Here is a 72,089-nt window from a genome sequence, read left to right on the forward strand (position 1 = left end):
GTTTTAACGGGAGTCATAGAACTGGGATAGTAACAGGAAAACATCCAGCAATCCTCGGAGGAGGTAGGATATGCGCCAAAACGCTGACCACCTCAGGCCTAGCCACTACTACATACATGCTCTTGCATTCCAAGGATCAGAAAGCTTTGGAGATGGATGGCCTCATGATCATGAATAATTTACTCGTTGTGTAGGAGGCCGACCACTGCTGCTGTGCACCTTTTGAACTTTGTGTTGTAGCCTTTTTGACCCAGGACCCGCAATCGTCTATGTCTGGAGGATGTGTTGCATCCCAGTGTCCAACTGTGTCCCGGCTTCCACAATAATAACCCAGTGTGAAGGCGTGAGATGGACCATCCCTGGCCACATTCACTTGTCCACGTGTGTGTGGTTAGGCTGTGCTTCAAATAGGGGCGGCTGGGGACCGAGCATGGACACCCGGCTGCCGGGCGGCTGGGAACTGAGTATGGATACCAGGCCGCCGACGCAGCCATGACGTGGTGGCCAGATTCCGCCTCCACATGCCTAAAATGCCCAATTTCAAGGTCAAGCAAGCTAGCAGTATGTTATTGCAGCCTGGGGGTGGGTGGGTGGCAGGCTGCACACTTACGCTTGCATTCCAAGAAAACAAAGCAGATGCTAACTTCTATCATCGTCATGCTCCTCACCTTGGCACTCTCAACTCCCCTGATGGAGAAGCCTGGGCCCACCAGAGGAGTTGGGTTCTCTGGTGGGCTCGTCCAATGCTGCCCTAAAGCAGGCCAGGCTAAGAAAAGTTTGTGGGACTAAGTTGACAAGAGAAATAGGGGCGGCTGGGGACCGTTTATGGACACCCGGCCGCGGGGCGGCTGGGGACTGAGTATGGTCACCCGGCCGCCCCCTGGCGGCTGGGGACCGAGCGTGGACACTCGGCCGCCGGGCGGCTGGGGACTGAGTATGGATACCAGGCCGCCGACGCAGCCATGACGTGGTGGCCAGATTCCGCCTCCACATGCCTAAAAGGCCCAATTTCAAGTGCAAGCAAGCTAGCAGTATGGTATTGCAGCCTGGGGGTGGGTTGGTGGCAGGCAGCACACTTACGCTTGCATTCCAAGAAAACAAAGCAGATGCTAACTTCTATCATCATCATGCTCCTCACCTTGGCACTCTCAACTCTCCTGATGAAGAAGCCAGCGCCCACCGGAGGAGTCTGGTCCTCTGGTGGGCTCGTCCTGCCTGCTCCGCCTTGCTCACCGCTCCGGCGGTTCCTGCCTGCTCTGCCTTGCTCACCGCTCCGGCGGTTCCTGCCTGCTCTGCCTTGCTCACTGCTCCGGCGGTTTCTGCCTGCTCTGCCTTGCTCACCGCTCTGGCGGTTCCAGCCTGCTCTGCCTTGCTCACCGCTCCGGCACTTCCTGCCTGCTCTGCTTGCTCACTGCTCCGGCGGTACCTCTCTGCTCTGCCTTGCCCACCTCTCCGGCGGTTCCTCTCTGCTCTGCTTGTCTACCGCATCTGCGGTTCTGTTCCTGAATCCCAGTCTGTACTGGACCCTATCCAGCCTGTGCTCCAACCTGCTAGTACCTCCCCATCTGCACGCCAGCCGTACTTGTCAGTACCCTCCTGTCTGCATGCCAGCCGTGCCTGCCAGTATCCTCCTGTCTGCACGCCAGCCATGCCTGCCAGTGTCCACCTGTCTGTGTGCCAGCCTAACCTGCCTGTTCCTGTATTCCCCGGTGTGGGTCAACAGCCGTGTCTGGGGTCTGGTCTGGAGTAGCACCTGGTCCCTCTGCTTGGTTCCTTACTGGTGCATGGCGTCGTTAGCCGTCGTGCGACCTTGGTCAGATTGGGTTGATACTTAGTTACGCCCCCCCAGGCACTCTCCGGTTTATGGCACAGTGGAATCACTAAATCACGCACACGCCAGTCAGCCCGGGCGTGTGCATAACAGTTTGCTCAGGCCATGGTTCCCGTTGAGCCCCACGGCCCTTCGCTTTCAGAGACATTTTCTGGCAAAAACGTGCACCAAGAAAAATTTTTTCGCAAGCTGATGTCCAGGCGATGTACGCACCAGTCCAAATGGATCTTTCTGCACCCGTTCCTGCGGATCCGCCATGGTACTATGGGGATCCTAAACAAAGCCGTGCGTTTGTGGAGCAATGCATGCAGCATTTCAAGTTCTACCCTCTCTATTTTCCTACCGATTGAGCTAAAGTGGCATTTATGATATCCTACCTAGCGGGTGATGCCTTGAAATGGATCACCCCCCTATGGGAAGCATGGGATCCTATCGTCCTTGACCTGCAGGCCTTCCTGGTGGCCTTTCTAATGGTCTTCGATGACCCCAGTCCTGAAGCCTCTGCTAAAGCTTCCCTTCCCAATATCCCGGAGAAGCCCCGATGGGTAATGTGTGTGGGTAACTCACTAGTTCTCCAGCCTAAAGAGACTGCTGCCCACCCAGAATCCTCACAGGATCACTACGCTCCATAGAATAATTCTCTTCCCAACCTCAAGAGGCAGTCCAGACGTGCTAAGCGTAGAGGCAAGCCATCACGCCAGGTTCTGTCCTCCCAAAGACCTCCTGTTCCCCAGCCTGTAGTAGCAGATACCTGCACGGAATCCATGAAGGTTGACCATGTTCGGCAGGCAAAGCAGAGGCCGGAACTCAGTCACAAAATCGGATTGCAGTCCCGCTGCGGTTGTTTGGGACCCCCTGACAGTCTTTGTCCAGTGAAGGTTGGAGAATCCCAAGACATTAGGCCTGTAGGAGAGGCTGCCCTGGGCGTTAGTGTTTCCTCTCCACAGATGACCATGACTGTCTCCGTGGCAAGTAAAAGCCTCGGATTAATCGGAAGTTTCGGGCCTTGAAGAGTCAGTGTCTGATTCCCGTCCAAAAACTCCAGAAGCCAATTTGGGCATTGTCAGCAGAAGGACGAGCCCTACTCAGAAACAGTCAAAAGATGTCTGTACAAATTAAGCTCCAGATTGGAGCATTGCAATAGAAGAAGCTTTCCTTTCAGGTGCTGACTGGTTTACCCACAAGTCGTCCAGAGCCGAGAAAGCTAGTGCCCGCTCAGGTCTGGAGACCTTGCATGGTGTATCTTGGGGGACTGTTAAGGTACAAGGGGTGTTCAGTCCCCATATCTTCAGGACAGTCAGCAATGTCTTCTTCTTCTTCACCAGATCTGCTAGTCGCTGACTCGCTGTGCACTGAAGTCTCCGAAGGAAGAGAAGTGGAGGCAATGTCCCCACACAGTCTCGACGATTGTACCAATGATCTGGCTTCAGGTACCGTCCCGCCTCACAGACATGTCATCTCTGAAACCAGTTTGAGGATGCTCCCAAAGCATGGACCCTCCATCTCTAATAAATCTGGCCTTGCGTCCATCGAGGCGGTGGATGCCCCAAAGTCTCTGCACCCCTCCAACCAGGCGGAGGACCTCTAGTTGCCTCCTGAATCCTCCGGGGTGCTACCTGATAACAAATGGAGAGAGACTTTCCAACACCCTGTTCCTAATACCTCGCCCGCTTCATCCAGTGAGGTTGACCAAGTGTACTCCGAAGCTATGGTTGCCCCCGAGTCTCTGCTCTCCTCCCACCAGGCGGAGGACCTCCAGTTGTCTCCTGAACCCTCCGGGGTGCTACCTGATAACAATTGGAGTGAGACTTTCCTACACCCTGTACCTGATACCTCGCTCACTTCGTCCAGTGAGCTTGACCAAGTGTACCCCGAAGCAGTGGTTACCCCCGAGTCTCTGCACCCCTCCAACCAGGCGGAGGACCTCCAGTTGTCTCCTGAACCCTCCGGGGTGCTACGTGATAACAAATGGACAGAGACTTTCTTACACCCTGTACCTGGTATTTCACCCACTTCATCCGTTGCTGAGGATGGCTTGATGGGAGGAAGCATCCTAGTTACCAAGATGATGAGACCAGTTTCGTTTCCTCTAGCGGACAGAAGAGGTAATCCTCTTGAAGAGAACGATTGGCCTCCCAATTCTCTGCGGAACACTCTTGCAGCAGGCTTGAAGAAGAGGGGGCGTAAGGGGGGGGGTACTGTAACATACCTGGTGGCGGGCTTGCATGGTGAACCATCTCTCACTATGCAAGATCGCAAACTTGATCTTCAGTCCAGTCTGCTAGCCTGGCTTCTATTCATGCTGTCTGTTTGTCTCTGTTCTGACTGCTTAGGGCGGCGGCCCGGTTACTTCCTGCTTTTTGTAGCTGCTGTGGGCACACCCCTAATGCGTCCTCAGCCTATTGCTGTCTGTCACTGTATATTTAAACCAGCTCCACCTTGAAGCTGGTGCCTGAGCAACTCTTATCCTCAGAGGGCTTCTTGCCTCTGATGTGCCTGGTCCTGTTCTGTTTTTCCTGCCTGTCCACCGTCCTGGAAGCTGTATTCCCAGGCCTGTCTGAACACGCTCCTAGCCTGTTCGTCCCGCCTTCTGGGGGCCACATACCCAGACCTGTTATGTGTGTCTTCTAGCCTGTTTGTCCGCCATTCTGGGGTCCGCATACCCAGACTCGCTCCTGTATCTCACTGCAGTGTCAGTTCCTGTCTGAACACTCAGTTCCTGTCTGAACACTCTCCTAGCCTGTTACCTGTTTTTCTCTATGTCCGTACCTTCCCTTTTTCTGCAGAGTCTGAACCTGCACCTAACTCCTACTCGTTGTCGCTGTACTTGCGTTTGTGAGTTTAGAGTCCATTCGCTACTTCATTGCAAGTATCTTGTGTGTATCTGGTTCTACATTTCCCTTCCAGTCTGTTCCGTGTGAACAGAGCCCTGTCCCCTCTGCTCTGCCTTTGCTCACCGCTCCGGCGGTTTATCTCTGCTCTGCCTTACTCACTGCTCCGGCGGTTCATGCCCACTCTGCCTTGTTCACCGCTCCGGCGGTTTCTCTCTGCTCTGCCTTGCTCACCGCTCCAGCGGTTTCTCTCTGCTCTGCCTTGCTCACTCTTCCGGCGGCTCCTGCCTGCTCTGACTTGCCCACCGCTCCGGCGTTTCCTGCCTGCTCTGCCTTGCTCACCGCTCTGGCGGTTCCTGCCTGCTCTGCCTTGCTCACCGCTCCGGCGGCTCCTGCCTGCTCTGCCTTGCTCACCGCTCCAGCGGTTCCTGCCTGCTCTGCCTTGCTCACTGCTCCAGCACTTCCTGCCTGTTCTGCTTGCTCACCACTCAGGCGGTACCTCTCTGCTCCACCTTGCCCACTGCTCCGGCGGTTCCTCTCTGCTCTGCTTGTCTACCATATCTGCAGTTCTGTTCCTGAATCCCAGTCTGTACTGGACCCTATTCAGCCTGTGCTCCAACCTGCTAGTACCTCCCCGTCTGCGCCCCAGCCGTACTTGTCAGTACCCTCTTGTCTGCATACCAGCCGTGCCTGCCAGTATCCTCCTGTCTGCACTCCAGCCGTGCCAGCCAGTGCCCACCTGTCTGCATGCCAGCCGTGCCTGCCAATACCCACCTGTCTGTGTGCCAGCCTAACCTGCCTGTTCCTGTATTCCCCGGTGTGGGTCAACAGCCATGTCCGGGGTCTGGCCTGGAGTAGCACCTGGTCCCTCTGCTCGGTTCCTCCCTGGTGCACGGCGTCGTATGCCGTCGTGCGACCTTGGTCGGATTGGGTTGATACTTAGTTACGCCCCTCCAGGCACTCTCTGGTTCATGGCACAGTGGAATCACTAAATCACGCACACGTCTGTGAGCCCGGGCGTGTGCATAACAGGGGGGAAGTTTACAGGAGAAATAGGGGCGTCTGGGGACCGTTTATGGACACCCGGCCGCCCCCAGGCGGCTGAGGACTGTGTGTGGACACCTGGCCGTGGGGCGGCTGGGGACCGATTATGGACACCCGGCCGCCCCCTGGCGGCTGGGGATTGAGCGTGGACACCCGGCCGCCGGGTGGCTGGGGACTGAGTATGGATACCAGGCCGCCGACGCAGCCATGACGTGGTGGCCAGATTCCGCCTTCACATGCCTAAAAGGTCCAATTTCAAGTGCAAGCAAGCTAGCAGTATGGTATTGCAGCCTGGGGGTGGGTGGGTGGCAGGCTGCACACTTGCGCTTGCATTCCAAGAAAACAAAGCAGATGCTAACTTCTATCATAATCATGCTCCTCACCTTGGCACTCTCAACTCCCCTGATGGAGAAGCCAGGGCCCACCGGAGGAGTCTGGTTCTCTGGTGGGCTCGTCCAATGTTGCCCTAAAGCAGGCCGGGCTAAGAAAAGTGTGTGGGACTAAGTTGACAGGAGAAATATGGGCGGCTGGGGACTGTTTATGGACACCCGGCCGCGGGGCTGCTGGGGACCGAGTATGGACACCCGGCCGCCCCCTGGTGGCTGGGGACCGAGCGAGGACACCCGGCCGCCTGGCGGCTGGGGACTGAGTATGGATACCAGGTCGCCGACGCAGCCATGAGGTGGTGGCCAGATTCCGCCTCCACATGCCTAAAAGGCCCAATTTCAAGTGGAAGCAAGCTAGCAGTATGGTATTGCAGTCTGGGGATGGGGGGTGGCAGCCTGCATATTTGCGCTTGCATTGCAAGGAATGGGGGAGATACAATTGAACACTGCCCTGGGAAAAGGACTTGCACGGGGATAGTTGCAAGTCTGCATCTTCTGATGCGGCAAGGATCACTTCTGATGGGCACACTTTTAGGCAGTGACCTGCGTGTCAGAGATGCATCCAGGGGTCTTCCCCATGCTGTTCCCATGTCTTTTCAGCACTCTATGCATGTGTCACACAGCACATGGCCAGATAAGATTGTAAAATGTTAAAATGACATTTCCCGGTGAATGCATTTGTCACTGTTGAAAGCAATACAAAAGTGCAAAAACGCATAAAAATGCTACTTGTGAACATCGCCCAAGGTGTGGAGGATTTTTTTTGTTTTTGGTTATTTATTTTACCTTATACACAAGTCTTTACCCTAGAAAGGAAGTTCCTTAACATATTTCACAGGAAAACCGTTTCAGTTTCGTTTTTGAACGTTTTATTGTGTGCCCGTAAAAGTGGCATAATACCTCTGACCATGTTGTTGACAGCATTGACCTGGGGGGTCAGAAATGCTTCCTGGGGCGATGCCCATGCTGTCCCCATGTCTTTTGAGCACTGTCACTATCGTTTTGGGCACTTTTTAGGCTTTCTACAGACTGCCGGGGGTGCAGCCGCAAAAATGCTCGGGTCTCCCATAGACTAACATTTAGTTTCCTAAATTTGGTCAGTCGTTAGACTCACTCCATACCCTATAACTGTATAGCAGACTCTCTAATTTCTAATGGGAATTTGTCGTTACTGTGGCCCTGCTCTATGTGTCTTTAATTTCTTAGTGGGGTTTTTCCTAAATTTGGTCAGTTGTTGAACTCACTGCATACCCTATAACTGTATAGCAGACTCTCTCCTTTCTAATGGGAATTTATCGTTACTGTAGCCCTGCTCTATGTGTCTTTAATTTCTTAGTGGGTTTTTTAGTAAATTTGATCAGCTGTTGGACTCACTGCATACCCTATAACTGCATAGCAGACTCTCTCCTTTCTAATGGGAACATGTCGTACTCGTTACTGTGGCCCTGCTCTATGTGTCTTTCAGAGTCCCTCCATTATCAATGAAACAGGATGTGTATGATGATGTGTCACACACCAAATTTCCAGATAAGGTTGTAAAATGTTAAAATGACATTTCCCGGTGAATGCAGTTGCAGTAGGATCTTTCTTTAGTATAAAAACAGAGACGCCAATGTAACCTCAATGTAATAACATTGTTCAGCTCCTGCACCTCCTCCTCCATCTCCGAAATGATCACATCAGTCACAAACTGAAAGTACTGCAGCACTGCCTTGGCCAAGCAGCAACAGGCTATGCTGAAGATAACATGCTTAATGCTCAGGTGTCAAACCGCCCAGCGCTGCAGAGTTGCTGAAAGCTGTAACACAGCAGCTTGATCTGTGGCTCTCACCGCTGAACATACAGACAGGCATGGTCGTGTGTGACAATGGACGGAACCTGGTGACGGAGAAATGACAGCAAGAGTAGATACGGTTTCCCTCTATGCCAGTCCTTTCATCGAGCTAAAGAATATGGCTGTGGTGAAATACAACTCCCACTGAGAAGCTGTTTCAGATTGAAAAATATTGGGCCCACCAGAGGATTTGATACTGAGGGCTCACCTTTCTCCCCCGCTCAAGAGCCCCAGCAGCTTCAAAGTTAGCGCTATCATGAACTCTCCTGATGTAGAAGCCAGGGCACACCAGAGGATTCTCTGGCAGGACCGTCCAACCCTGCCGAGAAGCAGTCCTGGCTAAGAAAAGTGTGTGGGAAGGTTCCCGGACACTCTATGGCTGCTTTTTTACTGATGTGGAAACCGACGCAAACACGGGGAGAACATACAAAGTCCTTGCAGATGTTGTCCTTGCTGGGATTTGAACCCAGGATCCCAGCGCTGCAAGGCTTCAGTGCTAACCACTGATCCAATGTGCTGCCGTTCACCCTCTAATATCTAACAGGCTGGAGAAACTAGCACCTACTGCAACTCTATCTTCAGTTCCTTTGTGAGAAACTAATGTATTTGGGCAGCCACTCAGTCTACTAAATAAAATTCCTGAGAAAGAAATTGGGGAAGGCTTCGCTGCTTGTACTGGGGGCAGTGCTAATACCATGGCGTCGTACCATAGTTTACTGGAAATATTCCAGGCTGTTAGGAGGCAAGCAGATTCCCACAGAAAAGTACCAGCAGTAATGTTCAGGAACCCGCGCTTGTAGAAGGCGGAGACAACACCGGGAGAAATAGTGGCGGCTGGGAACCGAGTATGGACACGAAGCATGAGGTTGTGAAAAAGCTTCCGCCTCCACGAGCCTAAAAGGCCACATTTCAAGTGAAAGCAGCTTTAGAGGTCTTCCTGGGAGAAATGACAGCTGGGTAGATATGGTTTCCCAAGTCCTTTCACCAAGCTAACGAATATGGCTGTGGTGAAAAACAACTCAGCAAAAAAAGCTGTGGACTGGCTCCGTACCGTGCATGGCCACATTCACCTGTCAACGTGTTTGTGGTTAGGTGGTCATTCCCAGTATGTGCACTGGGGAGGTCACGGGTAATGTTGTGGGACCTGTGCTTGTGGAAGGCGGAGACGATACCGGGACAAACAGTGGCGGCTGGGGACTGAGTATGGACACCCGACTGCCGCCGGCATGAGGTTATGAAAGCTTCCGCCTCCACGAGCCTAAAAGGCCACATTTCAAGTGAAAGCAGCTGTCAAAAATTTGGTAGTAAAGTATTGCAGCCTGTGGGTTGGTGGGTGCCTGGCTGCATATTTGCGATTGCATTCCAAGGAATGGGGTAGGGACAACTGAACCCTGCAGTGGGACAAGGACGTGGACGGTGATTGTTGCAATTCTGCAATGACAGGTGCATGGTGGGAGGCATCTTCGCATGTGCCAAGGATCACTTATAATGGGCACACTTTTAGGCAGTGACCGGGGAGTCAGAGATAATAATAATAATAATTAATAATAATATTTTTTTATTTTTATAGCGCCAACATATTCCGCAGCACTTTACAAATTTTAGGGGGGACTTATACAGACAATACAGAATAAGCATATTTCATATCGAAAGGAGTGAGGGCCCTGCTCACAAGCTTACAGTCTATGAGAAAATGGGGGAGACACGAAAGGTAGAATGAACATATATTGTATAATGCAGCCTTGATATACTAAATAGGATAAATAATACATGGACTGGTCGCCTGCCAGTATGTGTGCAGTCCTGACCGAGGCTATTATGTGCATGGTTGGTATGAACCTGAAATTGAAGAAGATTTTAATATGGTGGAAAACTGGGATGGACAGATAGTGTGTGGAGGCGATACGCCAGTCTAAAGAAATGGGTTTTTAGGGTCCGCTTGAAACTGTGGGTATTGGGAATTAATCGAACTGTCCTGGGTAGTGCATTCCAAAGAATTGGCGCAGCACGCGAGAAATCTTGGAGACGGGAGTGAGAAGTTCGGATTATGGAGGATTTTAGTTTTAAGTCACTGGCAGAACGGAGGGCACGTGTAGGGTAGTAGACTGAGACAAGGGAGGATATGTAGGGGGGTGCTGAAGCATGGAGCGCTTTGTGGGTAAGCGTGATAAGTTTAAATTGAACTCTATATTGGATGGTTAACCAATGCAATGACTGGCACAGGGAAGAGGCATCGGTGTAGCGGTTGGCGAGGAATATGATCCTGGCTGCTGCGTTAAGGACGGATTGGAGAGGGGTGAGTTTAGTAAGAGGGAGCCTGATGAGTAGAGAGTTGCAGTAGTCCAGACGGGAATGAATAAGAGCTACAGTAAGAGTTTTTGCCGAGTCAAAGGTGAGAAAAATCCTGATTCTTGAGATGTTTTGAGGTGTAGATGACATGAACGAGCGAGTGATTTGATGTGAGGAGTAGTGTTGAGCCACCCCCGTAGTGTTCGGGTTCGGTTCGTCGAACACCGGGATGTTCGAGGAACTGTTCGTCGAACTGTTCGTCGAACACCTTAGAACACCGTCGAACACCGTTAAAACCAATGGCAGGCAAACAAAAACACATAGGAACACATAGAAAACACCTTCAAAGGTGTCCAAAAGCTCACAAACTGCTCAGAAGACGCTTTCTTTAAAAAAGCCGGCCGGCAATTCAGCAGCGGCATACACCGGTACCCGACAATTTAGACATGAAGGAATAGAGCATCACACATATATTAGATAGATAGAAACATGTCAGTCACATATATATGAAGTACAGTGACAGTGTTGCATACTGTACTTGTCATTTAGTGTAAAGGATTTATTAAAAAATATAATAGTGTTTCGTGCACCATCTCTTTAAAAAAGCCGGCCGGCAATTCAGCAGCGGTACCCGACAATTTATAACAGACAGAATAGAGCTTCACACATAGATTAGATAGATAGAAACATGTCAGTCACATATATATGAAGTACTGTGACAGTGTTGCTTACTGTACTTGTCATTTACTGCAAAGGATTTATTAAAAAAAATAATAGTGTTTTCATGCACCGTCTCTTTAAAAAAGCCGGCTGGCTATTCAGCATCTGTACCCGACAATTTAGAATAGAAGGAATAGAGAATCACACATAGATTAGATAGATAGAAACATGTCAGCCACATATATATGAAGTACAGTGACAGTGTTGTTTACTGTACTTGTCATTTAGTGTAAAGGATTTATCAAAAAAAATAATAGTGTTTTCATGCACCGTCTCTTTAAAAAAGCCGGCCGGCAATTCAGCATCTGTACCCGACAATTTATAACACACAGAATAGAGCTTCACACATAGATTAGATAGATAGAAACATGTCAGTCACATATATAATAAGTACAGTGATAGTGTTGGTTAGTGTACTTGTCATTTAGTATTAAAATAAAGGATTTATTATTAAAAAAAATTGGCGTGGGGTTCCCCATAATTTTAGTCTCTAGCGGAGGTTAAGCAGACAGCTGGGGCAGATGTTTGAAGCCTGGGAAGGGGGTAATACCCACGGAGCTTCCCAGGCTACTAATATCAGCCCCCAGCTGAATACCTAGCCTTTACTAGCTATTAAAATGGGGGACCCCCCCCAAAAAAATGACGTGGGGTCCCCCCTAATTTAATAGCTAGCAAAGGCTAGGCAGACAGCTGGGGGCTGATATTAATAGCCCAGGAAGGGAGCCATGAATATTGGCCCCCTCCCAGGCTAGAAACACCAGCCGTCAGCCGCCCCAGAAATGGCGCATCCATAGGATGCGCCAATTCTGGCACTTAGCCTCGCTCTTCCACGCTGCCCTGGTGCGGTGGCAGGGGGTAATAGGGTTGGGGTTGATGTCAGCTTATAATGCCAGCTGACATCAAGCCCAGGTTAGTAATGGAGAGGCGTCTATAAGACACCCCCATTACTAACCCCATAGTCAAAGTTAAAAAAAACCCACAAACACCCAGAATAAAGTCCTTTAATTGAAATAAAGACACAATTCTTTATTGTTCTAAATTAAACCATACTTACCATCACGCCCATTCCAGCTGAAGCCAACGATCTCCTGCAATAAAAGAAAAATAATAAAGCAACCTCATCCTTACCTTTCCATGGTTCCCAGGACAGCTTCAGCTCTGCTACATCGAGATGACAGGCTGGACCTGCAGAACCCTGCCATCCAGCCTGTCATCCCGCAGACACTGAGAAGCGCAGGCTTGCTTGCGCTCCTCAGTGTCTGACTGTGACGGCATCCAGATGAGCCGACAATGAACTCGGCTCACCTCATGTACGTCACTGACAGCGTGGGAAAATTCTCCTGCACTCAGCGCTTCAGCGTGAGAATTTTCCCACGCTGTCAGTGACGTGCATGAGGTGCGCCGAGTTCATTGGACATGACCTCGGCTCATCTGGATGCCGTCACAGCCAGACACTGAGTAGCGCAAGCATGCCTGCGCTTTTCAGTGTCTGCGGGATGACAGGCTGGATGGCAGCGTTCTGCTGCGGTCCAGCCTGTCATCTCGATGTAGCAGAGCTGAAGCTGTCGTGGGAGCCATGGAAAGGTAAGGATGATGTTGCTTTATTATTTTACTTTTATTGCAGGAGATCATTGGCTTCAGCTGGAATGGGCGTGATGGTAAGTATGGTTTAATTTAGAACAATAAAGAATTGTGTGTTTATTTCAATTAAAGGACTTTTTTCTGGGTGTTGTGTTTTTTTTAAATACTTTACTAGAAATTCATGGTGGTCATGTCTAATATTGGCGTGACCCCATGAATTTCGGGCTTAGGGCCAGCTGATAATGCCAAGCTGGCCTTAACCCCTTTATTACCCAGTGAGCCACCGCACCAGGGCCCTGGATGAGTTGGGTACAGCGCCAGAAGATGGCGCTTCTATGAACGCGCCATTTTCCGGGGCGGCTGCGGACTGCAATTTGCAGCGGGTGGGGCCCAGAAAGCGCTGCAGATTCCAGCCCCCAGCTGCCTAGTTGTACCTGGCTGGACACAAAAATAGGGCGAAGCCCCACGCATTTTTTTTTTAAATTCATGAAATTCATGGAATAATTAAGAAAAAAAGGGCTTCCCTATATTGTTGTGTCCGGCTAGGTACAAATAGGCAGCTGGTGGTTGGGAGCAGCCCGTTTCCGCCTGCTGTACCTGACTGGACACAAATATAGGGCGAAGCCCCACATCAATTTTTTTTTCATTATTTCATGAATTTCCTGAAATAATTAAAAAAAAATTGACGTGGGGCTTCGCACTATATTTGTGTCCAGCCAGGTACAGCAGGCAGGGACGGGCTGCCCCCAACCACCAGCTGCCTATTTGTACCTGGTTGGACACAACAATATAGGGAAGCCCTTTTTTTCTTAATTATTCCATGAATTTCATGAAATAATTAAAAAAAAAAATGCGTGGGGCTTCGCCCTATTTTTGTGCCCAGCCAGGTACAACTAGGCAGCTGGGAGCTGGAATCCGCAGCGCAGGGAGGCCCAAGCTTTCTGGGCCCCACCCGCTGCAAATTGCAGTCCGTAGCCGCCCCAGAAAATGGCGCGTTCATAGAAGCGCCATCTTCTGGCGCTGTACCCAACTCATCCAGGGCCCTGGTGCGGTGGCTCACTGGGTAATAAAGGGGTTAAGGCCAGCTTGGCATTATCAGCTGGCCCTAAGCCCGAAATTCATGGGGTCACACCAATATTAGACATGACCACCATGAATTTCTAGTAAAGTATTTAAAAAAACACAACACCCAGAATAAAGTCCTTTAATTGAAATAAACACACAATTCTTTATTGTTCTAAATTAAACCATACTTACCGTCACGCCCATTCCAGCTGAAGCCAACGATCTCCTGCAATAAAAGTAAAATAATAAAGCAACCTCATTCTTACCTTTCCATGGTTCCCACGACAGCTTCAGCTCTGCTACATCGAGATGACAGGCTGGACCACCTCAGAACGCTGCCATCCAGCTTGCCATGCCACAGACACTGAGAAACGCAGGCATGCTTGCGTTCCTCAGTGTCTCGCTGTGACGGCATAAAGATGAGACAAGTTCATGTCCAATGAACTCGGCGCACCTCATGCACGTCACTGACAGCGTGGGAGAATTCTCCTGCACTCAGCACTTCAGCGTGAAAATTCTCCCACGCTGTCAGTGACGTACATGAGGTCAGCTGAGTTCATTGGACATGAATGAGCTCACCTCATGCACGTCACTGACAGCGTGGGAAAATTCTCACGCTGAAGCGCTGAGTGCAGGAGAATTTTCCCACGCTGTCAGTGACGTGCATGAGGTGAGCTCATTCATGTCCAATGATCTCAGCTCACCTCATGCACGTCACTGACAGCGTGGGAAAATTCTCCTGCACTCAGCGCTACAGCGTGAGAATTCTCCCAAGCTGTCAGTGACGTGCATGAGGTGAGCTCATTCATGTCCAATGAACTCAGCTGACCTCATGCACGTCACTGACAGCGTGGGAGAATTCTCCTGCACTCAGCGCTACAGCGTGAGAATTCTCCCAAGCTGTCAGTGACGTGCATGAGGTGAGCTCATTCATGTCCAATGAACTCAGCTGACCTCATGTACGTCACTGACAGCATGGGAGAATTCTCACGCTGAAGTGCTGAGTGCAGGAGAATTCTCCCACGCTGTCAGTGACGTGCATGAGGTGCGCCGAGTTCATTGGACATGACCTCGGCTCATCTGGATGCCGTCACAGCCAGACACTGAGGAGCGCAAGCATGCCTGCGCTTCTCAGTGTCTGCGGGATGACAGGCTGGATGGCAGCGTTCTGCTGCTGTCCAGCCTGTTATCTCGATGTAGCAGAGCTGAAGCTGTCGTGGGAACCATGGAAAGGTAAGGATGAGGTTGCTTTATTATTTTTCTTTTATTGCAGGAGATCGTTGGCTTCAGCTGGAATGGGTGTGATGGTAAGTATGGTTTAATTTAGAACAATAAAGGAATGTGTCTTTATTTCAATTAAAGGACTTTATTCTGGGTGTTTGTGTTTTCTTTTAACTTTGACTATGGGGTTAGTAATGGGGGTGTCTTATAGACGCCTCTCCATTACTAACCTGGGCTTGATGTCAGCTGGCATTATAAGCTGACATCAACCCCAGCCCTATTACCCCACTGCCACCGCTACAGGGCAGTGGGAAGAGCGAGGCTAAGTGCCAGAATTGGCGCATCCTAAGGATGCGCCATTTCTGGGGCGGCTGACGGCTGGTGTTTCTAGCCTGGGAGGGGGCCAATATTCATGGCACCCTTCCTGGGCTATTAATATCAGCCCCCAGCTGTCTGCCTAGCCTTTGCTAGCTATTAAAATAGGGGGGACCCCACGTCATTTTTTTGGGGGGTCCCCCATTTTAATAGCTAGTAAAGGCTAGGTATTCCGCTGGGGGCTGATATTAGTAGCCTGGGAAGCTCCGTGGGTATTACCCCGTTCCCAGGCTTCAAACATCTGCCCCAGCCGTCTGGTTAACCTCCGCTAGAGCCTAAAATTATGGGGAACCCCACGCCAATTTTTTTTTAAATAAATCCTTTATTTTAACACTAAATGACAAGAACAGTAACCAACACTGTCACTGTACTTCATATATATGTGACTGACATGTTTCTATCTATATAATCTATGTGTGATTCTCTATTCCTTCTATTCTAAATTGTCGGGTACAGATGCTGAATTGCCAGCCGGCTTTTTTAAAGAGACGGTGCATGAAAACACTATTATTTTTTTTAATAAATCCTTTACACTAAATGACAAGTACAGTAAGCAACACTGTCACTGTACTTCATATATATGTGACTGACCTGTTTCTATCTATCTAATCTATGTGTGATTCTCTATTCCTTCTATTCTAAATTGTCGGGTACAGATGCTGAATTGCCGGCCGGCTTTTTTAAAGAGACAGTGCATGAAAACACTATTATTTTTTTTAATAAATCCTTTATACTAAATGACAAGTACAGTAAGCAACACTGTCACTGTACTTCATATATATGTGACTGACATGTTTCTATCTACCTAATCTATGTGTGATTCTCTATTCCTTCTATTCTAAATTGTTGGGTACAGATGCTGAATTGCCGGCCGGCTTTTTTAAAGAGACAGTGCATGAAAACACTATTATTTTTTTTAATAAATCCTTTACACTAAATGACAAGTACAGTAATCAACACTGTCACTGTACTTCATATATATGTGACTGACATGTTTCTATCTATCTAATCTATGTGTGAAGCTCTATTCTGTCTGTTATAAATTGTCGGGTACCGCTGCTGAATTGCCGGCCGGCTTTTTTAAAGAGACGGTGCATGAAAACACTATTATTTTTTTTGATAAATCCTTTACACTAAATAACAAGTACAGTAAGCAACACTGTCACTGTGCTTCTTATATGTGTGACTGACATGTTTCTATCTATCTAATCTATGTGTGAAGCTCTATTCTTTCGTTTCTAAATTGTCGGGTACCGGTGTATGCCGCTGATGAATTGCCGGCTTTTCATGTTTCACTGTTGGCACTGTTCCCATCGATTTGGGCAATCACTGTAATGCCACAACCACCATGGCTGTGGCATTACAGTGAGTGGCAGACAATCCCTGCATGATTGGTGCTCTAAATAGCGCCAGACATGCAGGACACGCTTTTGGTGCACGAACAGTTATCGAACATAACCTCGAACAGCCGAATTTTTTGCAAATCGTTCGGGTTCGTCGAACAACTCGAACACCGCCCAAAACAGCTCGATTTTGAGATTGGCGAACAGTTCTAGTCAAACACCGCTCATCTCTAGTGAGGAGTGAAGGAAAGATCTGAGTCAAAAATGACCCCAAGACAGCGGGCTTGTTGCTGGGGAATAATGGTTGAGCCACAAACGGAAATGGCAATATCGGGCACAGGTAGGTTAGTGGAGGGAGGAAATACGAGTAGTTCAGTTTTTGACAGATTCAGTTTTAGACAGAGGGAGGACATAATGTTAGACACAGCAGAAAGACAATCACTGGTCTTTTGTAATAATGCAGGGGTGATGTCCGGTGCAGAGGTGTATAATTGGGTGTCATCAGCATAGAGATGGTACTGAAAACCGAATCTGCTTATTGTTTGTCCAATGGGAGTGGTGTATAAGGAGAAAAGAAGGGGGCCTAGGACTGATCCTTGAGGAACCCCGACAGTAAGGGGAAGGAGAGAGGAGGAGGAGCCGGTGAAAGACACAGAGAAGGAGCGGTCAGAGAGATAGGAGGAGAACCAGGAGAGAACAGTGTCCTTGAGGCCAATAGAGTGGAGCATAGTGAGGAGAAGCTGGTGATCCACAGTGTCAAATGCTGCAGAGAGATCCAGGAGAATCAGCAGGGAGTAGTGACCATTAGATTTAGCTGTTAATAGATCATTATAGACTTTAGTGAGGGCAGTTTCAGTAGAATGTAAAGAGCGGAAACCAGATTGTAAAGGGTCAAGAAGAGAGTTGTTTGAGAGATAGCGGATTAGACGGGAATGGACCAGGCATTCCAGGAGTTTAGAGATAAAGGGAAGATTGGAAACAGGTCTGTAGTTGGCCGTGCAGTTCTGGTCAAGGGATGGTTTTTTAAGTAATGGATGTATGCTGGCATGTTTAAAAGAAGAAGGAAAGATATCAGATGAGAGGGAAAGGTTGAAAATTTTAGTTAGGTGAATGGTGACAGCTGGAGCAAGGGACTGAAGGAGATGTGAGGGAATAGGGTCACTGGTGCAGGTGGTAGGGCGAGAAGATGCAAGGAGCCTGATCACTTCATCTTCCGTGACTGGTTCGAAGTCAGAAAGTGAGCAAGATACAATGTGGCGCAGGAGAGCATGCATAACGTTTGGTGATTGGGAGAAAATTTCCTGTCCGATATGGTCAATTTTTTCTTTGAAATAATTGGCCAGATCGTCAGCGCTGAGGTTGGTGATCGGGGCCTGTGCTGTTTGATTGAGGAGAGAATGAAACGTGTCGAGTCGTTTAGGATTATTGGAAAGTGAGATTATGAGGTTGTTAAAGTAGGTTTGTTTGGAGAGGTGAAGCGCAGAGTTATATGTTTTCAGCAAAAATTTATAATGGAGGAAATCTTTGGGCAGATTAGATTTTCTCCACAGCCTTTCAGCGCACCTGGAACACCGCTGGAGAAGACGTGTTTGAGGTGTGTGCCAGGGTTGTCGCCGTCTATGCCGAATTGTTCTCTGCGTAGGAGGTGCGGCTTCATCCAAGGCACATTGCAATGTTTCGTTATAAAGCTTCAGTGCAGAGTCAGGACATGAGAGGGAGGAGATTGGGGCCAATGATGATTGCAACTTTTTTCATAAATTTCTGGGTGTTAATGGCACGTATATTTCTATAAGTGTGGAAAGTGGGGGGGTCTTGAGTAGTCACAGTTCTTGACAGAGAATGAAAGAAGATTATGGTCAGACAGTGGAAGGGGAGAGCTAGTAAAGTCATGTACTGAGCAAAGCCGGGAGAAGATCAGGTCCAATGTGTTCCCGTCCTCATGTGTAGGAGAATTAGCAAGTTGTGAAGGGCCGAAGAAGGAGGTTAGTGATAAAAGGGAGGCGGCAGATGGGGAAAGAGGATCGCCAATTGGGATGTTAAAATCTCCCATGATTATCGTGGGGATGTCGCAGGAAAGAAAATTTGGAAGCCAGGCAGCAAAGTGATCCAGAAACTGACAGGAGGGACCTGGAGGGCGATAGACAACAGCCACTCGCAGGGAGAAGGGCCGGTAGAGTCTGACTGTGTGGGCCTCAAAAGAAGGGAAGACAAGGGAGGGTACTGGGGGGATAACCTGAAAAGTACATTTTGTTGAAAGAAGCAGACCAACACCTCCACCTGATCTGTTGTCAGGTCTCGGAGTATGAGAGAAGTGTAGGCCACCATAGGAGAGAGCTGCAGCGGCGGTGGTGTCCGACTGCTGGATCCAGGTTTCAGTGAGAGCCAGAAGGTTGAGGGAATTAGAGAGGAAAAAGTCATGGATGTAAGAGAGTTTATTACATGCTGAGTGCACATTCCAAAGGGCACAGTTGAATGAGACAGGGAATATTAATGAGAATAGCAGGGTTACTGAATGTAACAGGGAAAGAGTTGGTATTATTACTGGAGGGTCCTGGATAAGGAGAAATATCACCTGCGACTAAGAGAAGGAAGATACAGAGAGTGAGCAGATGGTTGAGTGATTTGTGAGAGCATTTCCTGTGTTGTATGGTGGGAGTGAATGGATCTGTGTGGTATAACATTGTGAAGTGAGCATGACAGCTGTACATAGGAGAAGAGAGGAGAGAGGGGTTAATATGGATGAAGTGTGCAGAATTTGTGGGAGAACGGTGAATGTGGATGATTGTAGCAGCCAGAATGTAAATGGCACAAATACAAATGGTGAATACTGTTTGCAAAACAGATGACCTGGAAGCAAGTTTGTTTAATTGTCTTGCATGTCTTACCTGTCTCCTGCCCTGTCCAACTGCCATATCTAACTGCCGAGACACTTTGATAAATTATGGCACTTCGATAAAGTATGCCATACTTCCAAATGCTTCCAGGGGTCTTCCCCATGCTGTTCCCATGTCTTTTCAGCACTGTATGCATTGCATGTGTCTGATGATGTGTCACACACCACATGGCCAGATAAGGTTGTAAAATGTTAAAATGACATTTCCTGGTGAATGCATTTGTCTTGGTTGAAAACAATGCAAAAGTGCAAAAACGCATCAAAAACGCAACGTGTGAACATAGCCCAAGGTGTGGTGGAGTATTTTTGTTTTTGTATATTTATTTTGCCTTATATACAAGTCATTACCCTGGAAAGGATGTTCCTTAACATATTTCCCAGGAAAATCCATTTTGGTTTCGTTTTTGTATGTTTTATTGTGAGTCCGTAAAAGTGGCGTAATACTCTGACAACGTTGTTGACAGCAGTGACCTGAGAGTCAGAGATGCTTCCAGGGGTCTTCCCCATGCTGTTCCCATGTCATTTGAGCACTGTTCCCATCGATTTGGGCAATTTTTAGGCCCTCTGCAGACCGCCGGGAAGAGCCGCCTGAAAAATGCTTGAATTTCCCATAGACTTATATTGGGCTTGTTGCTCGGGTCGAGCACCCGAGTATTCCAATGTGCTTGACCCGAGCAATGAGTACCCGAACATTTTAGTGCTCGCCCATCACTAGTCATCTCCACTCATCATCTTGGTAGAGTCCTCAGAGTTTTGGAGGATGGCCCAGATGTCAGACATCCATGCCAACTCATCGGCTCTTATATGCGGAGGCTGACCTGAATTTCAACGGGCGTGTTGAAGCTGGTGCTCAACAACTTCTCTCTGCTGCTCACAAATACTTCCCAACATCTGCAATGTTGTTTTCCAATGTGTGGTGACATCGCACACCAGTCGGTGACCCGGAAGCTGCAAATGCTGCTGAAGCACTGCCAGGGTGGCGAAAGCTGTAGCTGACTTTCTGAAATGGGCACACACACGGCGTACTTTCACAAGCAGCTCTGGCAGATCTGGGTAGGTTTTGAGAAACCGCTGAGCCACTAAGTTGAGCACATGGGCCAGCCATTGTACGTGTGCGAGGTTGCCAAGCCTCAGAGCCACCACTAGGTTCCGATCATTGTCACTGTGAAACTCACAGCCCTACACCGAGAGATGGGGGTACTCGGAGCCGTGTCAGATGTTGGGGGTTGCAGTCGTGGCCTGGACCCATTCCGTGCTCAGGGCCATCACATAAAAGATGTAATGGGCTTTTAGGGTTTGGTGTTAATCGAGTGGATGTAATGACTACGCCACCTGTGGTGCCTGGTGATTCTCCACCAGCGCTGCGTTCAGTCCTCTGAGGCGGGATGTAGTGGCAGCAGAAGATGGTACTACTCCCCACAGGCGGAGCAGGGCCTCAGGGCAGAGAGAACAGGAGGATGGGAGTTGTAGTGGGAGATGTGGTGCGGTGTGGTGCAGTGCCGCGCTTCAATAAAGGACCAGAGGCCATAGGGGTAGTCTTCCAAGCTTTACTCACGGTAGAATGCACAGCTGCAAGGCTTCTCCCTGCTCCTCATGGCGCGCTGCGGCCACCAGGAAGGGGTTCAGCACACTCTGGGTAGTTCGGGTGCATGAATCAGGACCCCCTGCACCAGAGTGTTCCTAAACTTTCCCACTAGGTCCTCTCCTGTCCGTATGTGGTGCGTGTACTAAGGCCGGGTACTCCCCCTGGACTATGCACAGAACAAGGGTACGGGTGGCGATTCAGCTCCGTCCGTTACCTGGTGGGATCCACTGAGCCTCCGGGCTTCTCCGACTAAGACTTGGAGTAACAAAGTCAGATATTGGGGGCCGGTACCCCTTTTGCAGCAGGAATCCCTCTGACTAGGCCAGAATTGTGAGGACAGGTGGCGTATACCACTCCGTCTGCATCCCCCTGGGATCCTTTTGCCTGTGGAGCTTGTCTCCTCTGCTCCCTTCCAGTCCTTCTTAGGTAGAGACCTTGACCGGGTAGAGACAATCATTAACTCTAGCCCACTCCTCGCCTCAAGGCCAGAGGACGAGGTCCGTGTATCCTCAATCAGCTGCAGGTTCATACAGAAAGCCACGTTCAGTGATGAAGATCACAATCAAAGACCATAAGCCCAAGATGGCCGTTTATTAAATATGAATTTTGTGGTGTAACCTCTAAGTGCGTCCTCCACCCTCACCCACTACTAGGTTCCCCCTATCTTTGATTCCCCCCTTCTCCTCTTATCCCGGCTGGGGCAGCACCCTGGTGCATATAAGCCCCCCTCAGGTGGGAGTGGTGTAGTGTTGAGTGAAGAGGTGGGGTCCCGAAAGGTGCCCCTTCCTTACCTCGGAGAGGAGATACCACACCTCGGTCTGAGGTGCAGTACCCCTGTGGCGACTGAACCCTCAGGGGCGCCACATCACATACGACCATGCCTTGCTGTATGTTCAGCAGTGAAAGCCACAGATCTGCCTGCTCTGTTATTGCTTTCAACAATTCTGTAGCAGTGGGCGGTTTGTCACCTAAGCATATTATCTTCAGCACAGCCTGTTGACTTTTGGCCGAAGACAACTGATGTTGTCATTTCGGAGATGGAGGCCAAAGAGGAAGAGAAGGTGCAGGAGCTGTAGAATGTGGGGCCAACCCTGATTGACCCAGGACCCGCAATCACTGCGTCGGGAGAATGTGTTCAGTCCCAGGGTCAGACTGGGTTCCGGCTTCCACAATATTAACCCAGTGTGCCGTCAGTAAGATGTACAGTCCCTGGTCACAAGCACTTGTCCACGTGTCTGTGGTTAGGTGGTGCTTCCCAGTAACTGCGTTGGTGAGGGTACGGGTAATGTTCTGGGACCCTTGCTTCTATAAGACGGGAGTGGCACACCAGGAGAAATAGTGGCCACTGGGGCCCGAGTGCCATGGGACAGCCGCCGTCAGGAGGTTGCAGAAAGCTTCCGCCTCCACAAGCCTATAAGGCAAAATTTCTAGTGCAAGCAGTCAATAAATGTGGCAGTGTAGCATTGTGGCCTAAGGGTGGCAGCGTATTTGCCCTTGCATTCCAAGGACTGGGGTATGGACAACTGAACGCTGCGCTGGGACAAGGACATGGACAAGGTTGCTGACTGTGATGGTTGGAAGTGTGTAACGACAGGTGCAGGGTGGGAGGCATCTTTGCCCGCATCATGGACGAAGGCTTGGCATGCACGTACAACAGGGGAAGAGGCAGTGGTGTCACCTGCAAACACTGTTTCTGGACCCTGCCATTCGGCCCAACTAGTCGGGATGCTTTGCTGTCATGTGCCTGAGCATGGTGGTGGTCAGGCTGGTAGTTTTTCTGCTCCTGCTGATGCTGGAATGGCAGATGTTGCTAATGGCCTTTTTGTAGTTAACTGGACAGTCTTTAAAAAAGAGCCAGACTCAGGAAGACCTAGCAGTTGGACTGGCAACTTTCCTGATATTGGTGTTTTGGGGAACAGTTGCCCGCCTTGTGTCTGTGGCCACCCCACTGCTCCTTCCGGCTTGTTGTGGTGCTACACCTCCCTCTCACTCTGCGCTATGCATGTCACCTTACCAGGTTGGGTCAGTGACTTCATCGTCCACCAACTCATCTTACACTTCCGCACCCTGGTCCTCCTCCTGACTTTCTGTCCATTGTGTCTCATCATCATCCCACCGTCACCTTCGTGTGACCATGGCTGCTGAAATATTTGGCATCTTTATATGCAATCTCCTGTTGCAATCGGACTGTGCGAGAGGCCAGATTCTATAAATGGAAAGATGAACAAAACAGCTTTTCGGAGTGTCCAAGTGTAAGATCAGTTGTCTCCGAGCACTCGACATGGTGGGAGGAAGGAGGATCAGGGTGAGGAATATGCCGACTCCAAGAAAAAAAATCTCTCGTATCTGCTCATGTCTCAAACAAGAATCTTCAAAAGCAATTGTGCATGACCTAATCATCTCCCACCTCAGCTACTGCAATCTCCTGCTCTGTTCCCTCTATTCTAACACTATCACACCCCTCCAATCTATCCTAAATAGTGATGAGCGAACGTGCTTGCCACTGCTCAGTGCTCGACAAGCTCGGTGAGTATTGCCGGGTTGCTCGGGCGGGAACTCATGTTGCTGCCCTGCATGTTTGGCGCTCTTTAGAGAGCCAATGAACATGCAGGGATTGCTTGACACGCACTGTAATGCTATAGCCATGTTGGTTGTGGGCATTACAGTGATTGGCTGGCCGAACAGTGTCATCAGGTCTACAGTATATAAGACCTGGCGTCGCTATGCTCATCACAGTCTACCCCGGAACCAGGCAGAGTAGGAAGAGCTGCTGCTGAGTCAGGGAGAGATTTGCTTGTTTATAGTTAGTAAAAGTATTCCATAGCATGTTTATATATTCATCTGGACTAATAGTCCTTCTGAGGACTAATCCATCTGCATATATTCAGTGGTGATAGCAGGAGTTAGGCAGGCAGGCAGTGTATGTGGCAGACTGCAGTGCATATAGTGCAAGAGGGTCCATAGCATGTTCCTGCTGCTGCTGTTCTTACAGATATTTGTAAACATAGCCCCAGGTACCAGGGGCAAGGGCAATTTTTTTTTATCTTAATCCTGGCTATTTGCTTAAAAACCAAGGCAGGCAGGGTATGTGACAGAATTCAGTGGTTGATACAGCACAAGAGGGTTCATTGCATGTTCAACTTCGGAGTGATCCTGCTGTGACAAATATTTTTAGACATAGCCCCAGGTATCAGGAGCCAGGGCATTTTTTTTTATCTTAATCCTGGTTATTTGTTTATAAAGTAATCCAGAGTACACCATTTTTCTGCTCCATTTGCTTGTTAGCACTGCAGAATACAGCCAGATCTGTTCCATATTTCAGTGATAAAAATCCAGAAATTTGAACTGAACCTGGAAGATATTGGCCTCCTTTTCCATTCTGTTGCAATTTGTAGGTCAAGCTATTCACACTAGGCCTCTGAAGAATAGTACTAGTAAACTACAGGCCTGCTATTTTAAAACGTGGTTATCTGTCAGACGTATCACATATACCTGCAGTTCAAATCCAGCCATTTGTAGTGAACGTTGAAAATATTGTCCTCCATTTATAGATTGTAGCAGTGTGTCAGTGTACACCACTTTACAGCCCCATTTGCTTGTTCGCAGAATACAGACAGATTTTTTTAGTTTTATTCATATTACTGTATTGTGGAAGCAGAGAAACTTTTTTCAGTGAGCAGACGCACGTGATTCATATGACTGCCGTAATAATACAGAAATTTTGTGGAGCGTGGCAAATATTCCACTCCCTTTAAAGTCAGCCACCAGTGTTTTGTTGAACCAATTGACACTTGGTCACTGACAAATACAATACTATTAGGCGACTGCCTGAAACCGTGGCCATCAGACGTTATCCCATATGACTGCTCTTATAATCCAGCAATTATTGTGAGTGTGTCAAATATTACACTCCATTTAAAGTATTGCAGTTGTGTGTTCAAACCTTTTCTCAGTTGTCCGCTGACAAATAGCATATCTGTGAACAATATTGTTAGAGTATTACACCACTTTTGCGGACTGAAAAAAAAACATACAAAAAACAAGCTAAAATGGAAAAAATGTTAAGAAACATTTTTTCCAGGGAAATGACTTGTATATAAGGCCAAAGAAATAAAAAAAATAAAGTTATAGACTGTGGAAGACATTTATGCTACCAGAATGAACACTCATCTGTAGCTGGTGATGATAACACCTAGCAGCACCTGTCCCTATTGTAAATGCATCTAACAGCAATATCGATAGGGAATGTAATAGATTTTAATTTTTTTGGGCAGCACCAGCAGCAGACAGCACAAGGTAATAATACCTAGCTGGATCATTGCAATACGCTATCCATACTCACCCGTAAAAGAATTTCAGATAAGACAGTTATTATTCTAGAATATAGAATCTATTTGAATTGTCCTTCCTGTTAAGGATCCGGGTGGTCGAACCTCAGTGCTGCGGTGCAAGGAGGGACCAGAGGGGTGTAACTAGGTATCAACTCGGACTGACCAAGGTCGCACGGCGGCCCAATTGACTCCGTGAACCAGGGAAGGACCGAGCAGAGGGACCAGGTGCTGCTCTGGGCCAGTCGTTGTATGAGAGCAGGTGACTCCCACAGGTCAGAAGGCAGGAACTGACCGGTTCAGCGGGTGAGCAAGGCAGGCAGGCTGACGGGTGATCCGGGTAGACGGACTGGCAGACACCATGGGAAACTGGCAGGAGCCTCCAGGTAGGCTGGCTGGTAGGCACGGCAGGTAGCTGGTACGTTCTCCGGGTAGGCAGGCAAGCCTGGCCCATAGACAGACTGGCGGGTTTGGACCGTAGGCACACCGTCGGGCTGGAGAGTGTACTTGACTGGCGGAGACAGGTAGTCAGGCTGGCGGACAGGACTGGTAGTCAGGCTGGCGGACTGGACTGGTAGTCAGGCTGGTGGACTGGACTGGTAGTCAGACTGGCGGACTGAACTGGTAGTCAGGCTGGCGGACTGGACTGGTAGTCAGGCTGGCGGACTGAACTGGTAGTCAGACAAACAGCGGGACCTGAGGGCTGAAGCAGAGTTTAGAACACAAAGCTACAACCTTGCACGGGCACCTCCATTTTGGAGGAGGTGCCTTTTATATGAGAAGTCCTCCGGCCATTGGCTGGGGACTCCTTAGTATGGCGCGCGCGGCCCCTTTAAGAGGGAGGGAGCGCGCCCTAAGCACAGTACCTGGGAAGCTGCGTGTGCCAGCAGCAGCAGCAGGAGAGCCAGAAGACGCCGGGCGCGCGGCGGTTAGGGGGACGGCGTCTCTGCCTGTCAGAGGGCAGAGACGTCGATGCTACACTTCCCATTATTAAGAAGTGAGTCTCCTATACTGTTATTGCATATGCAATAATTAAAAGGGCTGCCAAAAATTAGGATGCACTCCAATACACATTTGAAGAGAAGTAAAAAAAGAAAAAAACACTGTAGGAGCTTTCTTTAGTATAAAACCAGACTCGCCAATGTAACCTCAATGTAAACACATTTATCAGCTGCACCTCCTCCTCCAGTTCGGCCTCCATCTCAAAAATGACCACATTAGTAACAAGCTGGAAGCACTGCAGCACTGCCTTGTCCAAGCGGCAACAGGCTGTGCTGAAGATAATATGCTTAATGCTTAGGTGACAAACCACCCACCACTGCAGAGTACGGTTTCTCTCTATGCCAGTCCTTTTACCGAGCTAAAGAATATATCTGTGGTAAAATACAACTCTCACAGAGAAGTGTTAAACTGAAAAATATTGGGCCCACCTTTCTCCTCCGCTCAAGAGCCCCATAGCAGCTGCAAAGTTTGCGCTATCATGAACTCTCCTGATGGAGAAGCCAGGGCCCACCCGAAGATTCTCTGGTGGGCCCATCCTACCCTGCCGAGAAGCAGTCCTGGCTAAGAAAAGTGTGTGGAAAGGTTCCTGGACACTCTGTCGGCTTTATTACTGAGGGGGAAACCCACGCAATCACGGGGAGAACTTATAAAATCCTTGCAGATGTTGTCCTTGCTGGGATTTGAACCCAGGACCAAAGCGCTGCAAGGGTTCCAGTGAGCCACTGTGCTGCCCTCTCTGTTCTTCCTCTGATATCTAACATTCTGGAGAAACTTGCACCTACTACCACTCAAAATCTTCAGCTCCTTTTTGAGAAACTAATGTATTTGGGCAGAAGAAAAGGAAATTGTGGATGGATTGCTACTGGTACTGGGGGCACTGCTAATACCATGGCGTCTTGCCATAGTTCACTGGAAATATTTCAGGCTGGTTGGAGCCAAGCTGATTACCATAGAAAAGTACCAGCAGCAAGCTAAGGAGATGGTGGCCTTTATTATCATCACAACCTCACCTCGGCACTATGAACTGAAGGAGAAGCCAGGGCCGACTGGAGGAGTCTCGGGTTCTCTGGTAGGCCCGTAAAACCCTGCAGAGAAGCAGCCCTAGCTAAGAAAAGTCTGTGGGAAGGTTCCTGGACACTCTATGGCTACTTTTTTACTGTGGACTGGCTCCAGCAATCTATAAGATTGCAATCTATAATCCCTTCACTGGCTCCCCATTGGCCAGAGACTTCAGTTCAAAACCATAACCATGACATGCAAAGCCATCCACAACCTGTCTGCTCCATTTATCTGTGACCTAGTCTCTCGGTATATACATGCACGCAACCTCCAATCCTCACAAGATCTTCTTCTCTACTCCTGTCTTCTCTCCTTTTCCCACAATCGCATACAAGATTTTTCCCGTGCATCCCTTCTACTCTTGAACTCTGTACCCCAACTCTCCTACTGTTGAAACTTTTAAAAGGAAGCTGAAGACCCACCTCTTCCAACAAGCCTACAACCTGCAGTAACCCTCGCTCCACCATACCGCTGCATGACCAGCTGTACCTTCACCTACTGTATTCTCACTAGAGATGAGTGAATGTTTCAATATTTGATTTGTATTCCGATAGCCGAATTTGCGATATTCGCCGATATATTCGTCAAATGATCGCCGAACGTTACCAAACTCCAAAGGATTCAATGGGGAGGACAAAAAAATGGCATACGCAACACCTTAAAACTGGCCCAAAAGCTGTCAAAACACATCAAATTAGGGGTAGACACCTGCAAAGTGTCATCAATTGACCCTGAGTACAAGTACTATAATTATTATTAATATTACAGCGACATTTATTCCGTGGCGTGTTACATGTCAAAAGGGGTCACCGACTTGTACAACAGGAGAGAGGACACTGTCCCCCAGGGCGCACAAACATTCTACAAGGGATGGGTGAGGATACAGTAGGTCAGGGTACAGCTAGTCGTGCAGCGGTATGCTGGAGTGAGGCTTACCGCAGATTGTATGCTTCTCACAAGAAGTGGGTCTTCAGCTTCCTTTTCAAGGTTTCCATGGTAGGCGACAGTCTGATGTGTACAGTGTTATTGACGCGCCCCTGGGCCTGTGTCGCGCTGCGTTGCGCACGCGGGAGCTTACCCGGAGCCGGATCTCTTGAGGGTTGCAGTCTCGTGGCGGCGACCCGGTCCGTGCCCAGGGAGTCAAACTGAGCGGCGATGTACTAGCAGTAGATGGTTGATGACTACGCCACCCGTTGAATGCAGCTATGGAGCTGCCGCTGCAGGGCAGACCGCTGAGGCCGGTGGAAGGATGGTGCAGCGTGGATGGTATAACCCCCAACGGGAGGGGTATGGCCTCAGGGCAGCCGACGGGGATGATGGGGGTAGCAGGAACCACTCAGAGACGGTGCGGTGTAGTTCAGGGTCTTTACTGGTGACAAAGATAGACCCTCCCGGAGTACTTGCTAGTGATAGGGGCCTGGTCAGTCCTTGAGCAGATGGGATCTCCCCTGGCCAGGCGGAGTTGTAGGCCTTCCCAACTAACTGTACTCTTCTGGCTACCTTGCTAGAGGCGGGAATAAGTAGCCCACGTCCCTGAGTGTACCGTGTGGTGCTCACCCGTATGGCCGGTGACTCGGGGCCTTCTAATGGCTTCCGCTCCACGATGGCGGTGCTGGTCCCACGCGTGTGACCGTGCCTTCGGGCTTCTGGGCCAGAGGACCTGAAATCCTCTGCCGGACGGTTTCTGCTGCTGGGTAGGAGTTAGTCCCCACAGCCTCGGACTCCGGGTCCGGTAAGAAATCTTCTCAGTCAGGGCGAGCTCTGCAGCTGCCAGCCCCTGACTTGTTGTAACACTGCTCCCCACAGAGCTCCTGATGTTTCTTGCTATGCTGCTTCTCTTCTCTACTTTTGTTCTGTCTTCTTTCTCACTCACTCTGCCTCAGCCCCGGGTTTATATAGGGGAAGTCCTTCCCCTCCCAAGACTGGGCAGGAGGTGTGGCATGCACAGGATCCCTGACCAAAGGACCTCCCACCTGCTCTCAGACGTAATATCTCTATCACTGTGGCAACCAGACCCCTGGGGTGTCACATTCCCCCCTAGTGAAATTTAGTACTCCGGGACTAAACATATTTTTTAGAAAAACATAACAAGGTATAGCAATAACAATACAATAAGAAAAACACATAAGATGGTTACGGCGTGTCCGCAACCGGGTGCAGTTTTGAAAAGCAAGGTGTCCATTTCACCAAAACAGGGAGACGTAACCAGGTAGGGGCCTGTCCTGCCCCGAGTCCTTAACAGTCTTTAGTCCATCCTGGGTTACGCTCCAACTATGTACAAGGATTCCCGGTAAATCCACCAAGGACTCCTAAAAAGAACTAGAAACACAAAATTATACACAAGCAACTATAAACAAGTAAACATTATAAGATAGCTTAAACATTTAGATCCTCCAACGTGCGGGTAGCTGGCCTCTAGTGGCCCTAGTGGACCTACGGAGCTGACTGTCTGGCCCTGAACTACAGGGTGTAGGAGCTGTCAAGGGTAAACTGGGCAGCTGTCTATGGGCCCTCTGGCTCACTAGGGGTATGGCAGGCTCACTATAAGCAGAGGGTTGACTTTCCGGGTCTGCTTGTGTAGAGTCTTCTGCCTCCTGGACCGGCTGTTCTTCCAGCTCTACCGGTTGCTCCGTAGGTTCTTGGGATGATGGTTGGAGGAAGGTGAGTACGGGTACCACAACTGCACCATTGACTTGAGTCCAAGACCGAGGGAAGTCCCCGAGCACGGTACTAACCATATCTTCCCTTTCCTCTACGGGTCGATGGTCTTCTTGTTCCTCTTCAGGGTTCCTCAGTTGTTCGGGACACTTCTTCAGGTGGTCCCGGGATACAATGGCTGTGGTTTCCCCTCCGTCTTTACTGATGGTACAGACCTTCGGGTTTTCGTGGCTTGAGGGCAGTACGGTGTACGGGTCCTTCTCCCACTGGTCGTCCAACTTGTGGAGCCGTCTCTTCCTCTTCAAGACCTGCTCTCCGGGTACCAGGGGAACAGCGGGAGCATACTGGTTATAAGTTTTCTCTTGTCTTTCCCTAGCCTGACAGAGACTTCGCTCCACGCTCTCCTGTACTCTCCGGTACTGCTGCTGCCTCTCCGTGTCCCAGTCTGTTTCTGGTGAAGTGTCCTCGGGTGTCAGGACTCCCATTTCCAGGTCAACAGGTAACTTACCAGGTCTTGCCCTCATTAGGTAAGCCGGGGTACAGTTGGTGGAACCTACCGGGATGTGGTTGTATAGGTCCACCAGATCGGGCAACTTTTCAGGCCACAGACTGCGTTCTTCCAGGGGCAACGTTTTTAGAAGATCCATTACCACCTGGTTCATTTTTTCACAAAGTCCATTAGTCTGCGGATGGTAGGGTGTCGTCCTTATCTTCCGGCAGCCATACAGATTGCAGAATTCCTGGAAGACCTCCGCTTCAAAGGCAGGTCCCTGGTCCGTCAGCACTTGGTCCGGGTACCCGTGTGGACGGCAAAAGTGCTGCTGGAAGGCTCTAGCTGCTGTTTGAGCCGTTAAGTCCTTGACGGGGACGACAACCAGAAACCGGGAGTAAGGATCCACGATGGTTAACGCGTAGACGTAGCCACTTCTGCTTGGGGTCAGTTTTACATGATCCAAGGCTACCAGTTCCAACGGTTGCCGGGTGACGATGGACTGCAGGGGAGTCTTCTGGCTGGCGCGGTCCTTCCTTCTCAGGTTGCACGGGCCACAGTCTCTGCACCACTTCTCAATGGTTCCCCTCATGCCTACCCAGTGGAATCGCTCGCGCAGCAGGAACTCCAGCTTCTTCCACCCGAAGTGTCCAGCTCCGTCGTGGTATGCCTCCATCACCATGGCTGCGTCTCTTCGTGGCACCACTACTTGCCAGAGTAATTCATGCGTCCGGGAGTTAACCATTCTGCGGCACAACTTCCCTTTGTAAAGGAACAGTCGACTCTTCTCTGCCCATAGTTGTTTGGCTTCCTCCGGAGCGTCTGGTTCAAGGCGAGCCTCCGGCCGAGTCAGCATCTCCTTCACCAGTCGGACGGCAGGGTCGCTGTCTTGCGTTTCCGCCCAGTTGTAGTGAGGTAAGGGGTTCAACGTAGCAGCCTGCTTACTCCTTACCCGGTGGGAATACTGGATAGTCCCATGACGGTGGAACGCAGGGAGTTCAATCTCTTCCAGTCCCTCCGGATCTTCTCCTTCGTCCGGCAGGTTGGGCATCCTGGACAGGGCGTCCGCGTTAGTATTGGAGCGCCCTGCCCGGTATTTGATTATGAACTCGTAGTTGGACAGACGGGCCATCCACCTCTGCTCCAGGGCACCGAGTCTTGCCGTGTCCAGGTGTGTCAACGGGTTGTTATCCGTGTACACGGTGAACCGGGAAGAAGCAAGGTAATGCTTAAAGTGCTCAGTGACTGCCCATACCACGGCCAGGAACTCTAGCTTGAATGAGCTATAATTCTCGGGGTTCCTTTCAGTGGGTCGCAGTTTTCGGCTGGCGTAGGCGATTACTCGTTCTTTCCCCTGCTGGATCTGGGACAGTACGGCTCCTAGCCCGATGTTACTGGCGTCGGTGTAGAGGATGAAGGGCTGGCTATAATCCGGGTACGCCAAGATTTCATCCCCCGTGAGGGCCATCTTCAGCTGGCGGAAGGACTCTTCTTCTAGCTCTTCCCATTTGAAGGGCGGCTTCTGGTTCTTGGCCTTCCGGGACTGGCCTATCAGGAGGTCCTGCATAGGCGCTGCCTTTTTGGTGAAACCGGGAATAAACCTTCGGTAGTAGCCTACCAACCCGAGGAACTGCCGCACTTCTTTTACGCTGGAGGGGCTTGGCCATCCCTTAATTGCGGTGATCTTATCGGGGTCGGGAGCCACTCCGTCAGCGCTCACCACGTGTCCCAGGTACTGCACCTTTGGTTTCAGGAGGTGACACTTGGAGGGTTTCACCTTTTGGCCGTAACTCGCCAGAGCTTCGAACACCTCCGCCAGGTGTTTCAGGTGGTCCTCATAAGTTTTGGAGTATACAATGACATCGTCCAGGTACAACAGGACCGTCTCGAAGTTTCTGTGGCCCAGACAGCACTCCATTAATCGTTGGAAGGTTCCTTGGGCGTTGCAGAGTCCGAACGGCATGCAGGTGAACTCGCTAAGTCCCATCGGGGTGGTGAATGCGGTCTTCTCCCGGTCCGCCTCTGCTACAGGAACCTGCCAGTACCCGCTAGTGAGATCCAAGGTAGAGAAGAAGTTAGCAGACCTTAAAGCAGCCAATGACTCCTCTATCCTTGGTAAGGGGTACGCATCCTTGTGTGTGATACGGTTGATTTTCCGGTAATCTACACACATCCTCATGGTGTTGTCTTTCTTTTTGACTAAAACTAGCGGGGCTGCCCAGGGGCTACAGCTATCCCGGATTACCCCAGCCTCCTTCATGTCTCTAAGCATCCCCTTGGCGTGTTGGTAATGTGCAGGGGGTACGGGTCGATACCTCTCTTTTATGGGAGGATGATCTCCCGTGGGGATGCGGTGTTCTACCCCCTTGACTCGCCCGAAGTCTAACGGGTGTTTACTAAACACTCTCTCATACTCTTGAACCACCCGGTAGACTCCCTGTTTCTGGTGGGAGGGAGTGGAGTCAGTTCCCAAGTGTAGTTGCTGACACCAATCCTCCATTACTTTCTTAGAGCCGTTACCTTCCTCCGGGTGAGATGGAGGCAAGGGTTCCACAGACTGTATAGAGTTTTGGTTGATGGTATATAATTTTGCTAGCGTGGCATACCGGGGCAGGTACACTTCCCTCTCCCCGATATTGATTATGCGAACGGGCACCCTCCCATGGCGTACATTGACCACCCCCCGTGCTGTCAAAATGGTGGGCCTACTGTCTGAGTAAACTGGTTCTACCATTGCCTGGTAATCTCTACCTCTCAGACCAATAGCTGCCCGGCACCAAATCATCATTTCACTTTTTGGGGGCATGGCAATAGGGAAAGGGTCACACATTCTTACGCTACCAATCTCACCGCCGGAGAGTTCCACCTGTTGCCGTCGCATCAGTGCCCGGATCTCTTTCTGGAGCACTCGCTGCTCGCCGGAGCTGGCGTTCTTGGCAACCTGCTGTAGAAGGAAAATCACTTCTGCAAGACAATTCTCAATTACATTAGTTCCTAGAGTTATTTTTGGGTGGCTCTCATGTTTGTCAATGTCTACAATGATCAGTCCCTGTGCTGCCAGTTCAACTCTACCGATTTTGATGGTCACCTCTTTAAATCCGATTTGTGGCACGGGCTGGCCATTGCTGGCGATGATACTCAAGTCGTCGTCAGGGTAGCGGGTAATATCCGAGTCATTCCAGTACTGCTTAAAGAGCACGTACGGGATGGTGGTGACCTGTGACCCGGTGTCCAGTAGGGCACTCATGGGAATGCCATCCAGTACCACAGGCAAGACTGGACGTCCTCCCACATATCTGTCGCGCCAGTTCGATGGGCCTGGTGATCTTTTTCCTGGGGGTTGGCCCTCTACCCCAGGTTGTGCCCGTTTAAAGAACAGTACCTTTCCATATGTCCGGGTTGATTGCAGCGGCGGCAGATGGGTCGTCCGTCCTCGCTGTATCGGTCACTGGGTCTTCCTCTGGCCGGTGGGGTCCTCCTTGGTCGACGCCACGGGATGTCCTCCGGTCCGGATGCCAACTGGATCTTCCCTGGGGTGGAAACCTGTAAAGACTGCACAGTTCGGGTTAGCGCAGCAACGCTCTTAGCTAGCTCTTGGACCTGATGGCGTAGGTCTGGAGCCGGGTCATTGTCCAAAGCCTGCGCATCAGCTCCCACAGGCCCTGCCGACAAGGGCGCCGCCTCCTGGTGGTAAGTGATAGCTGGGCGCCTGTGGGTCACAACGCCACCCGGTGCCGGTTCTCGGAGCACCCGGATGGCTCTGTCCTTGAACTGTGCAAAGTCTAGATGGGGATCCTGTAAGGCCATTGCCCGCAACTGGGTTCGGTGGGCATTGCAATATAAACCCTCTATAAATTGTTCAGTCAACAGCCTGTCCTCGTTTCCCACCCCATCAGGGTCGGTCTGCTTTATGGCCCTCAGGGCCTCTTGTAGGTTTAGTGCATAGTCCCTTATACTCTCATGCGCTCGCTGCTTGCACCCGTAGAATCTAAGCTTAATCTCAGCTGAGGTGCGGGTGTCAAAGGTGTCCTTCAGCCGGGTTAGTATCCCTGCGACAGTCTTCCTCCCAGGTGGCCAGGATTTTACTTCCCTTTTGGCTGCCCCAGTTAGTTGGGCCACCAGGATGCTCACTTTTTGCTCTTCTGAGAGGGGGTACACCTGGAAGAGGCTATCCAGCTTTTCTCTAAAGTCATGCAGGGTATGTGACTCCCCTGAGTACTGGGGTAGCCAAGCTGCTCCCGGGATATAGGGCATGGTGAAGGGCATAACTGCAGCAGCGGTGGCGCTGGCGGGGGTTGAGGCAGTGAAGCTCTCCTCCGTATCCGACATCTTCCTCCCCCCTAGTGGACCGTGGCCTACCTTGCGATGATCCTGTTCCGTAGGCCGCGGCTCCGCAGTGGATCGTCAGGGTTGAGGACCTTCCGTCGCGCTCCGGTGACGTCGGCGTCTGCTGGGCTCCTTCCAGGACCTTACGCAACGTCCGGACGTGAGGCGGGGCTTCAGTTCTCGCGCGCTTTCGGAGTCCACGCCCCTCTTCTTCCCGCGCGGCGTCCTCAAGATGGCGTCCAATGGCGGGAAAACTCCACGGATGGCGGGAAGAAGGTCGAAGATGGCGCCGGATGGCGGGAAAACTTCGCGGATGGCGGGAAGAAGGTAGAAGATGGCGCCGGATGGCGGGAAACCTCACCACTGGTAAGTTTGAACAGTCTTTGCTTTTCAGGCACGCAGTACCCGGTGGTTGCGGGCACGAAATCCTGCCGACTACGCCAAAGTTGACGCGCCCCTGGGCCTGTGTCGCGCTGCGTTGCGCACGCGGGAGCTTACCCGGAGCCGGATCTCTTGAGGGTTGTAGTCTCGTGGCGGCGACCCGGTCCGTGCCCAGGGAGTCAAACTGAGCGGCGATGTACTAGCAGTAGATGGTTGATGACTACGCCACCCGTTGAATGCAGCTATGGAGCTGCCGCTGCAGGGCAGACCGCTGAGGCCGGTGGAAGGATGGTGCAGCGTGGATGGTATAACCCCCAACGGGAGGGGTATGGCCTCAGGGCAGCCGACGGGGATGATGGGGGTAGCAGGAACCACTCAGAGACGGTGCGGTGTAGTTCAGGGTCTTTACTGGTGACAAAGATAGACCCTCCCGGAGTACTTGCTAGTGATAGGGGCCTGGTCAGTCCTTGAGCAGATGGGATCTCCCCTGGCCAGGCGGAGTTGTAGGCCTTCCCAACTAACTGTACTCTTCTGGCTACCTTGCTAGAGGCGGGAATAAGTAGCCCACGTCCCTGAGTGTACCGTGTGGTGCTCACCCGTATGGCCGGTGACTCGGGGCCTTCTAATGGCTTCCGCTCCACGATGGCGGTGCTGGTCCCACGCGTGTGACCGTGCCTTCGGGCTTCTGGGCCAGAGGACCTGAAATCCTCTGCCGGACGGTTTCTGCTGCTGGGTAGGAGTTAGTCCCCACAGCCTCGGACTCCGGGTCCGGTAAGAAATCTTCTCAGTCAGGGCGAGCTCTGCAGCTGCCAGCCCCTGACTTGTTGTAACACTGCTCCCCACAGAGCTCCTGATGTTTCTTGCTATGCTGCTTCTCTTCTCTACTTTTGTTCTGTCTTCTTTCTCACTCACTCTGCCTCAGCCCCGGGTTTATATAGGGGAAGTCCTTCCCCTCCCAAGACTGGGCAGGAGGTGTGGCATGCACAGGATCCCTGACCAAAGGACCTCCCACCTGCTCTCAGACGTAATATCTCTATCACTGTGGCAACCAGACCCCTGGGGTGTCACATTATCACAGCGGGGGAGATGCACGGGACAAATCTGTCGAGAGCCTAAATCACGTTAAGCTTCCAGGAGCTCACAACTGAGCAGATTAACCCCTGCACCGATTAATATGAAGGCGTAAGGCTTCTTTTTAATGACTGCAGGAGTGGGAGGAATCAGACGTTGCGGTCTTCTGGCTCCACTCTGTCATGGTAAACCCGTGACACCTTGCAAGCTTCAGCACACTGTTCACAAGATAGACAGCAGCGGTGGTTGGTCTCCTAGACAATGAGCTAACTCTTTTATGATGATAGAGAACAACATCTGCAAGTAGTTTGTGTGTTCTCCCCATGTTTGCGGGGGTTTCATTCAGGTTCTCCGGTTACCTCCTCAGTAAAAAAAAGCAGCCATAGCTATACAGGAGTGTTCACAAATCAAAAAATTGGGGACTGACACCACCATTTCCGTGGCAAACAGATTGGAGATGGTGGATTTCCACCTCTTAACTTTGTCATATGTGGGAGTAAACAGTTTTTTACGTGACCACAAATGCGGGACTGAGGGCTGGCTGCAGCCCTGAGAGAGGGGGCAGAGTACGGTGAAACGGACAAACTGCTGGACTGTGAGTGAGGTGCAGGGGGACATGTTACAATGGATTGAGAAACATGTGGTGTGCTCGGTGAAAATAACACAGCAGGCATGTCCGCTTCCATTCCATTGATCGACTCTCACTCAGCCTGACTGGAACAGGAAGAGAAGCAGAGGTTCTGCAGTGGGAGACTTGCGTGCCAATACTCGGCATGGTAACAGAGGAGGAGGAAGAAGCAGCAGATGCGGTGAATGGGACAGCTGATGGTTGTTGAGGTCCACTGGTCCACATTTTATAGCAGTGAGATTACCAGCGTAACACATGTTGATTGCGCTTGTGAAGGTTCATGCATGTAGTAGTCAAATTATTGCACTTTTTCCCTCTACTGAGTTTTTTATCACACAGTTCTCAGATAACGTGAGTTGGCTCATCCTTTGCGGCCTCAAAAAAGGCCCAGGTTAGGCAACCCTTGCTGCCCCTGCGAGCTGCAGACCAGCGACCGCTGCTGGTCACTGCCACGGTTGTGGCTAAGGATATAGTTCTCCTTGTGCTTGCATCACTCCGTGTCTGCCCCATAAGACGCAAAGTAACCTCCTCGTCTTCCTCCTCTACCTCCTCAGCTGAGCTACTCAACTGCGTGCCTCTGGGTTCACACCAAGTTGGATATACTACCTCATCATAATCCAATGTGATATCCCATTCCTCGCCCTCAGAGTCACCCTCCTCTTTTTCTTGCCCAGACAGCACAGTACAGTCGAGAGTACAGTCGAGAGTCAGGAGGCTGCTCGGACCAAACCTACCCCCCCCCCCTGTGTGGAGAAGAATATCTGCCCCAAACAATTTTAAGCTGCGATTGTATACCCATGTTGAGTTTATCAGGTCTGTGTACCCCTGTGTGGAGATCAATATCTGCACTAAAAGTTATTTTCAATAGAGTATAACTATTGTAAAAGAGACCAAAACCTCTTCCACTGCAGCCAATCCAGCACATGGAGACCCAATCAGGAGTGTTCACATTTCCCTAAATTAGGGCCTAATACCACCAAAGTGGCATCAATTTCAGTACAGTAGAAATTGTACAATTAGGAACAACACCTCTTCCTCTACAGCCAACACAGTAGATGGAGACCCAATCAGTTCCCATTTGAAAACATTTGGGCCTGAAACCACCAAAGTGGCATCAATTTCACTAGAGTATAAGTAGTATAAATGGGGACCGACTCCTCTTCCACTACAGCCAGCCCAATAGATGGAGACTCAATCAGGATTCCCCACATTTCCAAAAATTCCTGGCAGACACCAACAATGTTGCATCAATTTCAGTACAGTAGAAATTGTAAAATTAGGAACGACACCTCTTCCACTACAGCCAACTCAGTAGATGGAGACCCAATCAGGATTCCCCACATTTCCAAAAATTACTGGCAGACACCAACAAGTGGTATCAATTTCAGTACAGTAGCAATTGTACAATTAGGAATGGAGACCCAATCAAGACTGTTCCCATTTGAAAACAATTGGGCCTAAAACCTCAAAAGTGGCATCAATTTCAGTAGAGTATAAGTAGTATAATGGGGACAGACACCTCTTCCACTACAGCCAGCTCAAAAGATGTAGACCCAATCAGGATTCCCCACATTTTCAAAAATTCCTGGCAGACACCAACAGTGTTGCATCAATTTCAGTACAGTAGCAATTGTACAATTAGGAATGACACCTCTTCCCCTACAGCCAACTCAGTAGATGGAGACCCAATCAGGACTGTTCCCATTTGAAAACATTTGGGCCTAAAACCACCAAAGTGGCATCAATTTCACTAGAGTATAAGTAGTATAATGGGGATCGACACCTCTTCCACTACAGCCAGCCCAATAGATGGAGACCCAATCAGGATTCCCCACATTTCCAAAAATGAGGGCCTAAAACCTGCTGCCGCAGTAAGAGCAGCCACACAAGCCATATCACAGACTACAATTCTGCAATATCAATGCAGAACAATAAAAACTACAACATCGCCTACTCTGTACAGTCTGCAATTGGGGTGTAAAAGTCCTTTGAGATCCATGACTTGTTCATCTTGATGAAAGTTAGGCGGTCAACACTTTCATGGGACAGCCGGGTGCGCTTATCCGTCAGGACACCACCAGCAGCGCTGAACACACGTTCTGAGAGAACGCTGGCTGCCGGGCATGATTAAACCTCCAAGGAGTGACAGGCAAGCTCAAGCCATTCATCCATTTTTGAAGATAAAAATGTAAAAGTGTCAAAATCCTCACTGATAGTATTCGTATTGAATTGTGTCAGACTTGTACCCTCTTGTGCTGGTGCACAAGCTGTTCTAAAAAATGTGTGAAAGGACTCACAGAAATTGCTTCTGCCACTTTCTCTGCTGCTGCTGATAATGTTTTGGCGTTGACGAACTGACGTGCCAGAGGTTGAAAGACTACAGCTGCAATGCACACTGTGTGCCTCACTCCTATCTTGGGGAAAATCTCTATTAAGGTTGAAAAGCTTGATTCGATACTCCACCATTAGCGCGTCCCTTTCCAGGGCGGGAAGCATATGGCAAAATTTACTCTTTTAACGTGGATCTAACAGAGTGGCTACCCCAGTAGTCAGCAGTATTTCGAATCTTAACTATAAAAAGGATCATGTTGCAGAAAGTGCATCAAGAAGGCACTCATATGTTGGGCTCTTCCAGGTGGTCCAAACCCAGACTCTATTGTTGGCTGCTTAACACTGATGCATGTTTCCTCTGTCCCCTCCTGCCAACCACGTTCAACAAGGAGGGGATGATTATCATCTTCATCTTCTAACTGTTGCTTGCCCATCACCTCTTCCTCCTCCATTTGTTCCTCGGCTCTTGCACCTTCTCTAACAGTATGACTGGTATCACCAAACCTCCTCGATCGCAGGAAGCTACCATTACTTGGCATCCGCCTGTGTGACGACAGTCTGGAATGACATGCTGGGCAACTGGTACTGGGGGACTATGACAGCCATCAGCTTTCAGAAAGTGTCTGTATCTACCAGGCGGAAAGGCAGTATTTCTGTGGCAAACAGATTTGAGATGGTGGAGTTCAACGTCTTAGCTTTGTCATGTGTAGGATGAGGAGGAGGAAGAAGCAGAGGATACGGTTGATGGACACAGTTGTGGCTAAGGATGCAGTGCTCCTCGTGCTTGCATCACTCCGTGTCTGCGCCGTAGGGCGGAAGGTAACCTCCTCCACCTCCTCAGATGACCTACTAGGCTATGTGACTCTGGGTTCACACCAAGTAGGATCTTCAACCTCGCAATCATCCAATATGTTATCCCATTCCTTGCTCTCAGAGTGACCCTTCTCCTCTTGTTGCCCTGACAGCACAGTACAGTCAGCATGAGCCTCAGGTAATTAAGTCTCATCAGGATCACCTCCCTCGCCGGTGATTAACGTAAGGTGATGAGGGTAAGGAACCTGTTCGGATCCTACTCCGTCCTGCCCTGAATCCAATGTAAAAAAAAATTTGGGCATCGGTGCAGAGGCTTTCCTCCTCTTCATGACTCTGTGAATGTTTGGAGTACACTTCTGATACCCATGGTATAGAATGGGTGAACAGTTCTACAGACTCATCTGTGGTTCACTACAGTCAGTTGGGTGCTTGGACAGTTGTGACGGGGGAGAAGCAAGGGTAATTGGATTGCCACCTCTGTGGACTGCACTGTGTGTGATGTTGAGGTGGATGAAGAAGAGGAGAGGTGACTTGAAGCAGCGCTTGCCATCCACTGGAGCACCTGCTCTTTCTGGTCCTCATCAACAAGGCGTATTGTTGTGCGGCGGCCAAAGAAAGGGAGCGGAATAGCCCGTCCAGTAACAGAAGTTATTAGTTGTCTTTGGATAGGACATGACGGTGTTGGTTCACTAGTGCTTTCACTAACATTACCACCAACCCCACGTATACCTTGAACACCAAGCCTATTCCTCCTTCCCCCACGACCTCTCATTTTCCCACTCATATTGCTCAGATACTGTAGTAGGAGCACGCTATTAGCAAAACAAAAATAGATTTTTTTCCTCTCCAACAGCTCTGCACACACCAGAATTTCAGCGGCACTAAATTACAAGGTAAGATATGGCTCGCTGTATAACGTTGCTAACCGAATAAAGTAATTTTTTTACTGTGGATGATGCCTATATAACATAGGAGATTTTCTCCAAACTATTTCAAACTGAGATATTCCTGCTGTATAGTGTTAAGAACCGAACAAAGTATTTTTTTTTACTGTGGATGAGGCCTGTATAACATAGGAGATATTCTCCAAACTATTTCATACTCAGATCTAGTCTGCTGTATAACATTAGCAAAAGCAAAAAATAGATTTTTTTGACTCTGCACAAGCTCTGAATACAGCTGAATTTCACCGTCACTAAAAGCACTAGGTGGCTTATAGCAGAATGTAACACGTCTGCGACACAAAAAAAATCTTTGGTGGACAGTGGCTAGCAACAGAAAATATCTAATTTTTACTCTGAAAACAGTTGAATTTCACCGCCACTAAAAGCACTAGGTGGCTTATAGCAGAGTGTAACATGTCTGCGACACAAAAAAAATCTTTGGTGGACTGTGGCTAGCAACAGCAAAGAAACATTTGTTTTACTGTTCATAAAGCTGAAGTTCATCCACCAAAAATGATGAACTGGGCTAACACAGCTTGCACTATCATATTAGCAAATGAAAAAAAAAAGTTTTTTGTGCTCTGCACTCAGAAGCTCTGCACTGACAAGCTCTGCAGATAGCTGAATTTCTATCCCACAAAAACAAAAAGTGGCCTACAAGGGCTTCCTTGCTTGCTTTATTACATTAGCAAATGCAAAAATAGATTGAGGCTAAGTACCCACGATGCAAAAATGCAAAAGATTTTTTCCGCATCTCCCTGGTAGGAAAAATGCATGCGGATTTTACATGCGTTTTTCCTGCCAGGTAGAAGCGTTTGCAAAGCGTTTTTGCATGCATTTCTGCATGTGGGTTATCAAGTGCTTTTCCAAGTGATTTTAGCATCACTTGGAAAAGTGCTTGATAACATGGTCACACTATATAAATCCATGCAACCGATTAAAACATGATTAAAAACATTATGTGGGTGTTGCATCACGGTCTCCCTGGTGATATGGTGGTGGAGGATGAGGAGAAGGAGGAGGGCGACATAAAATAGAACAATTCCTGAAGGTTATACCCATGTCTGTGTGTGAAGGGGTGCATGGGAATAGACCCTCCAAAAAATAACCACTGGATTTGAGTTTATGTTTGATGCTATCATCTGGTGGTGTTGAGAAGTCAGGCCCAATTCAGCCCTTGTTCATTTTTATAAGAGTCAGCCTACCAGCATTTTTAGCTGACAGGCGGTAGCGCCTATCAGTTTTATCAGTTATAATGCCCCCAGCGGCACTAAAAACCATCTCTGATAAAACGCTAGCAGCCAGGACCTCCAAGGTATAGAAAGACAGTTCATGCCACGTGTCCAGCTTGCATCTTCCAAAACTTTTCCCTCCTTGTCAGAGTACCCCATGTATCAGGGCCTGGGCACAGGGAGAGTCTGAGAAAACTGTCCAAGACCTTTGACATTGTTCTCCTGCCTCTGCCGCATCTGGTTTGTTTCTCCCTCGCTTGTACTCCTTGGTTGTCCAATGAACTGTCTGACTGTGACCTCTGCCACCAGCGTTGTCAGATGGGAATTTTTTTTTGTTATAATTCTCCAACAAGAGCCTGAACTTAATATCTTTAAAAATGAACTCTTTCGGTTTCCTCCCTCTACTAACCTACCTATACCTGACTTTGCAATTTCATTTTGGTGGTGCCACAATAATTCCCACTCAGCACGGCTGCTATCTTGGAGTCATATTTGACACACAACTTTCCTTTATTCAACGTGGAAAATCATTCACTCGCTCATATCACCAGCACCTTAAAAACTTCTCCAGAAGTCAACCTTTTCTCACCTTTGATACTGCAAAAACTCTTACTATCGCTCTTATTCACTAGTGCAACTCTTTTCTAATCGGTCTCCCTCTAAACAAACTGTCTCCTCTCCACTCCCTTCTGATTGCAACAACCAGGGTCATATTTCTATCAAGCCACTTCACCGACGCCTCTACCCCATGCCAGTCATTGCATGGGTTAGGTTAAACAATCACTGCAGAATACAATACAAACTCATCTCTCTTGCCCACCAAGCTGTCCACAGTTCTGCACCCGCCTATATCTCGTCCCTCATTTCTGTCTATCACCCCTCCTGTGCCCTCCGCTCTGCAAATTATCTAAGACAGACATCCTCCTTAATCAGAACCTCATAACCCCATCTCCAAGAATTCTCTCGTGCCGTGCCAGTTTTCTATAATGCCCAAAATGCGTACAATGTGATGGTCACAATAAAGACAGGGGAAAATAAAGTCGGCCTTGTGAGCCAGACTGCCAGCAGCCAAGACTTCTCTGTTCTCACCAAGAGTACGACTGTCTATGTAATCTTCCTCCTCCTCCTCATTATCACTCAATCCGCGTTCAGATGAGATGAGGCTGAGCTGGGTGGCATCACCCTGTATAGTTCCTTGCTCCGCCTGCAATTCCTGATCTTAAATTGTGAGCAGCGAGCATTTAAGTAGACAAAGAAGTGGGATGGTGACGCTAATTATAGCTTCATTGCCTCTCATCATCTTGATGGAGTCCTCAAAGTTTTGGAGGAGGGCACAGATGTCAGACATCCATGCCCACTCACCAGCTCTCATGTGCGGAGGCTGACCTAAATGCTGACGGACATTTTGAAGCTGGTACTCAACAAATGCTCTCTGCTGCTCAAAATCATTCCGAACATCTGCAACATTGATTTCCAACGTGTAGTCACATCGCACACCAGTCGGTGAGCTGGAAGCTGGAAATGTTGCTGAAGCCCTGCCAGGGCGGCGAAAGCTGTAGCTGACTTTCTGAAATGGGCACACATGCGGCGTACTTTCACAAGCAGCTCTGGCAGATCGGTGTAGATTTTGAAAAAACTGCAGAACCACTAAGCTGAGCACAAGGGCCAGGCATGGTACATGATCCAGTTTGCCTAGCTTCAGAGCCACCACTAGATTCTCTGATACAGCTTTCAACAAAACTCTGCAATGGTGTGCGAATTGTCGCCTAAGTATACAGTCCTGCTTATTGTTATTGTCACACACGAAGTTTAAGTAAATAATCTGGAATATGTCCTGAAAAAATGAATCAAGTGATGGAGATGTAGGCTGAAGAAGAGGTGGTGCAGGAGCTGTAGAATGTAGGAGTAACCCTGATTGACCCAGGGCCCACAATCCTCAGTGTCAGGAGGATGTGTTCCGTCCCAGGGTCCCACTGGGTCTCGGCTTCCACAATATTAACCCAGTGGAATGCGTCAGTGAGATGAATCATCCCTGGCCATATTCACTTGTCAACATGTTTGTGGTTAGGCGGTCCATCCCTCTTAAGTGCACTGGGGAGGGCACGGGTAATGTTCGGGGACCTGCGCTTGTGGAAGGCGGAGACAATACCGGGAGAAATAGTGGCGGCTGGGGACCGAGTATGGACACCTGCCCGCCACCGGCATGAGGTTTTGAAAAGCTTCTGCCTTCACGAGCCTAAAAGGCAACATTTCAAGTGCAAGCAAGCAGTCCAGACATGTGGCAGTTTAGTATTACGGCCTGTGGGTCAGTGGATAGTTGGCTGCATACTTGCACTTTCATTCCAAGTAACACAAAGCTTAGAAGATGGATGATCCAACCATCATGAATAATTTGGTTGTTGTCTAGGAGACAGCACAATATTAACCCAGTGACATGCATTAGTGAGGTGTACCGTCTCTGGCCACATTCACTAGTCCACATTTTTGTGGTTAGGTGGTCCTTCCCACCAAAGTGCACTGGGGAGGGCATGGGTAATGTTCTGGGACTCACGCTTGTGGAAGGTGGAGACGATACTGGGAGAAATAGTGGCTGCTGGGGACCGAGTATGGACACCCGGTCGCTGTCCGCCTTGTGCTGTGGCCACCACACTGCTTATTCCTGCCTGTTGTGGTGCTATGCCTCCCTCCCCATGTGTGCTACTGTCCTTGCTCTACATGTCCCCTTGCCAGGTTGGGTTAGTGACTTCATCATCCACCGCTTCGTTTTCCACTTCTACACTCTGGTCCTCCTCCTGACTTTCTGTCCATTGTGTCTCATCATTATCCACCTCTTGCAACAGTAATTTCACTTTCCCACCGTCACCTTCGGATGACCATGGCTGCTCAAATCGCTACATGTGATTTTCTGTTGCCCTGCTCGAGGCTGGCCGGTCGAGAGGCCCAAATTTATCTATGGCAAAGTGAACAGCTGTTGGGGTAACCCTGGACTCTAACCTCTCCTTCAAACCACATATCCAAGCTCTTTCCAGTTCCGAGTGGACCGAGCGAGAGGCCAGAATCTATAAATGGAAATATGAACAAAACAGATCTTCAGAGTGTCAAAGTGTGGGATCAGTTGTCTCAGGGCACTCGGAATGGTGGGAGGAAGGAGGATCAGGGTGAGGAAGATGCCGACCCCAAGTAGAAAAAAATCTCCCAGATCCGCACATTCCTCAACCACGAATATACAAAAACGCTTGTGCACGCAGCCATCATCTAACTTCTCGACGACTGCAACCTCCTGCTCTGTGGCCTCCCTTCTAACACTCTCGCATTCCTCCAATCTATCCTAAACTCTTTTTAGGATAAACAGTAAAATGTTAAAATTACATTCACTAGTGAATGCATTTTTTCACAGTTGAAAGCAATGCAAAAGTCCAAAAAAAGCATTAAAAACGATACATGTGAAATAGCCCATGTGGAGGAGCATTTTTGTTTTTGGCTATTTATTTTGCCTTATATACAAGTCATTACCCTGGAAAGGATGTTCCTTAACATATTTCCCAGGAAAATCCATTTTGGTTTCGTTCTTGCATGTTTTATTGTGAGTCCGTAAAAGTGGCGTAATACCTCTGACAATGTTGTTGACAGCAGTGACTTGGGAGTCAGAAATGCTTCCAGGGGTCTTCCTCATGCTGTTCCCATGTCATTTGAGCACTGTTCCCATCAATTTGGACAATTTTCTGGCCCTCTGCAGACCGCCAGGAAGGGCCGCTGGAAAAATGCTTGAGTTTCCCATAGACTTACATTCCAATTTGCTTGACCCGAGCATCGAGTACCCAAGCATTTTAGTGCTCGCTCAACACTAATCCTAAACTCTGCTGCCTGACTAATCCACCTGTCCGCCCTGTAAGGCAGCGCTAGTCATCATCCTGGGGGATACTCGCTGCACTGGGCAAATTAAGCACACGTGCAATGTCCTTCCGGTATTTTCTCAATACAGCATTTTATTATATTATCATAAACCGCATATCACACAGTCCTTCTTAGTTTATCACCGGCATGTTTACACACTTAACATCCGGGAGTCTCTCAAGTAGCAGACAGGCCCAATTGGCCCAAGTTACAGCCTTCAGCAAGGTAATACTATAGCAATGTCTATATAAGTGTCCATATAACAAAGTGTATTACCTTTGCCGGGTTTAGTTGCTGCAGTCCATTTAATCCGCCACCACTGTGGCTTTAAGGCTTTCCCAGGTGGGGGTCTCTAGCCGTCGACCCGTCTAAGGCTACTGGAATGTTTCACTCACACACATCCAGTCTGCGCCTTTCCGGACTCTTCACCAAGCCTCTGCCTTCCAAGGCCACTAGCATCCACTCACAGGATCCAGTCTCGGCCTTTCAGGCTGCCAGGCTTCACTCAGCCTCACTAGGCCTCACACGAACGGTGTCCCACACACATGGGGAACAGGTCTCATGCCTCTCACAGAACACCCCTGTCTCCCATCAAGCAGGGTTTATATATCCATCCTGTGCACACACACACACACACAGACAGGACCTTGCTGATGTCACAGTCATGTGATCAGACAGACATTCTGTGCGCGCAGGACTTGTGCTATGTCACAGTCATGTGACCAGTCACCTGAGGGGGAAGGTACATGGTCAGGTAAAACGCATCCTGGACCATTACCGTAATGCCAGCAAGTCGTGGCATTACACCCCATTATTCCTTGGCCTCTCCTCTCTGTCAATCCCTTCACTGGCTCCCCATTGCCCAGAGACTCCAGTTCAAAACCCTAACCTTGGCATGCAAAGCCATCCACAACCTATCTCCTCCATACATCTGTGACCTAGTCTCCTGGTACTTACCTACATGCAACCTCCGATCTTCACAACATCTCCTTCTCTACTCCCCTCTTATCTCCTCTTCCCACAATCGCATACAAGATTTCTCCCATGTATCCCCCCTACTTTGGAATTCTGTACCCCAGCATATTAGACTCTTGCCAACTGTTGAAACCTTCAAAAGGAAGTTGAAGACCCACCTCTTCCAACAAGTGTACAACCTGCAGTCACCCTCGCTCCACCATACCGCTGCACGACCACCTCTACCCTCACCTACTGTATCCTCACCCATCCTTTGTAGACTGTGAACCCTCGTGGGCAGGGTCCTCTCTCTTCCTGTACCAGTCACCGTCATGTTTTTGCTCAAGATTATTGTAATTTTTTTTGCTATGTATACCCCTTTTTCACATGTAAAGCACCATGGAATAAATGGCGCTATAATAATAATAATAATGTGGTCCAGACTCATGGCTACTGAGACTAGACCGTGTGGAAGACAGGGTGGTAGTTACAAACTGACTGGAAGCATTATCTATATATTTGCTATCCAACCAACAACCTTTTCACACTGGTCTGGCTTCAAGAGTGGCATTCCACACCCTCCTAGAAATTGGAACAGGAAACTAGGTCGACATGATGTGGATGCTTGCTGTGCTACCTCAGCAGGCACAGTTTCATCTTGCCCCCAGCCTCGGCCTCTGCGTGCACCATCACCATCAGCAAAAAGTCCACTTCCCCGTCGCTTGCCAAACGCCTTGCCCATTTTAATAGGAGTTTAATATTTGTTACATTGCCAAAAATGTCTGTATTATTACCGCAGTAATATAGGATCACGTCTGATGACCACGGTTTTAGGCAGTGACCTGAGATGCAGAGATGCTTCCAGGGGTCTTCCCCAAGCTGTTCCCATGTCATTTCAGCACTGTATGGATGTGTTTGATCATGTCTCACACACCATATGACCAGATAAGGTGGTAAAATGTTAAAATTACATTTACTGGTGAATGTATTTTTCACCATTGAAAGCAATGCAAAAGAGCAAAAAATGCATCAAAAACGCTTCGTGTGGACATAGCCCAAAGTGTGGAGATGCATTTTTCTTCCGCATGCTTTTCCCATAACAGTATGCAATACAATCGAGTGATCTAATTTCTCTTGAGGAGACTACCGACTGCGCAAGAGAAATTGACATGCTGTGGTCTGGAAAGACGCGCCGCATGTCGTTGTCTGTGGGTGATCCACAGGTTCAAAGAGAAGCATAGTGGACATGGGATTTCCACAAACTCCATCCACTATGTTGTAACATCTGGACGCTGCGGGTCTGATGCTGCATCAAACTCGCAGTGGCTCCTGACCGTTTGCACATACCCTTAGTTTCTCTTATGTTTTGTATATTAGAGTCTTAGTGTCTCCTATGTGATGCATACAGCAGAGTCTCAGTAAATCCTATATGATGTTTACAGTAGTCACAATGAATCATTTATGATGTATATATGTATGTATATCACAATACAGTATATAGCAGAGTCTCCGTGTCTCCTACGTAATGCATACAGCAGAGTCTCACTGTTTCCTATGTGATGCATACAGTGCTTTGAAAAAAATTTCATACATACCATGTGAACGTCTCCACAATTTTTTCAAGTTACTCCCACCACCTTAAATGTATTTTATTGGGTTTTTATGTGATATACCAATGCAAAGTAGCAAGTGTTTGTAAAGTGTAAAGGAAATTCTATATGGTTTTCTAAATATTTTAAAAATATGTGTCTGAAAATTATAACGTGCATTTGCTTTCAGCCCCCTGTAGTCTGATACCCCTAAATAAAATCTTGAGTGACCAATTGACTCTAGAAGTCAATTAATTAGTAAATTGGGTCCACCTGTGTAATTTATTCTCAGTCTAGCTACAGCTGTTCTGTGAAGATCTCAGAGGTTTGTTTGAAAAATTAGGGATGAAACAGAATCATGAAAACCAAGGAACACACCAGACAAGTCAGGGATAATGTTGTGGAGAAGAGTAAAGCAAGGTTAGGTTATTAAGAATAGTCCAAGTTTGAACATCATATGGAGCACTGTTCAATCCATCATCCAAAAATGGAAGGAGCATGGCACAACTGCAAACCTACCAAGACATCGTCGTCCACTTAGGTTGACACCCCAAGCGATGGAGAGCAAGGGAAGCAGCCAAGTGGCCCATGATTACCCTGGAGGAGCTGCAGAGATACATAGCTCAGGTGGGAGAATCTAACACTGCACATCACCCTGAAAACACCATCTTCACCGTCAAACATAGTGGTGGCGGCATCATTCAGTGGGGATACTTTTCTAAGGCAGGGACAGGGAAGCTGGCCAGAGTTGATGGGAAAATGGATGGAACTAAACAAAGGGTAATCATGAAGGAAAACATATTAGAGGCTGCAAAAGATTTGAGATTGGGGTGTAGGTTCACCTTCCAGCAGAACAACAACCCAAAACATACTGCCCAAGCTACAATGGAATGGTTTAGATCAAAGCATATTCATGTGGTTGAATGGCCCAGTCACAGTCCAGACCTAAATCCCGTTGAGAATCTGTGGCAAGACTTGAAAATTGCTGTTCAATCTCCATCCAGTCTCACTGAGCTAGCACTAGTTTGTAAAGAAAAATGACTAAAATCTCAGCCTCTTGATGTGCAAATATGGTACAGATATACCCCAAAGACTTACAGCAGTAATTGCAGCAAAAGTTGGTCCAAGAAAGTATTGACTCAGAGGACTGAATACAAATGCATGTTATAACTTTCAGCTTTGTATTTTTAAAATATTTAGAAAACCATCTATCATTTTCTTTACATTTTGCTACTTTGTGTTAGTATATCACATAAAATCCCAATTAATTTGTGGGTGTAATGTTAAAAAAATGTGGAAAAGTTCATGGAGTATGAATACTTTTTAAGGCACTTTATACAGCAGACTCTCAGTGCATCCTATGTGATGTATATACAACAAAGTCTCAGTGTGTCCTATGTGATGTATACAGCAATCTCAGTGTCTCCTATGTGATATGTAACAGTCTCATTGTATCCTATGTGAGGTATACGGCAGTCTCAGTGTATCCTTTATGATGTATACAGCATCGCAGAGTCTCAGTGTATCCTATGTGATGTAGACAGCAGTCTCAGTGTATCCTATATGATGTGTACAATAGTCTTAGTGCATTATTTGTTATGTAGCAGTGTCAGTGTCTTTTTTGTGTTTCTGTAAAAAAATAAATGTAAAAACCAAAAAAAAGATTTAAAAAAAGTTAAAAATGTAGAACATTCATGACATTTTTACAAGTAAAAAGCAAACGCTGCAAAAGACAATAGCCCCAATTCATCAATTGCTTCTCAAGTTGTCTCTCAACTTTTCTGAAATAATTTTTTCCTTTTTAGTAGCTTTAATGTTTGCACATTATTCTCTATATGTTTTGCGCCATGGTTTAAGCTGTCTTTTTGTCTCTTTTTTTTAACTTTTTAAAATTTTTGCTTATCCAGATTTTTTTAGACAGATTTATAAAATGCGACGTTTAGCAAATGTCACATTTTTTAGTGCATCCCATTCCATTTTCTGCCTGGTGTAAGGTTTCTGTAGTATATTTCAATTTGGTGCATTTTTACAATTTGCGATTCAAAAGCATACTCCAAATTGCCTTAAAAAAACCTGCATGTGTGAATCCAGACATGATTTTGTTTTCGTGAGGAATTGCAAAATCTATTAAATATTAGAAATAGGCAGGGAGTTTTCCTCCAGGAAAATAAAACTCTTCATATGTAAGTAAAGATTGTATATTTAATAGTATATTTATATTTTACATATTTTCAAATACTGTAGTAAACCAACATATAAATTAAATGTACATGCAATCACCTACTAAAAATATATACGGTAAGTGTATTTGAAAACTGCTCTAATTTAGGGTCAGCAAATTGTTAAATTAAGAAGAAATATATTTAATCGTAGCTTGCTGCTGGAAAAGAAGTCTTGCAATTGAATTTCAGAGCTGTGATAGTTACTGGGTCTGACATGACGCTGAAACTATTGTGTTTGAAATTGGATTTGTGTATTATTGCTTTTTAAATTGCATGCCGCTTCAGCAGAATCTCCTCTTTCTGTTTGTTTATGGGACTCGGGATTAATAAGGAGATGCAGGAGCACCCAGGCAGCTACTAATTAGCTGGAGCGAGGCAACACTGGGAAACTCTGGAGATGGGCAGCTGGATTGCTCGCTTTGGGAGAAAGGAATGAACGAACGAGCATGGCCCTGGAGTACTGTGCTCTTCTTAATTATGGGATTAATAGAAGCTTTTCTGTAACAGGGCTGTGCAGGATTGCGATAATGGAGTTTAGATAGGATTAAGCGATGTAATTATCTTGAACAATTATGTTGTCAGATAGTGATAGAAACAAACAAGAGCCAGTGTACACATACTATAAGTATGCATGGTTGGTCATTTGGTTTAATCCGGAACCAGTATGCAAAATATAAAATATCAGTAAATAATAGCAGTAACGCAATAGATAAACGATAGTGACTGTCAGCACTGCAAAGAAATGTCTCATTGTGAGTGATTAAGAATATGACTGGGTTTTCGTTTTTAGCTTTCAGTAATTCTATTTGTGGCATTATAAGTAGCATGTGTTATATGTGTATATATGTCTTCTATATTTTAAGAGATGGAGGTATTTACAATTCTTATTCTAATTCTTTATGCTACACTTTTCTAATTTACAAATGATTTTTGTTTGGTTTTTGGTATTAGAAAATCTTAAACATTAGTTCTCAACTCTGTTGCAAACAAAAAGTTGTTCTTAAAGGGGTTGTGCCACCATAAAGGATACATGTAACCAAGCAGAAAAGGTGGAAATAAATGGTTTTGTAATTTACAGTTATTAAAAATTATGCTCCATTCAAAAAAATACCAAACTTGTATTGAAGTATGCTCCCTGGCGCCCCTTGGCATTATTCAATTCTGTCTTCCCAGTGGCTGATCAGCTGGTTGAGTTTGCGCAGTTCCTGCCATCATAAGAGGTCCGACTCCCCCCAACTCCCCACACCCAGTGTGCACAATGGAATAACTCCAGGGGGCGCCAGGGAGCATACTTCAGATGATAAAAGCCTGGTATTTTTTGAATGGAGCATCATTTTTAATAACAGTAAATTACAAAACCATTTATTTCCACCTTTTCTGCTTGGTTAAATGTATTTTTTATGGTGGCACACCTTTAACTACCAAAAACCAAGAGAGAAGTGACTTGATAGTTGTAAAGGAATCTGTGACAATTTTTGGCTGCACTAGCTTGACATTAAGAAGCACATGTTTTAGGATATGTAATAAATTAGGTTTATATGATAGCAACAAGCAATTAGTTTCAAAATAGAATAGTGATAGTGCATTAGTAGAAACTATTAAGCTCATTTGACCAATGACCATTATTAGATTTGCAGCTCCTGCATCAATTTGTTTAGAGGAGATGGAAAACGGGACAGCGTGGGGTGAGAATGATCTGTGAACATCATTCTGTCTCGTATTGGCCATATGTAACCCCATAGGGAAGATAACATGAATGTAAATTAGAGAGCACGTCTGCCCTGAACTCGAGCATAACAGACAATTGATAATGAGAAATATCACTGCAGAAGAAGGCCTGCGTGTCCTTCTTAAAAAGAAAAAAAAAATATTGCAAGTCATAGGTGATAGATGTCTTTACAACAAGCTGTTAATCAAAGGATTTATTCAGATTATCATATTTGGAGTCAGGAAAGAATTTTCCCCTTTGGCTATGTGCACACATTGTTTTTTTTTTTAGCTGGATTTTGGAATCTGCCTGAAAAAGCACAACAAAAGTGCCCCATAAAATAAACATAATGCCCAGCAATACTTAAAAAACATTCTACTTTATATCATGTCTTTTAGCCACTTCAGGGTTCAAAAACCCTAAGGTGGTTAAAACATACTGACAAGATCCACTCCAGGCAACCCACTCTCTATATTTGAGACTACAGAGTAAAAGATGCTGGTGGAGAAGCAATGTGGCTGTAAATTTGCTATGTGCACTTTTAATATATATATACTGTATGTATATATATATACAGTACAGACCAAAAGTTTGGACACACCTTCTCATTTAAAGATTTTTCTCTATTTTCATGACTTTGAAAATTGTACATTCACACTGAAGGCATCAAAACTATGAATTAACACATGTGGAATTATATACTTAACAAAAAAGTGTGAAACAACTGAAAATATGTCTTATATTCTAGGTTCTTCAAAGTAGCCCCCTTTTGCTTTGATGTCTGCTTTGCACACTCTTGGCATTCTCTTGATGAGCTTCAAGAGGTAGTCACCGGAAATAGTTTTCACTTCACAGGTGTGTCCTGTCAGGTTTAATAAGTGCGATTTCTTGCCTTATAAATGGGGTTGGGACCATCAGTTGTGTTGCGCAGAAGTCTGGTGGATACACAGATGATAGTCCTACTGAATAGACTGTTAGAATTTGTATTATGGCAAGAAAAAAGCAGCTAAGTAAGGAAAAACGAGTGGCCATCATTACTTTAAGAAATGATGGCCAGTCAGTCCAAAAAATTGAGCAAACTTTGAAAGTGTCCCCAAGTGCAGTTGCAAAAACCATCAAGCACTACAAAGAAACTGGCTCACATGAGGACCGCCCCAGGAAAGGAAGACCAAGAGTCTCAGAAATCGCAGGTTAACAGCAGCTCAGATTAGAGACCAGGTCAATGCCACACAGAGTTCTAGCAGCAGACTCATCTCTACAACAACTGTTAAGAGGAGACTTTGTGCAGCAGGTCTTCATTGTAAAATAGCTGCTAGGAAACCACTGCTAAGGACAGGTAACAAGCAGAAGAGACTTGTTTGGGCTAAAGAACACAAGGAATGGACATTAGACCAGTTCAAATCTGTGCTTTGGTCGGATGCATCCAAATTTGAGATCTTTGGTTCCAACCACCGTGTCTTTGTGCGACGCAGAAAAGGTGAACGGATGGACTCTACATGCCTGGTTCTCACCGTGAAGCATGGAGGAGGAGGTGTGATGGTGTGGGGGTGCATTGCTGGTGACACTGTTGGGGATTTATTAAAAATTGAAGGCATACTGAACCAGCATGGCTACCACAGCATCTTGCAGCAGCATGCTATTCCATCCGGTTTGCGTTTAGTTGGACCATCATTTATTTTTCAAGAGGACAAAGACCCCAAACACACCTCCAGGCTGTGTAAGGGCTATTTGACCAAGGAGGAGAGTGATGGGGTGCTACGCCAGATGACCTGGCCTCCATAGTCACCAGACCTGAACCCAATCGAGATGGTTTGGGGTGAGCTTGACCGCAGAGTGAAGGCAAAAGGGCCAACAAGTGCTAAGCATCTCTGGGAACTCCTTCAAGATTGTTGGAAGACCATTTCCAGTGACTACCTCTTGAAGCTCATCAAGAGAATGCCAAGAGTGTGCAAAGCAGTCATCAAAGCAAAAGGTGGCTACTTTGAAGAACCTAGAATATAACACATATTTTAGGTTGTTTCACACTTTTTTGTTAAGTATATAATTCCACATGTGTTAATTCATAGTTTTGACGCCTTCAGTGTGAATGTACAATTTTCAAAGTCATGAAAATAGAGAAAAATCTTTAAATGAGAAGGTGTGTCCAAACTTTTGGTCTGTACTGTATATATATATATATATATATATATATATATATATATATATATATATACCGTATTTTTTGGACTATAAGATGCACCGGACCATAAGAAACACCTAGGTTTTAGAGGAGGAAAATATAAAAAAAATGTAAGCAAAAAATGTGGTGATGATGCCCAGTTAAGGGGGAGGGGGTCTGCTGCTGACACTGTTATAGGGGTAATGTCCCCCAATTCTGTTAATATCCCCCATCCTAGTATATATGGCCCCCTCCTTCCTGTTATACATGGCCCTCATGCCCATCTTGATACGCATGGCACCCCTCATTCCCATCCTGGTATGTATTGCACCCTTCATCCCTCATCCTGGTATGTATGGCCCCCCTCATCCCCATCTTGGTATGTATGGCACCCTTCATCCCTCATCCTGGTATGTATGGCCCCCCTCATCCCTCTTCCTGGTATGTATGACACCCTTCATCCCTCTTCCTGGTATGTATGGCACCCCTCATCCCTCTTCCTGATATGTATAGCCCCCTTCATCCCTCATCCTGGTATGAATGGCCCCCCTCATCCCTCTTCCTGGTATGTATGGCACCCCTCATCCCTCTTCCTGGTATGTATGGCACCCTTCATCCCTCATCCTGGTATGTAAGGCACCCCTCTTCCCTCTTCCTGGTATTTATGCTCCCCTACATCCCTCTTCCTGGTATGTATGGCCCCCTCATCCCTCTTCCTGGTATGTATGGCACTCCTCAACCCTCTTCCTGGTATGTATGGTACCCCTCATCTTGGTATGCATGGCACCCTTCATCCCTCTTCCTGGTATGTATGGCACCCTTCATCCCTCATCCTGGTATGTATGGCACCCCTCTTCCCTCTTCCTGGTATTTATGCCCCCCTACATCCCTCTTCCTGGTATGTATGGCCCCCTCATCCCTATTCCTCGTATGTATGGCACCCTTCATCTCTCATCCTGGTATGTATGCACCCCTCATCCCCCTTCCTGGTATACTTGGCATCCCTCCATCCTGGTATGCTTGGCACCTCCTGATTCCCATCAAGCTGTGAACACAAAAAATAAACAATTATACTCATCTCCTCTCTGCACCACCGCTGCATTCTGCTCTGCTACTGATCTCACTGTCTGAGCCGCGCATGGTGTAACTGCCATGCACCCTCACACTGTGAGATGCTGTGCTGGAATAGTCACTGCTCCCCACACCGGTACTGTGTGCGTGGGGAACAGTGACCATTCACTCTCCTTACTAGCATGCACACTGTACCCGCAGCACGGCTCCTGCTTCAGCCAGGGGCACGTGTACCGCTATTGAAGACCATGAATATTCACTACAAACCATGGAAGTGGGTTGTATGAATATTCATGGCCTCTAATAGCGGGCACACAGACCGCAGAGCCGCTGCTGGAGCCGTGCTGCGGGTACAGTGTGCACGCTGTTAAGGATAATGAATGGTCAACGAGGAGGAGGTGTCGCATTGTATGTTAGAAAAGCCAATATCTGCACAGAGATTGAAGCTTCAGAGACTGGGAGTTCTGTGGAAACTGTCTGGGTAAGAATACAAGGAGAGAACAACGGAAAGGACACCATTGTAGGCATTTACTACAGGCCACCTGGGCAAGCTGAAGATATGGATGAACTCTTTATGTATCAAATGACCAAGTTCTCCAAAAAATATGACGTAGTGGTCATGGGAGATTTCAACTATCCAGACATTTGTTGGGAATCTCTCTCAAGTAAAACTAACAGGTCAAGCAAATTCTTATCCTCTCTTGCTGACAACTTTATCTTCCAAAAGGTAGGGGAGAAAACAAGGGGATCTGCTACTTTGGATCTAATCCTTATAAACAGGGAGGAAATGGTTGAGGAGGTAAAGGTGGCTGGGACGCTAGGAGGCAGTGATCATGCTATTATAGAATTTTGGATAACTAGAGGAGGAAGACATGTGAAGACTCAAACTTCAAGGTTAGATTTTAGAAAGGCAGATTTTAAGAGACTCAGAAAGAGAATAGGAGGGATCCAATGGCTGGATGTCCTTAAGGACAAAAATGTCCAGGAAGGATGGGAAATTTTTAAAAATGAGATTCTCAAAGCACAATCGTTAACAATCCCGAAAAGTAGGAAGAATGGGAAGCATTTAAGGAAACCAGGATGGATGAACACAGAACTTAAACACATGCTAAAAAGAAAGAAAGAAATGTTTATTAAATGGAAAGAGGGAGGCATATCTAAAGAAGATTATAATGCAGTCTGCAGATACTGCAGGGCACGTATCAGGTTAGCTAAAGCTGACAATGAATTAAGGCTTGCAAGAGATGTCAAAAGCAATAAAAAAGAATTTTGGGGGTATGTCAAAAGTAAAAGAAAAGTCAAAGATGCTATAGGATTTTTACAGGATGAAAATGGAGAAATGGTAAGAGAGGATGTTGAGAAGGCCGAACTTTTTAATTCCTATTTTACATCTGTTTTCTCTCAGAAAGAAAATGTAACATCAACTGATCTTCACTGTCCTTTCAAAGGAATAGAAGAATCCAAGTTATCTGTAAACAGAAAGATTGTGAGGGAATATTTAGCTAACATAAATGAGTTCAAGTCTCCAGGTCCAGATGAATTACACCCCAGAGTACTGAAGGAGATCGTAGAAGAAATTTTAGAACCACTCTCCATAATCTTTGAAAATTCTTGGAGAACAGGAGAAGTCCCAGAAGACTGGAGAAGAGCAAATGTTGTTCCTATCTTCAAAAAGGGGAAGAAGGTGGACCCAGGGAACTATAGGCCGGTGAGTCTGACTTCTATACCAGGAAAGATCTTTGAACAAATTATTAAACAACATGTATGTAAGTACATGGATAAGAATGAAGTGATTAACCAGAGTCAGCATGGGTTTGTAACTAACAAATCATGTCAGACTAACTTAATTTCCTTCTATGACAGAATCACTGACTGGGTGGATCAGGGAAATGCTGTAGATATAGTATATCTTGACTTCAGCAAAGCATTTGACAAAGTATCTCACACCATCCTTATTGAAAAAATGACCAAGTATGCAATGGACCAGGCAACTGTTAGGTGGATTCATAACTGGCTTAGTGATCGGACTCAAAGGGTGGTTGTAAATGGCTTCACATCCAGCTGGATGAATGTCTCAAGTGGGGTACCACAGGGCTCCGTCCTGGGACCTGTATTGTTCAACATCTTTATCAATGATTTAAACGAAGGAATTGAGGGTAAACTGATTAAATTTGCTGATGACACAAAGCTAGGAGGGATAGCTAATACTAGAGAAGAGAGAGAGAGGATTCAAAAAGACCTAAATAAACTGGAGCAGTGGGCAGCAAACAACAGAATGGTTTTTAACAGGGAAAAATGCAAAGTACTACATCTGGGCAATAAAAATGAAAAAAGGATATACAGAATGGGAGGAATAGAGCTAAGCAACAGTACATGTGAAAAAGACTTAGGTATACTAATAGATCATAGACTGAACATGAGTCAACAGTGTGATGCAGCAGCAAAAAAGGCAAATACAATTCTGGGATGTATTAACAGAAGCATACAGTCTAGATCACGTGAAGTCATTATCGGTCTTTACTCCTCTTTGGTCAGACCTCATCTGGAATACTGTGTACAGTTTTGGGCACCACATTTTAAAAAAGACAGACAAACTGGAGCAAGTTCAGAGAAGAGCGACCAGAATGGTGACTGGTCTGCAAACTATGTCCTATGAGGAACGGTTGCAGGATTTGGGAATGTTTAGCTTGCAAAAAAGAAGACTGAGAGGAGACTTAATAGCTGTCTACAAATATGTCAAGGGCTGTCACATTGTAGAAGGATCATCTTTATTCTCATTTGCACAAGGAAAGACTAGAAGCAATGGGATGAAACTAAATGGGAGGAGACACAGATTAGATATTAGAAAAAACTTTTTGACAGTTAGGGTGATTAATGAGTGGAACAGGCTGCCACGAGAGGTGGTGAGTTCCCCGTCAATGGACGTCTTCAAACAGAGGCTGGACAGACATCTGTCTGAGATGATTTAGTGAATCCTGCTTTGAGCAGGGGGTTGGACCAGATGACCCAGGAGGTCCCTTCCAACTCTACCATTCTATGATTCTATGATTCTATGTCACTGCTCCCCATGCCCATAGTCACGGCGTGGGGAGCATTGACTATTCCGGCAGATCATCTCATAGTGTGAGGGCGCATGGCAGTAACACCATGCGTGGGTCACACAGTGAGATCCCTGTCGGCAGCAGAGCGGGACGCAGCACTGGAGGAGAGAAGAAGTGAGTATAATTGTTTATTTTTTGTGTGCAGCGTGATGGGGATCAGGGGGTGCCAAGCATACCAGGACGGAGGGGTGCTAAGTATGCTAGGAAGAGGGATAAGGGGGGCCATACATACCAGGATGATTGATGAAGGGTGCCATACAAACCAGGATGTGGGATGAAGGGTGAAATACATACTAGGAGCTGTGCTGCAAGTACAGTGTGCGCGGTATTAAGAAAAATGAATAGTCACTGCTCCCCACGCCCATGGGTGTGTCGGTCAAGCTATTCACACTAGCTCTCTGTGTAGAATAATATTAGTAAATTACAGGCCTGCTATTTAAAACCGTGGCTCTCAGATATATTACCTATAACAGTGTTAAAAATTAGCCATTTCTTCCATTTTCATCTCGTTGCAGTGTGTTGGTCTAGCTATTCACACTAGGTCTCTGTGTAGAATAATATTAGTAATATACAGGCCTGCTGTTTAAAACCATGGTTCTCTGTCAGACATACCACCTATAACAGTGTTCCAAAATCAGCTATTTCTGTCTTCCATTTCATTGCAGTGTGTTGATCAAGCTATTAACACTAGGTCTCTGTGTAGAATAATATTAGTAAATTACAGGCCTGCTATTTAAAACCATGGTTCTCTGTCAGACATATCACCTATAAAAGTGTTCCAAAATCAGCTATTTCTTGCATTTTCATTTTGTTGCAGTGTGTCGGTCAAGTTATTCACACTAGGTCTCTGTGTAGAATAATATTAGTAAATTACAGGCCTGCTATTATAAACCGTGGTTCTCTGTCAGACGTATCACATATAACTGCGTTCTAAAATTAGCCATTTCTCGTGAACGTGGAAAATATTGTCCTTCATTTAAAATGGGCAAGGTGCGTGGCAAGGGACGGGGAAGTGGACGTGATGGTGATGGTGCATGCAGAGGCTGAGGCCTAGGAAATGGCCATGGGCAAGCTGAAATTGTGCCACAACAAACACCCACATCCTGTCGCTTGACCTTCCTGTCCCAATTACTAGGGGACTTCAGTACACCACTATTGAACCCAGAGCAGTGTCAAAAGGTTGTTGTTTGGATAGCAGATAATGCTTTCAGTCATTTTGCCACTTCCACCACCCTGTCTTCCACACGGTCAAGTCTCAGTAGCCATGAGTCTGGACTGCATATTCCTCACCCTCATCCTCCTTCCTTCTACCATGCCGAGTGACCGGAGACAACTAATCCCTCACTTAGACACTCAGAAGAGCTGCTCACTTTTCCATTTGTAGATTCGGGCCTCTCAAAAAAAGGCCATTTGCACCACCTGCCAGGCCAGCATCAGCAGGAGTAGCAAAACTAGCAGCCTGATCACCACCAGCATGATCAGGCTCATGGCAGCAAAGCACTCGACTAGGTGGGCCGAACCCCAGGGTCCAGAAACAGTGTCTGCGGGTGACACCACTGCTTCTTCCGCTGTTGTGCATGCACGCCAATCCTCTTTCCATGGCGCATGACAAGATGCCTCCCGCCCTGTATGTGTCGTTTCACACTCTCAACTAGCACCATCAGCAAGCACGTCCATGTCCTTGTCCCAGCGCAGCGTTCAGTTGTTCATACCCCAGTCCTTGGAACTCAAGCACAAATACGCAGTCAACACCTCACAGGCCACACTACTAAATTAACACATTTTGCGACTGCTTGCGCTCGAAATGTTGCATTTTAGGCTCATGGAGACAGAAGATTTCTGCAAACTGATGGCGACGGCCGTCTCTCGGTACTCGGTCCCCGGCCGCCACTATTTCTCCCGGTGTGCCATCTCCGCATTACACGAGCACGTGTCCCACAACATTAGACGTGCGCTCAACAACGAAGTTACTGGGAAAGTCCACCTAACCACAGACACGTGGACAAGTGCTTGTAGGCAGGGATGGTACACTTCGCTGACTGCACACTGAGTTCATATAGTGGAAGCCGGGACCCAGTCAGACCTTGGGACGGAACACGTCCTCCAGACGCCGAGGATTGCAGGCCCTGGGTCAATCAGGGTTGCCCCCACATTCTACAGCTTCTGCACCTCCTCCTCCTTTTCAGCCTTCATCTCCGAAATGACCACATCAGTCGCAAGCTGGAAGCACTGCAGCACTGCCTCTGCCAAGCGGCAACAGGCTGTGCTGAAGGTAATATGCTTAGGTGACAAAATGCACAACGCTGAAGAGTTGTGAACAGCTCTGAAAGAGCAGGCAGATCTGTGGCTGACACCGCTGACCCTACAGTCAGGCATGGTCATGTGTGACAATGGCCCGAACCTGGTGGTGGCTCTGAGGCGAGGTGAGCTCACACACGTACCATGCCTGGCCCATGTGCTTAACCTCGTGGTTAAGCGGTTTCTCAAAACCTACCCAGATTTGATGGATCTGCTTGTCAAAGAACACCGTGTGTTTGCCCATTTTAGAAAGTCAGCTACAGCTTCCGCCACCCTTGCCGTGCTTCAGCAGCGTTTGCATCTTCCAGCTCACCCACTGATCTGCGATGTCCCCATGCATTGGAACTCTACATTGCAGATGTTGGGAAGGATTCGTAAGTAGAAGAGGGCAGTTGTTGACTACCAGCACCAACAAGCCCCTCTGTATTCAGTTTAGACTCCACACATAAGACCTCAGGAGAGGACATGGATGTCAGACATATGTACCATCCTCCAAAACTTTGAGGACTCCACCAAGATGGTGAACGGCAATGACACCATAATTAGCATCACCATCCCGCTTCTCTGTCTTCTGAAATGTTCTTTGCTCACAATTAAAGAGGATGCATTGCAGGTGGAGCACGATGAGATGGAGCAAGGAACCATACAGGGTGATTCCACACAGCCCAGCCTCATCTCATCCCAACATGGATTGGGTGACAATGAGGAAAAGGAGGAGCAGGAGGAAGAACAGGAGCTATAGTCATGCGCTATAGACGTTACTACCTGCACAACTGTCATACCGTCTGTTCAGCATGGATGGCCTGAGGACAGGGAGGAGGAGGATGAGGAGGAGAACATTGTCAGTCATCCTCTTAGTGAGGAGACGGAAGTCTTGCCTCTTTGCATTATGGCACACATGGTTGACTTTATATTACGCTGCCTTTACTGTGACCCTCGCATTGTCCAAATTTTAGGTGACAGTCATTACTGGTTGGTGACACTTCTAGTCCCACACTACAAGGAAAACTTTCTGTCTCTTATACCCGCGCAGGATAGGCCTAATAAATGGGGCAGTACGAGAAGGCCCTTGTTGCGGAATTATTGAAAAAATTCCCATCTGAAAGCGCGGGCGGCAGAGGTCACAGTTCGTTGGACAACCAAGGAGTGCAGGCGAGAGAGACACAAATGCAATCCAGCAGAGGCAGGGGAACACTGTTAAAGTTCTGGGACAGTTTTCTCAGACCCTCCCATCGCACGGGTCATGAGGCGCGGGGTACTCTCCCAAGGAGGGAAGAGTTTCGGAAGATGGTGAGAGAGTAACTTGCCGACCGTACCAACATCCTCCTTGATTCCTCTGTGCCTTATAATTATTGGGTATCCAAGCTGGGCACGTGACATGAACTGGCTCTCTATGCCTTGGAGGTCGTGGCCTTCACTGCCGCTAGCGTTTTGTCAGAGCGGGTTTTTAGTGCCGCCGGTGGAATTATAACCGATAGGCGCATCTGCCTGTCAACTGAAACTGCTGACAGGCTGTCTCTTATAAAAATTAACAAGGGCTGGATTGGGTCAGACTTCTTAACACCACTGAATTATAGCAGCGTAACAAACTCAAATACAGTGTTTTTTTTTGGGAGGTCTAACTCTATTCCCATGCATCTCTGTCTTCACACGCAGACATGGGTATACGCGTCCCGATTTTGTCTATTTGCTCTTGTCCTCCTCCTTCTCCTCATCCTCATCCTTCACATCCTCCTCCATATCACCACCATATATACCATATCTACGTCCTTTGCAAGGGACATTGGAGTTCCTCCAAATTTTTGGCAGCCATTGCATTCACTGCATAGGCAAACAGTATGGGAGACCCACTTCCTAATAATGGGAACATTTTTTTCAGGAGGCCCTCCAACCTCTATGTCTCTTGCAAGGGGCATTGGAGTTCTTCCAAATTTTTGGCACCCGTTGCATTCACTGCATAAGTAAACAGTATGGGAGATCCACTTCCTAATGATGGGAACATTGTTTTCAGGAGGCCCTCCGATCTCTACGTCTTTTGCAAGGGGCATTGGAGTTCCTCCAAATTTTTGGCAGCTGTTGAATTCACTGCATAGGCAATAACAGTATGGGAGACCCACTTCCTACTAATGGGAACATTGTTTTCAGGAGGCCCTCCGACCTCTACGTCTCTTCCAAGGGACACTGGAGTTCCTCCACCTTTTTGGCAGTCATTGCATTCACTCCATAGGCAAACAATATGAGATACCCACTCCTTTTTAATGGGAACATGTTGTACTCGATACTGTAGCCCAGCTCCATCTGTCTTTAACCCCTTTACCCCCGAGGGTGGTTTGCACGTTAATGACTGGGCCAATTTTTACAATTCTGACCACTGTCACTTTATGAGGTAATTACTCTGGATCCCGCTGATTCTGCGATTGTTTTTTCGTGACATATTGTACTTCATGATAGTGGTAAAATTTCTTCGATATCACTTGCGTTTATTTGTGAAAAAAATGGAAATTTCCCGAAAATGTTGAAAATTTTGCAATTTTCAAACTTTAAATTTTTATGCCCTTAAATCAGAGAGATACTGTATGTAATAAATAACATTTCCCAAATGCCTACTTTATATCAGCACAATTTTGAAACAATTTTTTTTTTATTAGGGAGCTATAAGGGTTAAAAGATGACCAGCGATTTCTCAGTTTTACAACAAAATTTACAAAACCATTTTTTTAGGGACCACATCATATTTGAAGTCACTTTGAGGGGTCTTTATGACAGAAAATACCCAAAGAGACACCATTCTAAAAACTGCACCCCTCAAGGTGCTCAAAACCACATTCAAGAACTTTATTAACCCTTCAGGTGCTTCACAGAAATTTTTGGAATGTGGAAGAAAAAAATTAAAATTTAACTTTTTTCACAAAAATGTTACTTTAGACCCAATGTTTTTTATTTTTGCAGGGGTAACAGGAAAAAATGGACCCCAAAATTTGCAATTTCCCCTGAGCACGCAGATACCCCATACATGGGGACAAACCATTGTTTGGGCGCACGGCAGAGCTCGGAAGAGAAGGAGCGCCATTTGACTTTTTAAATGTAAAAATTGATTGAATAATTAGCGGACGCCATGTTGCGTTTGGAAACCCCCCACAAGTGACACCATTTTGGAAACTAGACCCCTCAGGGAACTTATCTAGATGTGTGGTGAGCACCCTGAACCCCCAAGTGCTTTGCAGAAGTTTATAACATGGAGCCGAGAAAATAAAAAAATCAAACTTTTTAGATTAAAAATAATGTTTTAGCCCCAATTTTTTTATTTTCACAAGGGTAAGAGGAGAAAATATACCCCAAAACCTGTTGTGCAATTTCTCCTGAGTATGCCAATACCCCATATGTGGGGAAAATACAGTGTTTGGGCTCACGGCAGAGTTCAGAAGGGAAGGAGCATTGTGTGACTTTTTGAATGCAAAATTGGCTGGAATTGAGAGCGGACGTCATGTCAAGAGCCCCTGATGTGCCTAAACAGTGGAACCCCCCCACAAGTGACCCTATTTTGGAAACTACACCCCTCAAGGATTTTATCAAGGGTTACAGTGAACATTTTGAATCCAGAGGTAAGACACAGAATTTGATAACATTAGATCATCATATTGAATAAGTTGTCATTAGTAGTGTTGAGCGAGCACTAAAATGCTCGGGTGCTCGAAGCTCGGGCCGAGCTCGCCGTGATACTCGGGTGCTCGACCCGAGCAACGAGCCCAATGTTAGTCTATGGGAGACTCGAGCATTTTTGCGGCGGCTCCCCCGGCAGTCTGTAGAAAGCCTAAAAAGTGCCCAAAACGATAGTGACAGTGCTCAAATGACTTGGGGACACTGCTGTCAACAACGTGGTCAGAGGTATTAAGCCACTTTTACAGGCTCACAATAAAACGTTCAAAAACGAAAGTGAAAGTGCTTTCCTGTGAAATATGTTAACCCCTTAACGACCATGGGTCTTTCTGTTTTTGTGTTTTCCTTTTTTGCTCCCCTTCTTCCCAGAGCCAGAACTTTTTAATTTTCGTTCAATATGGCCATGTGAGGGCTTATTTTTTGAAGGACGAGTTGTACTTTTAAACACCATCACTGGTTTTACCATATCGTGTGCTGGAAAATGGGAAAAAAATTCCAAGTGCAGTGAAACTGCAAAAAAAATGCAATTCCACAGTTGTTTTTTGGGTCCTTTTTTTACCACGTTCACAGATTGCTAAAACTGACCTGCCATCATTATTTTCCAGGTCGTTACGAGTTCATAGACACCAAACATGTATAGGTTCTTTTTTATTTAAGTGGTGAAAAAAAAATCCAAAGCTTGCTAAAAAAAACAAAAAAAATGACGCCATTTTCCGAGACCCTTAGCTTCTCCATTTTTCGGGATCTGGGGCCAGGTGAGGGCTTATTTTTTGCGTGCCGGGCTGACGTTTTTATTGATACCATTTTGGGGTAGATCCGATGTTTTGATCGCCCGTTATTGCATTTTATTGCAAAGTTGTAGCGACCAAAAAAACTTAATTCTGGCGTTTAAAATTTTTTTCTCGTTACGCCGTTTACTGATTGTATTAATTCTTCTTTTATATTGATAGATCGGGGGATTCTGAACGCGGCGATACCAAATATGTGTATGTCGTTTTTTTTTTTATATATATATATATTTTATTTTGAATGGGGTGAAAGGGGGGTGACTTAAACTTTTATATATTTTTTATTTTTTTAAAAACTTTTTTTTTACACTTTCTGCTTGCTTCTATAGTCTCCAGAGGAGACTAGAAGCAGCAGTTGTCTGATTGCTTCTACTGCATACAAGCGATGAGCAGATCGCTTGTATGCAGGAGAAATGCTCACTTGCTATGAGCGCTGACCACTAGGTGGCGCTCATAGCAATTGAGACATGACAACCACAGGCGTCTGCTGCAGACCCTGAGTTGTCATGCCCACCCATTGGTGACCCGCGATCACGTGACGGTGTCACTGATGGGCGGGGCTTAGGACTCCCGGAAGCGCGAGTTAAATGCCACTGTCAGAGATTTAACATGTTAACAGCCGCGGGTGGATTGCGATTCCAAAAATCAGCTGACATGTGCTCGCTTCAGTGCGGGCTCACCGCCGGAGCCCCCGCTGAACCAGCCTTCCCGACCTGGTGCGTACTATTACTGACCAGGTCGGAAAGGGGTTAAGGAACATCCTTTCCAGGGTAAAGACTTGTGTATAAGGTAAAATAAATAACCAAAAACAAAAATACTCCTCCACACCTTGGGCTATGTTCACAAGTAGCATTTTTTATGCGTTTTTGCCCGGTTGTATTGCTTTCAACCGTGACAAATGCGTTCACCGGGAAATGTCATTTTAACATTTTACAACCTTATCTGGCCATGTGCTGTGTGACACATGCATACAGTGCTAAAAAGACATGGGAACAGCATGGGGAAGACCCCTGGAAGCATCTCTGACACCCAGGTCACTGCCTAAAAGTGTGCCCATTAGAAGTGATCCTTGCCGCATCAGAAGATGCAGACTTGCAACTATCCCCGTGCAAGTCCTTGTCCCAGGGCAGTGTTCAATTGTACCTCCCCCATAACTTGCAATACAAGCGCAAGTATGCAGCCTGTCACCCACCCACCCCCAGGCTGCAATACCATACTGCTAGCTTGCTTGCACTTGAAATTGGGCCTTTTAGGCATGTGGAGGTGGAATCTGGCCACCACGTCATGGCTGCGTCGGTAGCCTGGTATTCATACTCAGTCCCCAGCCGCCCGGCGGCCGGGTGTCCACGCTTGGTCCCCAGCCGCCAGGGGGCGGCCGGGTGTCCATACTCAGTCCCCAGCCGCGTGGGGGTGGCCGGGTGTCCATAAACGGTCCCCAGCCGCCCCCATTTGTCCCGGTGCGCCTTATACACAAGCGCGCATACCAAAATATTACCTGTGCCCTCCCCAGTGCATTTAGTGGGAAGGACAGCCTAACCACAAACACGTGGACAAGTGAATGTGACCAGGAATGGTCCATCTCACTGACGCCTTCACACTGGGTTAATATTGTGGAAGCTGGGACACAGTTGGACACTGGGATGCAACACGTCCTCCAGACATAGAGGATTGCGGGTCCTGGGTCAATCAGGCTTCAACACAAAGTTCAGAAGGTAGACAGCAGCAGTGGTCGGCCTCCTACACAACGAGTAAATTATTCATGATCATGAGGCCATCCACCTCCTTAGCTTTCTGTTCCTTGGAATGCAAGCGCATGTATGTAGTAGCAGCTAGGCCTGAGGTGGTCAGCGTTTTGGCGCATATTCTACCTCCTTTGAGGATTGCTGGATGTTTTCCTGCTACTATCCCAGTTCTATGACTCCCGTTAAAACAAAGCTTCAGGTGATGAATGATGGATGAGGTGGTGGCAAAGGAGAAAGAGCAGGAGGGACAGGGACCATTCACATCAATATCAGGCCAGCCAACCACACATGTCTTGTAGGATATGTTTCTGTACCTAAAGGAGCGGTTCAGCTACACAGTTATAAGGCATACAGTGAATGCAATGCCTACCAAAAATTTCGAGGCACTCCAATGCCCCTTGGAAGTGACATGGAGGTCAGAGGGCCTTAACTAAACCGTTTTTTCCATTTATAGCAACTGGGTCTCCTGTACACTGTTGGCCTAAGCAGGGAATGGAAGGCTTTCCAAAAATTATAAGGCACTGCAATGCCCCTTGAAACAGACGTGGATTACAGCGTATTAAAAACCTTCTACCCATTATTGGGGAGTGGGTCTCCCTTAGTGTTCGCCTATGCATTGAAAAGCAAAAGCTGACAAAAATTAGGAGGAAATGCAATGCCCGTTGCAAGAGTCGTGGAGGTTAGAGGTAATTAAAAACAACATGTCAATGCCCCTTGGAAGAGCTGTGGAGTTCAGAGTGGTTTAACAAGACGGTTTTAATGCCCCTTAGAAGAGACGTGGAGTTCAGAGTGGTTTAATAAGACAGTTTTAATGCCCCTTGGAAGAGATGTGGAGGTCACAGTAGCTTAACAAGATGGTTTTAATGCCCCTTGGAAGAGAAGTGGAGTTCAGAGTGGTTTAACAAGACAGTTTTAATGCCCCTTGGAAGAGTGGTGGAGGTTACAGTGGAATAAAAAGACAATATCAATGCCCTGTGGAAGAGACGTGGAGGTCACAGTAGCTTAACAAGATGCTTTTAATGCCCCTTGGAAAAGTGGTGGAGGTTGCAGTGGAATAAAAAGACAATATTAACGATCCTTGGAAGAGACATGGAGGTCACAGTAGCTTAACAAGACGATTTTAATGCCCCTTACAAGAGCCATGCAGTACAGCATATTAAAAACATTATTCCCATTATTGGGGAGTGGGTCTCCCATAGTCTTTGCCTATGCCTTCCAAGCAAAAGCTGCCAAAAATTAGAAAGGGGGAACTTGCAATGTCCCTTACAAGAGCCATGCAGTACAGCATATTAAAAACATTATTCTCATTATTGGGGAGTGGGTCTCCCATAGTCTTTGCCTATGCCTTCCAAGCAAAAGCTGCCAAAAATTAGGACAGAGGAACTTGCAATGCTGGCAACATGGACCACGGTCACCCTGGTGGTATAGTGGTCGTGGAGGCTGAGGATAAGGAGAAGAGCAAAAAACAGCCGAAATGAGGAAGCGTATACCCATGTGTGGGTGTGAAGCGATGCATGGGAATACACCTCCCGAAATAACACAGTGGATTTGACTTTATGTTACTCTGCTGTCATTTGGTGGTGATGAGAAGTCTGGCCCAATCCAGCCCTTATTCATTTTGATAAGGGTCAGCTTGTCAGCATTGTCAGTTGACAGGCGAGTGCGCTTATCAGTTATAATTCCCCCAGCGGCACTAAAAACACGCTCCGATAACACGCTAGCGGCAGGGCAGGCCAGGACCTCCAAGGCATACAGAGTGAGTTCATTCCAAGTGTCCAGCTTGGATACCCAATAATTAAAAGGCACAGAGGAATCACGGAGGACGCTGGTACTCCCTCACCATCTTTTGAAACTTTCCACTCCTTGTGAGAGTACCCTGCGCCTCAGGGCCTGTAAGCTGGGCAGGTCTCAGAAAACTGTCCTAGAACATTGACAGTGTTCCCCTGCCTCTGCTGGATTGGAGTTGCGTCTCTCTCGCCTGTATGCCTTAGTTGGGCAGCGAACTGTGACCTCTGCCGCTAAAGTGTTCAGATGGGAATTTTTTTAATAGTTCTGCAGCAAGGGCCTTCTGGTACAGCCCCATTATTGTAGACCTCTCCAACTCAGGAATAAGAGAATGAAAGTTCTCCTTGTAGAGGGGGTCTAAAAGTGTCATCAACCAGTAATGACTGTCACCCAACATTTTGACAATGCGAGGGTCACGGTTAAGGCAGCGTAACATAAAGTCAGCCATGGGTGCCAGACTGGTAACGGGCAAGACTTCCGTGTCCTCACCAAGATGACGACTGATAGTGTTGAGCGATCACTAAAATGCTCGGGTGCTCAAAGCTCGGGCCGAGCTTACCGTGATACTCGGGTGCTCGACCCGAGCAACGAGCCCAATGTTAGTCTATGAGAGACCCGAGCATTTTTGCGGCAGCACCCCCGGCAGTCTGTAGAAAGCCTAAAAAGTGCCCAAAACGATAGTGACAGTGCTCAAAAGACATGGGGGCAGCATGGGAATCGCCCCTGGAAGCATTTCTGACCCCCAGGTCACTGCTGTCAACAACGTGGTCAGAGGTATTAAGCCACTTTTGCGGGCTCACAATAAAACGTTCAAAAACGAAACTGAACAGTTTTCCTGTGAAATATGTTAAGGAATTTCCTTTCCAGGGTAAAAACTTGTGTATAAGGTAAAATAAATAACCAAAAACAAAAATACTCCTCCACACCTTGGGCTATGTTCACAAGTAGCATTTTTCATGCGTTTTTGCACTTTTGTATTGCTTTCAACCGTGACAAATGCGTTCACCGGGAAATGTCATTTTAACATTTTACAACCTTATCTGGCCATGTGCTGTGTGACACATGCATACAGTGCTGAAAAGACAAGGGATCAGCATGGGGAAGACCCCTGGAAGCATCTCTGACCCCCAGGTCACTGTCTAAAAGTGTGCCCATCAGAAGTGATCCTTGCCGCATCAGAAGATGCAGACTTGCAACTATCCCCGTGCAAGTCCTTGTCCCAGGGCAGTGTTCAATTGTACCTCCCCCATTCCTTGCAATGCAAGCGAAAATATGCAGCCAACCACCCACCCACCCGCAGGCTGCAATACCATACTGCTAGCTTTCACTTGAAATGGGGCCTTTTAGTTTGGAGGAGGCCAAAGCTGGCCACTTCCTCATGGCCGCTTCGGCAGCGAGGTATCCATACTCTGTCCCCAGCCGCCCGGCGGCCGGGTGTCCACGCTCGGTCCCCAGCCGCCAGGTGGCGGCCAGGTGTCCATACTCGGTCCCCAGCCGCCCTGATTTCTCCTGTCACCTTCCCCCACACTTTTCTTAGCCTGGCCTGCTTTAGGGCAGCATTGGACGAGCCCACCAGAGAACCAGACTCCTCCGGTGGGCCCTGGCTTCTCCATCAGGGGAGTTGAGAGTGCCTAAGTGAGGAGCATGATGATGATGATAGAAGTTAGCATCTGCTTTGTTTTCTTGGAATGCAAGCGCATGTATGTATTAGCAGCTAGGCCTGAGGTGGTCCGCGTTTTGGCGCATATCCTACCTCCTCCGAGGATTGCTGGATGTTTTCCTGCTACTATCCCAGTTCTATGACTCCCGTTAAAACAAAGCTTCAGGTGATAAATGATGGATGAGGTGGTGGCAAAGGAGAAAGAGCAGGAGGAACAGGGACCATTCACATCAATATCAGGCCAATCAACCAGATATGTCTTGTAGGATATGTTTCTGTAACAAAAGGAGCGGTTCGGCTACATAGTTATAGGGCATACAGTGAGTGCAATGCCTACCAAAAATTTCGAGCCACTCCAATGCCCCTTGGAAATGACATGGAGGTCAGAGGGCGTTAACTAAACCTTTTTTTCGATTTATAGCAACTGGGTCTCCCGTGCACTGTTGGCCTAAGCAGTGAATGGAAGGCTTTCCAAAAATTATGAGGAACTGCAATGCCCCTCACAAGAGCCATGTGTGGCACCCCAGGGGTCTGGTCACCACAGTAATAGAGATATTACGTCGGAGAGCAAGTGGGAGGTTTCCTGGTCAGGATCCCTTAAACATGCAACATCCTCTTGCCCCAGTCCTGGGAGGGGAGAATTCTGCCCTTATAAACTGGATCTGGGGCGGGGTTGAGTGAGTCAGAGAACAGTCAGAGTCAGAGTGAGAGCAAGGGAAAGTAACAGCAAGGAGCTCTGTAGGAGCTAGAAGCTAAAGACCAGGGGCTGGAAGCTGAGCAGAGCTCGCCCTGGCAGAAGACAATAGGAACCGGACACAGGAGTCCGAAGCTGTGAGGACTTATATATCCAGCAGCAGAAACCAGCCGGCAGGGGATTTCAGGTCTTCTGGCCATAGAAGCCCGGAGGCTCAGTCACAAGCAAGGGACCAGCACCGCCGTCGTGGAGCGGAGGCTAACAGAAGGCCCCAAGTCACCAGCCATACGGGTGAGCACTACACGGTACACTCAGGGACGTGGGCTACTTCTACCCGCTTACAGCAAGGTAGCCAGGAAGAGTGCAGACAGACGGGGAGGCCTACAACTCCACCTGGCCAGGGGAACTCCTGCTTGCTCACAGACTGACCAGGCTTCTTATGCTAGCCAGTACTCCCGGGAGGGTCTACCTTATAATCATCAGTAAAGACCCTGAACTGCACTGCAA

Source organism: Phyllobates terribilis, unplaced genomic scaffold (assembly GCF_046119375.1).
Source record: "Phyllobates terribilis strain yellow unplaced genomic scaffold, ASM4611937v1 Scaffold_5__5_contigs__length_657084704, whole genome shotgun sequence".
NCBI lineage: Eukaryota > Metazoa > Chordata > Amphibia > Anura > Dendrobatidae > Phyllobates > Phyllobates terribilis.